We start from the raw sequence: 60,259 nt of genomic DNA on the forward strand, positions 1-60,259 counted from the left end.
ACCCAATACATTTTGGGGGATGAAATTACATTCCTTATGTTATAAAATACATTTTACCCCCAAAAATATGATTATTCATGATCTGAATCATACATCCGATAATAAGCACTGAACTCTGTTGACATGGTGGTGTAGCAACTTTTGAGGTTTTTACATTTTGTGGTCATGACTAGGTCCCTTTCATACTAAGACGTTTTTCTGCTAACTTCACCATACCTCCAACTATTTTCCACCTTTTCTTTATATCTAAAAGTTATTGTCAGTATCAAAGCCCAAACTTTTATTTCTGGCAAAGAACCTAGTAATCATTTCGGGTAAAGTTCTGCCTACGGCTTAATATAAATGCAGCCCTAATGCTGAGGTGGCATTTTCTGTTTAAAATGTATTAAGGATATGTCAATCTAGCAAGCAAGACAACTAAAAACAACTTTCTAAACATTCAACTTTCTAGCTTGTTCTTGCTAATGTTAGTTTGATAACCAGATCATATAATTACCAGAATATATCTGACAACATTTTCAGTTTAACTGTGGCCAACTTTTTATTCAACTTAACAGGTAATTATTAACAAGTTATTTACAAGTATGGTGAGCTGCTAACTTACTGTTGTGAATGTGAAGAAATGAAAGCAGGGCTGTATTTCTGTAAGAGGAATTTGCTGTCTGTCAAGAGCTTGTTGTCACTCAGGTTTCCATGACAACAGTCACAGCAACAGGGTCAAAGTTGAATGTCTCTTGCTCCTTCCTGGCGAAAGTAATGGTGATATAAAAGGTGAATGCCGGCAAGATTTTGAAAGGGGACCATGAACATTGCTCAATACATTTTTCAAGCAACATACGGTAAATCCTATGTGAATTAGGTATTCGTGGTTTTTAATTTGCCATGTTTTTTACCCCCAAACCCCTTTCAGAAAAAAAGCTGGTATAAAAAGCAGGCATGGTAAAATAGTGTGATATTGGTCTGTGTATGAAAGGGATATAAATCACCATGTCTCCTGTCTGTCTGTCTGTCTGTCTGTCTGTCTGTCTGTCTGTCTGTCTGTCTGTCTGTCTGTCTGTCTGTCTGTCTGTCTGTCTGTCTGTCTGTCTGTCTGTCTGTCTGTCTGTCTGTCTGTCTGTCTGTCTGTCTGTCTGTCTGTCTGGCTGGCTGGCTGGCTGGCTGGCTGGCTGGCTGGCTGGCTGGCTGGCTGGCTGTCTAGAAATTTGGAGGACCCTCCTCTCCTGTCTGACTTTTTTCGTGGGGAACCTTTAACGGCACAATAGCAGCGGCCGGTCAGGCCAGTCGGCTTGGGCTTGCCATTGGGTGCCTTACAGTACATGGTGTTTGTGTTGGCTGGGGGAGATGTTTTTGTGAGTCATGCAGACAGAAAACAGGCTGGAGCTAGAGGTTTTTTCCCTCCGTACTTACGGTCCCCGCAGCAGAGAGCTTCAGCTCATTGATCACTCAGCACTGGGAGGGAGAACAGTCTCCGTGGGTGGGATGGGAGAATATAGCAGAGAGATGTATGTATATGTACTGTATTTATGTAGCCTATGTACCAGTGTGTGTGTGTGTGTGTGTGTGTGCGTGCGTGCATGCGTGCGTGCGTGTGTGTGTGTGTGTGTGTGTGTGTGTGTGTGTGTGTGTGTGTGTGTGTGTGTGTGTGTGTGTGTGTGTGTGTGTGTGTGTGTGTGTGTGTGTGTGTGTGTGTGTGTGTGTGTGTGTGTGTGTGTGTGTGTGTGTGTGTGATTCTACCAAACACAACAGAGGGGTATGTTCGTGGCCAGGATAAGTGGACATGGGTAGGAGGTCAGAGAGATGAGAGATGGCTACTTCAGCTCAGTAGTTCTGAGCTGAATACACACGAATGCACATATTACAAGCATTTCGCTACACCCGTAATAAATATGCTAAATATGTGTATGCGACCAATAAAATTTGATTTGACACACACATAATCCTCTGGACTGCCTTGAGTTTGAGGATTGGCCTCCACTAGCATCCTGCAGCCTGGGCTCTTTTGATGAAGCAACCAGACCCATAACAGAGCAGACCAATGCCTGAACCTCAGCCCACATAACAGCCCATGATGGATGGAACCAGCTCTCCCTTCTGTCGTGCTGCTCAGAGGCCTCTCAACATGGCTGGCAGAACAGAGACCCCGGACAGGCCTAGGGGTTAGACAGGGGGACGGGTAAACATTGAAAGGAGCCCCTAACAAGAGGTAGGGCCCAGCTTAGAGATGATATGGAGCCACAATGGTGAGTGACCCAGCAGCAGCGACCCTCCCAGATCATTAAAGGGAACCTTGTCTCGACCATTTGATTAGCGCTCTGAAAACACTGGACACAGCAAGCCACTGTGTTTCCCCTAGGAATGCAAATCAATCTGTGTGTGGGTGGGGGGAGGCGGATGTTTTCATTTCATGTCATGTTTCAACCATTCTTGAAAGGCGGCTTTCTCATACATAAAAGTAACGCCATGTACTAACAACATTGAGGGTATGGGTAAAGTATGATTTTTTTAAATCCATCTTGCTAATGATGGTTAAACAAATATAATCAACAGCAATCTTTCCAAGTTCAAAGGTTGGCCTAATTTTAACTTCTGCTGTCATGCAATATCTCAATTCTCTGAGCAATGTATAGAATGCCATAATTCCAACAGTGATATCTTTATTAGAACACCGTGCTACAACAGTGCAGACATTGTCACTGGGAGATATCCAGGTGAAAGGTGATAAATGAGGTTGTGGTCTGAAAGGGATAATTGGACAGTGCTCTCTCATTGGTGGCAAACCTCAGCAATGTTAAAAACAGATCAGTCACCCAGCGTGTACCCAGCGCTGGACGGGACACGTGTACTGCCATTAACTGAACATAAATTCTGTTCTGTCTGTTCCTGCTCCCCCCACGCAAATCAGAACCACCTTCCCTAGGGCCCTGAGAACAGAGCAGAAAGAGAGAGAAAGAGAAAGAGAAAGAGAGAGAGAGAGACAGACACACAAACGTACAGAAAGAGAGAGAGAGAGAGAGAGACAGAGAGAGGGGTGATAGAAAGAGAGCGAGAGCGAGAGAGCAAGAAAAAAAGAGAAGGTGACAGAGAGAGAGAGACAGAGAGAGAGAGAGAGATCCTGAAGGACGTCACCCTCAACCGTAGCCCCAGCACCTTACACAGGAGCAATAGAGCAATGGACACCCCGCCCAGACCAGCGAGACATCCTCCCAGACCTGCAAGACCCCCTCCTGAAGGACTTACACCCAGACCACAGCATCACCAGCCACACCCCAACTCGCTAAGACCAACCCAAGCAAACCCTGGCAATACCCTATATAGACCCCTCCCATATCAGACCTATACCCCTTCTGCCCACCCCATGCCCCCCACCCCTGCGGCAAGGACCTTAACATGACAGAAGGATATATGTCCATCAGCAGAGCAATATGCCAAACCCCCCACTATTATACCCACCAAGCCCCGTCCTGTGACCTTAGAGGTATGTATCAGATGCTCAACATGCTCTGCTCGCACCTACTGTGATGGTCCGGGCCTAAACCACACAAAAACAACACTATACAAGATGAAACACAAAGCTTATACTATCTCATCCTGGAATATACAAGATCTGAGGTCATCTGCCTTTGGCCTAAAGAGCAGGAACCCAGACTTCATCAAATAAATAGGAAATACAGATATTGTCATCCTACAAGAAACATGGTATAAAGGAGATGGACCCACTCTTTGCCCTCTAGGTTACAGAAAGCTGGTAGTTCCATCCACCAAACTACCAGGTGTGAAACAGGAAAGAGACTCAGGGGGTATGCTAATTTGGTATAGAGCAGACCTGACCCACTCTATTAAATTAGTCAAAACAGGAACATTTTACATCTGGCTAGACAATAATAAGGAAATGATCTCAACAGAGAAAAATCTCCTCATGTATACTGCTTATATCCCCCAATAGAATCCCCATACTATAAAGATGACAGCTTGTCCATCCTAGAGGGGGAGATCAATAATTTCCAGGCCCAGGGACATGTACTAGTCTGTGGTGACATAAATGTCAGAACTGGACAATAACCTGACACCCTCAGCAAACAGGTGGACAAACACCTACCTGGAGGTGACAGCATTCCCTCCCCATATCCCCCCCTTGACACAACTACGACAACATAACAAACAAAAATGGGTCACAACTCCTGCAGCTCTGTTGGATGCTGGGTATGTACGTAGTCAATGGTAGGCTTCAAGTCTCTGAGTTCATTCACAGTCAGTCCATTGACATCCCTATCAGATCACAGCAAAATCCCACTCTACTTGAACAGAGCTATTCTCAATGATGAGGCATCAAAGCCAAAGCAACTGAATAATATTAAGAAATGCTATAGATGGAAGGAAAGTAGTGTGGAAATATACCAAAAATCTATTAGCAAACAACAAATTCAATCCCTTCTCGACAATTTCCTGGACAACATGTTTCACAGTAATAGTGAAGCTGTAAACTTGGCAGTAGAACACCTAAACAGTATATTTGACCTCTCAGCTTCCCTATCAAATCAAAAAAATTCAAGCAGAAAACATAAGAAAATTACCAACAATGACAAATGGTTTGATGAAGAATTCAAAAGCTTAAGAAAGAAATTGAGAAACCTATCCACCAAAAACATAGAGACCCAGAAAACCTGAGCCTACGCATTCCCTATGTTGAATCACTAAAACAATACAGAAATAGACTACGGAAAAAGAAGGTAAAGCACGTCAGAAACCAGCACATTGTAATTGAAGAATCCATAGATCTAACCACGTCTGGGAAAATTGGAAAACCCTAAACAAACACAAAGAGTTATCTATCCAAAATGGAGACGTATGGATAAACCACTTCGCCAATCTTTTTGTCTATATAACAAAGAATAAACAGCAAAAACATATACATGATCAAATACAAAACTTAGAATCAACTATTCTCCAATCACATTAAATGAACTACAAGACAAAATACAAACCCTCGAACCCAAAAAGGCCTGTGGGGTTGATGGCAGAGGTGGGACCAAGTCATTGTTTTACAAGTCACAACAATGACAAATGGTCTCAAGTCTTAGCACTCAAGTCCCAAGTCAAGTCCCAAGTCAAGACAGGCAAGTCCGAGTCAAGTCTCAAGTCAAGACCGTCAAGTATAAAGTCAAGTTTCGAGTCCTAAACAAGTGTGCTCTTCACCAAATGTAATACCATTTCATATTTTTAACAAGAGTAATCGTTAGTATATTACATTTACGCAAATCATGAATGCTTTTAAAAATATCTATATATTTATTACTTTCCAAATAAACTTTATATTTCCATGCAAATACATAAATAAGATCCCCCCCCCAATAAAGATCAACTATCGAGGATGGCTATGGGGAGCAATCGGGCGATGTAGGCTTGTACACAATCGCTCAACCTTACACACACACACACACATACACACACACACTCTCTCTCTGTGTGTGGTTACAGTACGCTAATGTATGTCAATGGTTTTAGGAACAGCAGTTCCTAAAACCATTGAGGGTATCAAGTTGGGGAAGGTATCAAGTCAGGTCGAGTCATAAGGTTCAAGTCCAAGTCAAGTCACGAGTCATTGGTGTTAAAGTCAAAGTCGAGTTGCAAGTCATCATATTTGTGACTCGGATCCAAGTCATGTGACTCGAGTCCACACCTCTGGTTGATGGTATCCTAAATTAAATGATAAAATATACAGACCATAAATGACATTTGGCTATACTTAAACTCTTTAACATCGTCCTCAGCTCTGTCATCTTCCACAATATTTGGAACCAAGGACTGATCACCCCAATCCACAAAAGTGGAAAAAATAACTACAGTGGGATATGCGTCAACAGCAACCTTGGGAAAATTCTCTGCATTATCATTAACAGCAAACTCGTACATGTCCTTAGTGAAAACAATGTACTGAGCAAATGTAAAATTGGCTTTTTACCAAATTACCGTACAACAGACTACGTATTCACCCTGCACAACAAGTGTACGGTTAAATTTGACAACAAAAACACACATTTCTTTTCACAGGGCTGGGGGTGAGACAGGGATGCAGCTTAAGCCCCACCCTCTTCAACATATATATATTTATATATATATATATATATATATATATATATATATATATATATATAGACTGGTCAAAAAATAAAGGTAACACTAAAATAACACATCCTAGATCTGAATGAATGAAATATTCTTATTAAATACTTTTTTCTTTTCATAGTTGAATGTGCTGACAACAAAATCACACAAAAATTATCAATGGAAATCAAATTTATCAACCCATGGAGGTCTGGATTTGGAGTCACACTCAAAATGAAAGTGGAAAACCACACTACAGGCTGATCCAACTTTGATGTAATGTCCTTAAAACAAGTCAAAATGAGGCTCAGTAGTGTGTGTGGCCTCCACGTGCCTGTATGACCTCCCTACAATGCCTGGGCATGCTCCTGATGAGGTGGCGGATGGCCTCCTGAGGGATCTCCTCCCAGACCTGGACTAAAGCATCCACCAACTCCTGGACAGTCTGTGGTGCAACGTGGCGTTGGTGGGTGGAGCGAGACATGATGTCCCAGATGTGCTCAATTGGATTCAGGTCTGGGGAACGGGCGGTCCATAGCATCAATGCCTTCCTCTTGCAGGAACTGCTGACACACTCCTGCCACATGAGGTCTAGCATTGTCTTGCATTAGGAGGAACCCAGGGCTGTGCGGCCCCCCAAAGAAATGCCACCCCACACCATGACTGACCCACCGCCAAACCGGTCATGCTGGAGGATGTTGCAGGCAGCAGAACGTTCTCCACGGCGTCTCCAGACTCTGTCACGTCTGTCACATGTGCTCAGTGGGAACCAGCTTTCATCTGTGAAGAACACACTGCGCCAGTGGCGAATTTGCCAATCTTGGTGTTCTCTGGCAAATGCCAAACATCCTGCACGGTGTTGGGCTGTAAGCACAACCCCCACCTGTGGACGTCGGGCCCTCATACTACCCTCATGGAGTCTGTTTCTGACCGTTTGAGCAGACACATGCACATTTGTGGCCTGCTGGAGTTCATTTTGCAGGGCTCTGGCAGTGCTCCTCCTGCTCCTCCTTGCACAAAGCAGAGGTAGCGGTCCTGCTGCTGGGTTGTTGCCCTCCTACGGCCTCCTCCACGTCTCCTGATGTACTGGCCTGTCTCCTGGTAGCACCTCCATGCTCTGGACACTACACTGACAGACACAGCAAACCTTGCCACAGCTCGCATTGATGTGCCATCCTGGATGAGCTGCACTACCTGAGCCACTTGTGTGGGTTGTAGACTCCGTCTCATGCTACCACTAGAGGGAAAGCACCGCCAGCATTCAAAAGTGACCAAAACATCAGCCAGGAAGCATAGGAACTGAGAAGTGGTCTGTGGTCACCACCTGCAGAATCACTCCTTTATTGGGGGTGTCTTGCTAATTGCCTATAATTTCCACCTGTTGTCTATTCCATTTGCACAACAGCATGTGAAATGTATTGTCAATCCGTGTTGCTTCCTAAGTGGACAGTTTGATTTCACAGAAGTGTGATTGACTTGGAGTGACATTGTGTTGTTTAAGTGTTCCCTTTATTTTTTTTGAGCAGTGTATATATATATATATTTATATATATATATATATATATATATATATATATATATATATATATATATATATATGCCACCCCACACCATATATATATAAGGAATTGGCGAGGGCACTAGAACATCCTAATAGAAGTCAAATGTCTACTGTTTGCTGATGATCTGGTGCTTTTGTCCTCAACTAAGGAGGTTCTACAGCAGCACCTAGATCTTGTGCATAGATTCTATCAGACCTGGGCCCTGACTGTAAATCTCAGTAAGACAAAAATAATGGTGTTCCAACAAAGGTCCAGTTGCCAGGACCACAAATCCAAATTCCATCTAGACACCGTTGCCCTAGAGCACACAAAACACTCTACATACCTCGGCCTAAACATCAACGCCACAGGTAACTTCCACAAAGCCGTGGACGATCTGAGAGATAAGGCAAGAAGGGCCTCCTATGCCATCAAAAGGAATAGAAAATTCGACATACATATTAGGAAATACTTCATTCAGTTATAGAACCCTTTGCCCTTTATGGTTGTGAGGTCTGGGGTCCGCTCACCAACCAAGAATTCACAAAATGGGACAAACTCCAAATTGAGACTCCGCAAGCAGAATTCTGTTAAAATATCCTCAGTGTACAACGTAAAACACCAAATAATGCATGCATAGCAGAATTAGTCCGATACCCGCTAATTATCAAAATCCAGAAAACAGCCTTTAAATTCCACAACCATCTAAAAGGAAGCGATTCCCAAACTTTCCATAACAAAGCCATCACCTACAGAGAAATTAACCTGGAGAAGAGCGCCCTAAGCTGGCCCTGAATCTCTGTTCACAAACACAAACAGACCCCACAGAGCCCCAGCAACACAATTAGACCCAACCAAATCATGAGAAAACAAAAGTATAATTACTTGACACATTGGAAAGAATTTACAAAAAACCTGAGCAAACTATAATTATATTTGGCACTAAACAGAGAGTACACAGAGGCAGAATAACTGACAACTGTGACTGACCCAATATTAAGATAATCTTTGACTATGTACAGACTCAGTGAGCATAACCTTGCTATTGAGAAAGGCCACCAAAGGCAGACCAGGCTCTCAAGAGAAGGCAGGCTATGTTCAAACTGCCCACAAAATGAGGTGGAAACTGAATTGCACTTCCTAACCTCCTTCCAAATGTATGACCATATTAGATACATTTTCCTCAGATTACACAGACCCACAAAGAATTCGAAAACAAATCCAATTTTGATAAACTCCCATATCTATTGGGTGAAATACCACAGTCAACAATCACAGCAGCAAGATTTGTGACCTGTTGCCGCAAGAAAATGGCAACCAGTGAAGAACAAACACCATTGTAAATACAATCTATATTTATGTTTATTTATTTTCCCTTTTGTACTTTAACTATTTGCACATCATTACAACACTGTATATAGACATAACATGACATTTGAAATGTCTTTATTCTTTTGGAGCTTTTGTGAGTGTAATGTTTACTGTTAATTTTTTCTTGTTTATTTCACTTTTGTTTATTATCTATTTCACTTGCTTTGGCAATGTAAATATATGTTTCCTCCATGCCAATAAAGCCCATTAAATTTAAATTGAATTGAGAGAGACTCTTGCTTGGACAAACGTCGGGGGCTACCTCCAGGGCTCTTCTATGAACTGAACAGGAGGAGGGAAAGAGAATGTTCCCACTCACATTCAACCTGCCCTGGCCTCCCAGTCTCTCCTCCCTTATGAAGAGAGACAATATTGTTTAATTACGTACAGGAAACTCCTGTTACAAAGGACACTTAGCATATCCGTGGGAAGGCTGTGTGGGTTGAGACTTGTCCTCTCTCTCTTTTGCTCTTTTTTTACTCTTTCTCTCCTCTCTCTCATTCCCTCCAAATCTTTATCTCTCCCATTTTCTATCTCTCTCTTCACCTTTCCCCTCCCTCTGCCCTTTCCTCCACTCCCTATCTTTCCTCTCTGTGTGTGTGGGCGGGTGGTATAGGCATATTGGCCAACAGACTGTGGACCGTACCACCCAGGGGCCTTGGGTCACTGCTGACAGCCTGCTTTCTCAGAGCCAAAATGGCACTTGGGCCTCTCAGTGCCTCCCCTCCACCTCCACCTTCAACCTGCACCCTCACCACCACCATCCCCTGCCCTGACATAACAAACACCCTCCAGCCTCTTCAAACAGCAACCAGTCTACACACACAATAACACACACGCTACCCCGCAGCAGTTCAGTGGAGCTGGCCCCCAACACCCACCAGGAGATCAGGGGATTCGACAGAATGAGCCACTTATATTATACTCCTTCCCTCACTCTGCTCCAGTGAAGACATTCAGACTTATTCACAGGAAGACATTTCATATTTAACAAACAACGACAAAGAGGCATACATCATGTAAGTAAAGCTGCTTGTTTCACTCTTTGTGTCTTTGCTCCGGTGGTCTGTAACTGACAGGAACTCAGGCACTATTTGTTATCTTTAGGCCCAATAAGCACATCTGGTTCTGGTTTAGCTCCTCCACATCGCCCCTGGAGATGTGGATGGGGGGATGGAGGGGACGAAGGGGAGGGGGAGAGTGGAGGGGAGGGGGATTTCTGGGGTGGGAGTGGGGGGCTTTTTTCTCCTCAGTCTTAAATTGAATTTCTCACCATCCCAAGCTGGGCCTTGGACCAGGGATCTAGGGCTTCTTGAGCCTGTCACATAGAACTCTCTGTTTAGCTTGCTCCCAGCCCTCAGGCTCTCAAATGCAACTAGAACAAAAAAAACCTGGACAGAAATCAGTTTCACCTGATTATCCAAATGACTGCATGTTCAAAGTAATATGACCTATTATCCAGATCGGATTCGCTCTGGTTTGCATATCTGAACTATTTCTGAACCCTCCCTGTCTTGTGGTGAAATAATCAACAAATATTAAAACAAGTTAAATTAGGTTTTAAGACAATAAGATATATATTGATATTTGTTAAATCATACTTGTGATCTCGTCTTTGATTTCAATCAGGCAGAACTTTCCAAGTCGTTATCACAATTTAACATTCAACTACATAATGTTATGGTTCTGGAGAGAGAGCAGTCATACTGGGAAGACCACCCTTACCTGAGGGCCTCACTGTCTTGGTAGGAAAATTCACACTGGATGAATGGCAAAGATGGTCGCCACTAGGGGCTAGCTGGCTAGCAGGTAGAAGGTAGCTAGGCTAGCAGGTGGCTACCAGCATGTATGCTTTTTTGCATATGTATTTTTGAGTAGAGCTTCCTGTTGGTTGATTCTGATACTTTCCGAGTGGGAAACCCGTACCTCATCATTCTACAATGAGTTTTTGGAGTTCGGAGTTGTCTTGAACGCAGCATAACATCGCTACAATGGTCCCATTCCCCTGCTCAGATGTTGCATGCATCAACCAATGGTTGGGTGCCACATCATCGACTGTGCCGTTAGGTACCAGATTGCTATATCATATGATGTCGTTAGCTGATACGACAGAAAATACCTATCCAGGTGTTGAAAGATCTGGCATGTGTCAGCAACGCCTGGGCAGAGGAACTCACCCAATGTCAAGGCACTGATATTCAAACACAAAAATATGGCTAAGAATACAGACAACATTCAGATGATAACAACAACTACTATATAACCAATAACAAAAGGCTCTACCTTTTTCATTTCTTTCTTAGCTACCAGAGTATGAATCCAACAATGGTTGCCATTATCAGCATATTTCCCACTGTCCAGACAGCAGCCAGCCAGGGGAATGCCGCATATAGGAATCATAAACACAGGCCAGACCAGACTAATCAATTCATAACAACAATTGGACACAGCCCCAGTTAAAACTAGACGCTAATGTTTCTCTCGCCTTGGCTGTCCTCTTAATTCAATCATGTTTCTCATGACATCATCGGGACCGACGAGCCAATCAGAGCTGGCCGGGCTAGCAGGCTAATTGTTGGAGCGGACAGGGTTGATTGTTGTCCTTTGATTAACTCTACTTGTGTGTTACAGCCCGGCAGAGACGAAGAGCATAGCACATAACACTGAGCTAAGTGCCAAGTCCAGTTCTACTCAGGCACGGTTATTATAAGCTAAATTTAAATCGTAATTGTGGGAAAATGGAGAGAGAGATAGCAAAACTAGACGGAGGGGATAAGGTGGTTATGTGGATTAGATTAAGTAGCAGCAGATCGGAGAAGGAGATCTGAGATACCATAAGAACTCCTTCGACCTCCAGACCAACCTAGAGGCAATTTCTGTAACACACACGCATGCACACACCCTTGTGTGTGTGTTTTTCATTACAGTAAAAACATTACCATACATATTTAAAAGGCTAGAACTGTACTGAAAATAAAACATCAAGTGGACATTTACAACACACACACACACCTCTCTTTCTCTTTCCCTCTCTCTTTCTGTTCATTCTGTGTTTCTAAGCCCTTCCTCTGACCCCTGTTAAAAATCCCTGATTCCCGCTTTTTCCCAGCATAGCTCAGCTAAACCCCTTCCACCACCCCACCCCACACACTCTAGTCCTCTGTTTATTTTTTCAGGTGAACAAACTGTATCACACAGTGGCTTCCTCAGTTGCTTTTAATTAGGCTCCTGGAATCTTCTGTGCTTTAATCTGCTTGTTGTGTGTGTGTGTGTGTGTGTGTGTGTGTGTGTGTGTGTGTGTGTGTGTGTGTGTGTGTGTGTGTGTGTGTGTGTGTGTGTGTGTGTGTGTGTGTGTGTGTGTGTGTGTGTGCTTGCGTGCATGTTTGTTCCTTACAAATTATAAAATATCTACAGTGTTTATTAATGGTTTATATATAATTTGTTAATGCTTATTCATGAAAGTTATTATAAAGTGTTACCCAACAATGGAATGGAATTGTAGCCAAATAGCAATCCTAGCCACATAATCTGAACTAAAGAATGAAGAGGCATGTTGTTGCCTTTGATATATGATACATGCTATAGCAACGATAGCCATGCCATGAACAAATGTCTATTGACAACCCATTAAACAAAGGAGACCCTAATGGGTAAACAAACCTATACCATCAAACCTGGATTTTAAGGTACCTGCTGCAACTTTTCAAGATTGCTTTTGTTGACAAGAGCCTGATGAGCATGACAGAGTAGGCCTATGCTATACCATTTCAATGGTCTAAATCAGGGGTATTCAAATCTTACCCTACGAGGTCCAAAGTACTGCTGGTTTTCTGTTTTATCTGATAATTAATTGCACTCACCTGGTGTCCCAGGGTGGTCCTGGATGGCAGAAAGCTTGGCCCCGGTGATGTACTGGACCATACGCACTACCCTCTGTAGTGTCTTGCGGTCGGAGGCCGAGCATTTGCCATACCAGGCAGTGATGCAACCCGTCAGGATGCTCTCGATGGTGCAGCTGTAAAACCTTTTGTGGATCTGAGGACCCATGCCAAATCTTTTCAGTCTCCTGGGGGGAATAGGTTTTCTCGTGCCCTCTTCACGACTGTCTTGGTGTGCTTTGATCATTTGGTGCTTGGATAGTTTGTTCGTGATGTGGACACCAAGGAACTTGAAACTCTCAACCTGCTCCACTACGATGAGAATGGGGGCATGCTCGGTCCTCCTTTTCCTGTAATCCTATATCTTGATCACGTTGAGGGAGAGGTTGTTGTCCTTGCACCACATGGTCAGATTTCTGACCCCCTCTCTATAGGCTGTCTCATTGTTGTCGGTGATCAGGCCTACCACTGTTGTGTCATCAGCAAACTTAATAATGGTGTTGGAGTCGTGCCTGTCCATGCAGTCATGAGTGAACAGAGAGTACAGGAGGGGTGCTGAGCATGCACCCATGAGGGGCCCCCGTGTTGAGGATCAGCATGGGGGAGGTGTTATTACCTACCCTTACCACCTGGGGGCGCCCCATCAGGAAGTCCAGGATCCAGTTGCAGAGGGAGGTGTTTAGTCCAGGGTCCTTAGCTTAGTGATGAGCTTTGAGGGCACTATGGTGTTGAATGCTAAGCTGTAGTCAATGAATAGCATTCTCACATAGGTGTTACTTTTGTCCAGGTGTGAAAGGGCAGTGTGAAGTGCAATAGAGATTGCATCATCTGTGGATCTGTTGGTGCGGTATGCAAATTAGAGTGGATCTAGGGTTTCTGGGATAATGGTATTGGTGTGAGCCATGACTAGCCTTTCAAAGCATTTCATGGCTACAGACGTGAGTGCTATGGGTTGGTAGTCATTTAGGCAGGTTACCTTAGTGTTCTTGGGCACAGGGACTTTGGTGGTCTGCTTGAAACATGTCAGTATTACAGACTCGGACAGGGAGAGTTTAAAAATGTCAGTGAAGACACTTGCCAGTTGGTCAGCGCACGCTCGGAGAACACATCCTGGTAATCCGTCTGGCCCTGCGGCCTTGTGAATATTAACCTGTTTGAAGATCTTACTCACATCGGCTGCAGAGAGCGTGATCACACAGTCATCCGGAACAGCTGGTGCTCTCATGCATGTTTCATTGTTACTTGCCTCGAAGCGAGCACAGAAGTATTTTAGCTCATCTGGTAGGCTCGTGTCACTCGGCAGCTCTCTGCTGTGCTTCCCTTTGTAGTCTGGAATAGTTTGCAAGCCCTGCCACATCCGACGAGCGTCGGAGCCGGTGTAGGACGATTTAATCTTAGTCCTGTATTAATGCTTTGCCTGTTTGATGTTTCTTTGGCGGGCATAGCGAGATTTATTATAATCTAGAGTCCCACTCCTTGAAAGCGGCAGCTCTACCCTTTAGCTGAGTGCGAATGTTGCCTGTATTCCATGGCTTCTGGTTGGGGTATGTACGTACAGTCACTGTGGGGATGATGTCCTCGATGCACTTATTTATAAAGCCAGTGACTGATGTGGTGTAGTCCTCAATGCCATCGGAAGAATTCCGTAATGTATTCCAGTCTGTGCTAGCAAAGGAGTCCTGTAGTTTAGCATCTGCTTCATCTGACCACTTTTTTTTAGGCCGAGTCACTGGTGCTTCCTGCTTTCATTTTTGCTCGTAAGCAGGAATCAGGGGGATAGAATTATGGTCAGATTTGCCAAATGGAGGGCGAGGGAGAGATTTTTACGCGTCTCTGTGTGTGGAGTACAGGTGGTCTAGAATTGTTTTTCCCTCTGGTTGCACATTTAACATGCTGATAGAACTGAGGTAAAACTGATTTAAGTTTCCCTGCATTAAAGTCCCCGGCCACTAGGAGCATCGCCTCTGGATGAATGTTTTCCTGTTTGCTTATGGCGGTATACAGCTCATTGAGCTCGGTTTTAGTGCCAGCATTGGTCTGTGGTGGTATGTAGACAGCTATGACAAATACAGATGAAGACTCTCTAGGTAGATAGTGTGGTCTACAGCTTATCATGAGATACTCTACCTCAGGCGAGCAAAACCTTGAGACATCCTTAGATATTGTGTACCAGCTGTTGTTCACAAATATGCATAGGCCCCCGCCCCGTGTCTTACCAGAGGCTGCTGTTCTGTCCTGCCGATGGAGTGTATAACCCACCATCTGTATGTTCTAAATGTTGTTGTTCAGCCACGATTCGGTGAAACATAAGATTTTAATGTCCCGTTGGTACGTGCTTTCACTCGTCACCTGATCCTTGCAAGGAACCCTGATCTTTTTCCACGAAATCTCAGTTTCCTTCTCCAGCAAATCACGGGGATCTTGGCCTGGTCGGGTGTCTGTAGTAGTATATCCCTCCCGTCCGACTCATTGAAGAACTGTTCGTCCAGTTTGAGGTGAGCAATCACAGTTCTGATGTCCAGAAGCTCTTTTCAGGCATAAGACATGGTGGCATCAACATTATGTACAAATCAAGTTACGAACAACGCAAAAAACAAAAAAAATAGCATGGTTGGTTAAGAGCCGATAAGACGGCAGCCCTCCCCTCTGGCGCCATCATTTCTGTCTGTAATAAAGCCCTTTATTGGGGTAAAACTCATTCTGATTGGCTGGGCCTGCCTCCCAAGTGAGTGGGCCTATGCCCTCCCAAGCCCACCAATGGCTGTGCCCCAGCCAAGTCTTGGGAAAACCATAGATTAGAGCCAAATTCTTTTATTTGAATTGACTGCTTTCCTAATTTGACATGTAACTCAGTAAAAATGTTGAAATTGTTGCATGTTGCTTTTATATTTTTGTTCAGTATATATTGAAATTGTGAGTTGGATACTGATTTCTTTCCTAGCTTCACTGCCCTCTGCTGGACATGTGGGCAACATTATCAGAAACCCATAGGAATTGGTTGAGCCTTGAGCTACAGGAGCTACATTCAGGAACCCACCAACATTGAGTGACGGGACTCAGATCTAAAGATGTATTCTAATTTAACATTGGCAATACAGCGCAGTTTTGCTTTACAGATCATTTCAATGAAAAGACACTTGTGATAATAAAGGTGTTTTTCCTTTCTGTGTAATATTTATTTCATTTTTAATGCGACAACACTTCCAAATGCATATCGAATTCAAAATGCTTTTCACTCTGTTGCTTGGATCAGAAAAAGGACAATGTTTTTTATAGAAAAGATTTTACAGAATCTATTCTACTCTAACCTTCAAAACAATGACGATCAATGTTCAGTGGACAAAAGAAAGCAATTTCACGGTCTATACATCTGTAAACCTGAAAAAATATATATACCATAGAGGAAATGATAAAAAGTTTAAAACGTTCAATACTAACAATATTTTAATCTAATAGGTAGTATACTTTCCAATAGCCAACCTTCATGGAAGGTAATAAAGTTGTTTTTATTTGATTACAATATGATAACATGCAGACAAGCATTAACAAACAACAATATTAACAATGCAAATTATTAAGCCCAACCCTACACATTGAAATAATGATGCATTATGTGTCATATATGTACTATATTGGTTTTACTGAGCACATGCAAGCCAAAAACATGCTTTCATCAATTAAAATTAACAACAAAGGCCAAATAAAAAATTACCTGCTTAATCTTAAACAAAGGTTTTTAAATGAAACAAAGAAAAAAAATGATAAGACTTGGATTATTTTAATTTAAAGTAAAAATGTTTGGTTTTTATACACACATGAACAAGTATAATGTAGGACATGACTACAGACATAGGAACATGTCACTTCTAACAAGGTATTTTTCCTTCAATGCTATGATTAGTTTGGTGAATTCATCTGATTTAAATAAATAACAATATAAAGTGGACATACTAGAGCTTGAAAACAGACCACACCAATTGTTTTGTGTGTGTGTGTGTGTGTGTGTGTGTGTGTGTGTGTGTGTGTGTGTGTGTGTGTGTGTGTGTGTGTGTGTGTGTGTGTGTGTGTGTGTGTGTGTGAATTGTGAAATCATAACGAGCTGTCTCTGGAACTTAACCCTTAGATGCAGACTCTGATTCTGGGAGGCATTTTTTTACTTTGCCAATCATCTTGTTACAAAACATTGTTCACAACCATTTCCATTTGTACAACTCTTTCCTTAGAGAAAGCACAGCTTTTCCAAAAATACAATATAGAATATATCAACAGCAATTAAAACAACAGATCAAATGATTTTAAGAAAATGAAAACAGGATAACAATGCCTTCCCAGACTAATGCCACCGAAAAAAAGTGTTAAGTACTCCAGATCCGCATTAAAGGGTTTAAGCACACATCTGCATATTTGATCTATTTACGCCAAATGTCACGAGAACACAAAACAAACAACAAACATATGACATTGGTCTATCTATCGGTCAAATTAAACAGGAAAATCCCTCGGTTTGCATGAATACACTCACATTCAGAGGAAAAGTGGGGTACAGTACTCAACATGGAACCCTTTTACATTAGCAGAAAATGAAATGAAAAAGAGATCAGAGTCACATCGAAGCATATATTGTGAGGTGCATTGAGGATAACTGATGTGTGAATCAAAATGAATTCACACGTGAAGGAAGAGAGCAGTAAAACTGTATGAGCAGGGAAACAAACACACTTCGGATAAAAGTTCAGCTAGTTTGTCTGACAAAATCCCCAAAGTATTTACAAGATCAGGGCAGTTAGGTGTTGGTGTTCTGTTATACTGTCTTGCATTGTAGATTACATTCATATATCTAGCAAAATATCTTTCACTACACCCTCCAGTCTTCAAGGGCTCTACACTTTCACACTAAACTGTGGGAATAGTACTTTTACTTTGTAAAAGTAAGATAACATGTATTGTCCATTCATCACACAGCTCTGGTAGTTCTACAGGTGTAGTTCAATAGGTGTAGGTTTTGTGAGCATCCTAGGGTGTAGGGGTGGGAAAAGCTGGCTTTTGGCCCCACCTGGTGGCTAAACAACCCATTACAAGGTGTGGCATCTCTCCACAGAGACTTAATTGACTGCAGCTGCACATCTTGTACAGCTGGCTGCAATTAGGGCGGCAGAACATGGGGAGGCAGTGGCATTCAGAGAGGGAGAGAGAAAGCCGTGAGGAGGACACACCAAGGTTTTATCGCAAATATTGGACCAGTTTGCACCCAATGCCGAAGGTTTGAAGTTCTCTCTGCCCTGGGGTAAAAGATTATCTTCCCCAGTGACTTACGTTTATGTTCAGTTGCTGACATAAGGGCCAGTTGTTGATTTTGATTATTGGCCTCATTTCTTTGTGAGAACATTCTTTTGGGACATGAAGATTCCCCAAGCTACCTGTGAACCCTTTATTTATTTAATAAATCCTCTTTGAGTGCTGAATTGCCTTGTCTGTCTCTTGGTTTTGCATTACCACACATGTGACACACTCCTCCATCTACGGAGTTGTTACACTGGTGGAGAATGTGAGTGTCCCCGTGTGGTAGTGAAACCTGAGACAACCATTAGACAAGTTATGGTGCCCTGTAGGCTGTGAGGACAGGGTTTTTTAAGTCGGTTTTTACAAGAGAAAATGCTGCTGGCAGAAGAATGGATGTCAAGTCCCTCAACCTTGAGGTGGTTGGCGACGGAGGGGACTAAGCACCACACATAAGGGAGCACTGAAGAGCTCTGAAGGTAGTCTTGAGTTTCTCACAGGCCATAAATAACTCTCGGCTCCCGGGTGGCGCAGCGTTCTAAGGCACTGCATCTCAATGCAAGAGGCATCACTAGAGGCCCTGGTTTGATTCCAAGCTGTATCACATCCACCCGTGATTGTGAGTCCCAAAGGGCGGTACACAATTGGCCCAGCATCGTCTGGGTTTGGCCGGGGTAGGCAGTCATTGTAAATAAGAATTTGTTCTTAACTGACTTGCCTAGTTTAATAAAGGGGCTCCTTGTGGATCCAGAAATCACTGCAGCTATCAGTGACATGAAAAATGTTGCTAGAAGACTGAACAGTGCTTAGCCAGACGTAAGTACCGCCACCTGTGTCTGTAACAAAGAAGTGCCAGCTGATACTTCAAGGGGGAAGGCAAAGGAAGAAGTGAGCAGTGCGCAGACACCCAGGGGCACGAGGGCCTCCCTACTAGATGCTGACCAGGCCAAGGAAGCCTTCAAGAGGCAGTTTGAAGAAGAGAAGACCAGCAAAGAGGCCCTGAAGGAGCGTCTGGGGTGCCTGTGCGCCGTCCTACAAGAAGAGCGTCATGGCCTCAAACGGCTCCATGAGAAGTCAAGGCAGCTGGCCACCTTGCAAGAGGAGACTTTCAGCAACAGGAAGAGGGTAACCTGGCTGAAAAGTCAACTGAAAGAGAATCAAGTATGGTCCTCAGCCTGCAGGAGAAGTGCAGGGACCAAGGGGAAGAGGTGAGAAGGTAAAGACTAAGTTCCAGGATGTTGTAGTAACTTTGGAAGAAGAGGTCACTGTTCTGAATCGAGAACATTTGTCTTAAAGAGGTAGTTCACGCTGCCAATGAGCAATCTGAAAAGCTCATGAAAAGTAATGCTCGGCTCAGAGGAAAAGCTCAGGTGAGAAGAATTAGAGGCAGGAAAGCTGCAGCTGAAGAGGGTCCTGGAGGTCTCTGAGGTAGCTCACGAGTGTGCAGAAAATGAGCATAGGGAGCAGGTAGCCAGCACCCAGAATTTAGAGATCTGCCGGCAGAGGGCAGAGCTACAAGGGGAAGCCCAGGCTGGGATGTTGGCCCTGTTGGAAGAAAAGCTGCACCCCAGTTCAAAACGAACAGGGGTTTCCACAAAGGTGCTGGATAAGCAGTAAGAGCAAGCAGACCGAGCAGGAACTGCCCAGGTAATTGAGAAGCAATGAAGAGGAACAATGTGCAGGCCTGTCTGGAGGAGGAGCAGGCAGCAAGAAGGCTTGAGCAGGAGGCAGTGAAGAGCCTCATAAGTGAATTGAAAAGGAATGAAGAGATGGCAAAGAAGTCAGCGATGGAAGCCAAGCAGAGAGTGGTGGAATTGATGGAGGAGAAGATGTCCCTGGCAAGTGAAGCCTCTGAATTGCAATCATAAGTGGAAAACGCAATGAGGTTCAGTAAATGCAGGATGTTGTTGACAGGCTGGAGACATCTAATATGGCCTCGAGGGCCAAGTGGGAGCAGATCTTCTTGTTGCTCAAAAAGGAGCAGGAGAGGCTAAGTAGCCTTGAGGTGCAACTGCGTGAAAAGCATCAACACAGCCATCAGGAAAGTCCTGGACTAGGGGGGAGACGGAGCACTGATGGGATCAAATCCCACTCTCCATTTCAGGGGACATGTTTGCTCCTTCGTGTGAGTTGTTTACCCACACCACTGAACAGCCCCTTGACCGAAGAGAAAACAGCCTGTATGTCCAGAACCCATGGCCAGAGAAGATTAAAGGAACCCCGAAAAAGAAAACCTGGACCAGAGCATGGTTACACAGAGGGTTCCCAGGACAACCACACCAACAAGAATGTCAGTCCAAATACATTGCACTGATGACTCTCCCACTTTGTTTTCCCCAGAAGAGGTTTCAAGGTCCCCTGATGGTGAAGTGGTGACAGGGAGATGGCGGTCCAAAGGATTCAGCAGAGACCAGGGAAGTTCCAGTGCTCCAAAGTCAAAAACTGGTGGGGAGACTGGGGTGAGCCCGTAGAAGGGCACTACCAGCCAAGAGGGAAGCAGCCCAATACTCTGGTGAGTGAAGTTTCGTCATGAGTTAAGAGGTCTGAAGGAAGGTTGAATTGTGATTCAGAAGTGAAGAGGTTTAAAGTCTGAAGTGTCTAACCATGGTTGACGTGAGTCTTCTTTCCAAAACCCAGAAGACAGAACTGCCAGCAGGTGGATCACTTGCACAGAAGGCAGTGAGACAAAGAACCCAACAGGGCGGTTGAGGCAACTGGCTCACCCTCAGGTCAAACCTCTGACACGACGCAGAGGAAAAAGTCACAGCCAGAGAAGAAGAATAGTTGGTTTGTCAGGCCTTTAAAGACAGGAAGAGGCCAAGGAGGCAGTGGAACTCTGCCAGTCATCCACCCAGTCAAACGTGAATGGAAGAGCTACAAAACATGAGTAAGCCTGACAAACCAACTATGTTACTGAGCCTCCCCAGGAGTGGTGGAGTGTTGGAGAGTGGGCCTGGGAGTCAGAGGGCAAGTTCATTAAGATGGATGATGGTTATATGGTAACCCAAGACTTTGCCAAGCTCTTGGTTACCAGGGGGCCTCAGGGAGAGTCTTCCAACTCCACAGAAACTGGTCAACTACCATCAGGTACACCACCAGGGGACAGCGAGCCCCACCTTTACCATGAGGTAAAGGTCCAAGACGGCACTGTGGTGGTGAGTATGACCAATGAAAAGGGATGTTCAGAAATGGAGAAACCTCAAACTCCTGGCATGGACCTTCAAATGTCCTTTGACCAAAGCTGAGGCAGGTGGCATGCTGTCGGGGTGCTCTATTTTGAAAATGTTGAAGAAGCATGGTTTTCCAAGAATGGCTGGAGGTGACCAAAAGAAATGCCCTGTGAAAGAAAAGGGGCTTGAGGTAAAACTGAGGTAAAACAAACATTTCTGAACATTTCTGTGATAATAACCCAAGACTTTGCAGAAACCCTGAGGCCCAAGTGGAAAAAGGCGAGCCGATGTCATTCAAAGGAGAACGGGAAAGCTGTTGAGGAGGCACAGACGCATGGAGGTGAGAGCCTTCCCCCTCTCAATAACCAGTTATTGCCCCAGAAGGTGGCCGAGAACCAGACCCATGAAGAGGGTGAACCATGGAGATGACAAACATCAACCTTTGTTGTATGACCCCTAGAGGTCCTGGGGTGTACCTCCATGGCCTTGGATTAGATGCCTGGTCAAGAGTTGACTCTATCGGGGCATTGGCCTGTACAAACCACAAGTTGAAGCAGGGATGTGTGAGCATCCGAGGGGTGTAAGGGTGGGAAAGGCCGGCTTTTGGCCCCACTTGGTGGGTAAACAACTCATTACAAGGTGTGGCATCTCTCCACAGAGACTTAATTGACTGCAGCTGCACATCTTGAACAGCTGGCTGCAATTAGGGTGGCAGAACATGGGGAGGCAGTGGCATTCAGAGAGGGAGAGAGAGAGCAGTGAGGAGGACACGCCTAACCATTGGACCAGTCAGTGACGATGGTTTGAAGCTCTCTCTGCCCTGGGAGAAAATAAATCACTGGGGAAGAATACGATTACATTCAGTTATTGCCATAAAGGGCCAGCTGTTGATTTTGATTATTGGCCTTGTTTTTTTTACCAGTTAATAAATCCTCTTTGAGTGCTGAATTGCCTTGTCTGTCTCTTGGTTTTGCACTACCACACATGACACACTCCTCCACCTACGGAGTTTTAACAGTTTAAATGTGTTCATACAGGTAAGCTCTGGTAGTTCTACAGGTGTACAGCAGGCTTGGTCCAAGTGGCCACCGCTGGCTCCGTCAAGTCATCATGCTGCTCAAAACATAAAGGGATAGAAAACAGTTCAGTTTCAGCAATGCCAACATTTCTGGGCTAAATCTGATCTGACTTTCTTGTCATGGGAAAATATTGAAACAAGCCTACAGCTGGTGGTCTCTAGGAAGACATTACTGTTTTGTTGAGATTGAGAGCTGAATCCTGACGTGGGATATAACAATATCTTTTAGGTAAAACATCCCCTTTGATTATATGAGGTATTTGCACAAATGTTTAAATATGCAGTAGGATTGTGTCATAGTGGAGAAAATGTGTGAGGTTTGATAAGGAAGGGTTAGAGACTTACCTCAACTATCTGTGGTGGGTACGCATGAAGATCTGCGTGAGCGGTTACACATGTTCTTCTGTAAAACCGAGGCAAAACACAAGGATAAGTCAATAACAATTTTAAAAACTTCTAAACGAGAGCAAACCAATCAGTAGAACTACACCACTTCATAATATGGTAGCAACATAAGAGCTGTGATCCCATCCTATCCTGTCTATAAGAAGTGAGTGGGTGCCCTGTACCTTTTCATGAAGACGGTGATGGAGGACTGTGTCAGAGAGCCAAGGATGTCTCAACGCTTCAGAGGCACCTATCCTCCAACTGCAGAAAAACACACACAAACACACAGTGTTTACACACACAAACACACAGATATATATACAAACAGATGTAAAATGTCATAGAAGAAAAATTGATTTTAGATTTTTATTGCAAAATATACAGTATACGTGGTGCAATATACTGTGCCTCAAGAAAGTATTCAGACCCCTTGACTTTTTACACATTTTGTTACATTACAGCCTTGTTCTAAAATATATTCAATAATTGTTTTCCATTGTTTTTCATCAATCTACAAACAATACCCCATAATGACAAAGTGAAAACAGGTTTTGTCGAAATTTTGGCAAATGTTTTAAAATGAAAAAACAGAACACCTTATTTACATAAATATCCAGACCCTTTGCTATGAGACTCGAAATTGAGCTCAGGTGCATCCTGTTTCCATGATCATCCTTGATGTTTCTACAACTTGATTAGAGTCCACCTGTGGTAAATTAAATTGATTGAACTTGATTTGGAAAGGCACATACATGTCTAGATGCAGTTGTTTCCTTTGGAACACAACCCTGCATCCCCGCCATCACACAATTACTGTTGGTGTTTACGCAATCCAAAAAACAGTCCATTATAAATTGCTATCTGGTTCAGGTGGGCATGATTTGAAAGCGTGTTCTATCGCCAATATGACTAGATAAGTTATAAAATACGATCTTACAGTGTTAGGCCTCCACAAGGCATGTCAGAGAAAAATATTGTAATTTTGGTGCGCATAGAAAGGAGTCGTGTGCATTCAGGTGTGTGTGGCCCGACACATGTTCTTCACAATAAACAAAAATAGGCTAATTCTGTTCAGAACAACCCAGGTACATTCAATTCATTGGACATTATTTGGAAAAGCTCACAACTGTCTATATAAGGTCCCACAGTTGACAGTGCATGTCAGAGCAAAAACCAAGCCATAAGGTTGAAGGAATTGTCCATAGAGCTCCGAGACAGGATTGTGTTGAGGCAAAGATCTGGGGAAGGGTACCGAAAGATTTCTGCAGTATTGAAGGTCCCCAAGAACACAGTGTCCTCCATCATTCTTAAATGGAAGAAGTTTGGAACCACCAAGGCTCTTCCAAGAGCTGGCCGCCCCGCCAAACTGAGCAATGTGTGTGTCTTTTTTGTGTGTGTGTGTGTGTGTGTGTGTGTGTGTGTGTGCGTGTGTGTATTACTTTCTAACCCTACCACCCCTCCTCTAATTGGAGTAAAGTAGTAAACAACAATGCTTAGGCCTCTACTTCCAGCTTATACATACTATATACATTTTATGGACACAGTCTATTTTACGATAGTTCTATTTAGTTTGTTTTTACCCGTCTTTCCTCTACCCTCAACCTCCCATTTATTTCTGATGTCCATCGGGTTTGATTTCTATTTGCCATATCTTTCAAACTGTGCTCTTCACAAAAGTTCATAACCCATTTACATTTTAAGAACACACTATGTTTTACATTAGTTATTTTGTTATTATTTGTTATTAGTCCTAACCTTCAGCTCCGTTCAATGTGATATCTGTTTTTTTATTTTTAATACATTAGCAAAAAAAACAAAAAAAAACTGTTTTTGTTTTGTCATGATGGTGTGTAGATTGATGAGGGAAAAAACAATTTAATCTGTTTTAGAATAAGGCTGTAACGTAACAAAATGTGGAAAAAGTCAAGGGGCATGAAGACTTTCCGAATGCACTGTATTTTGAAATCAAGCAGATGTATGATACCTTTTATTGATGATGAGGAGTTTGGAGATGAAGTCTTTGGCCTCCTCTGAGATGTCTGTAAATTCTGCCTCTTCAAAATTCCACTGGCAGGCCAGAATGTTATTCAAAGTCTCATTGTCGTCGTCACCTAGGAAGGGACACAAACCGCTTAGCCTGTGGAAGAAGAGGAAGAATCTTTATTGTGTGTGTGTGTGTGTGTGTGTGTGTGTGTGTGTGTGTGTGTGTGTGTGTGTGTGTGTGTGTGTGTGTGTGTGTGTGTGTGTGTGTGTGTGTGTGTGTGTGTGTGTGTGTGTGTGTGTGTACGTTTGGGCTCCTGAGTGGCGCAGCGGTCTAAAGTCACTGCATCTCAGTGCTAGAGGCGTCAATGCTATGGGAGTTCCATAGGGCAGCGCACAATTGGCCCAGCACCTTACGGGTTTTGGTTTGGCCAGGGTAGGCCGTCGTTGTAAATAAAAATTTGTTCATAACTGTCTTGCCTAGTTAAATAAAGGTTAAATAAATAAATGAGTTTGAATGTGTACTCACAGCATATATGTAATCACTCCCAGGCTCCACATGTCGGTGTTGAATGACACAAAGTCGTAGTTGACAACTTCTGGGGCCAGGAACTCTGGGGTGCCGAAATTTATTCGTAACTTCTCTCTGGGCTTGTATCTAGGGGGAATACATGCTTATTTTTATTGGGAATCTATCAATACAAATACAATAGTTTAATGCTGCATGCACTGATACATCATATATGATATACAATTATGCTAATTCAAGTGGACGATTCATGTGAATATGAAACCTACTTTCTGGCAAGTCCAAAGTCGATGATCTTAATTTTATTCGTGACTCTGCTCACACATAGAATATTCTCTGGCTGAAAAAGGTGAAACAATAGCAACACAGTAGTATATAGAAACCATTGTTGCCTGTTGTGTACAATCTGATATTCTATCAATAACATCAGTGGCTATGGAAAACAATGACCTCTGGCACATTAACACTGATCTGAAGCAATAAGTATATATTTTTTTGCTCACCGCCCCTGTCAAACACAGTGTGGTAGTCTACCTTGAGGTCCAGATGGAGGATGTACATCTTGTGCATGTGCTGCAGGCCCTCACAGATCTGCCTGATGAACAGCACCGTGTCCAGCTCCATCAGAGTGTAGTTCTCATCGATGATCCTGTCAAAGAGCTCCCCTCCATCCACACTACAATCACACACACAAAAACACATTAGGATGCTGCAGAAACGTATGAAGCAAATTGCCCAAAAACAGGACTTGAGCTTGGTGTTGCTAGGAAGTAAAGACTGCATGTGCCATGGTCTGAATCAGTAGACTCAAAATGCTGCTGTACTTTCCTGAACACATTCACTATAATTTCATTTCATTCAAGTTTCCTCAAAATCCATTTATTTAAAGATACTACGAGACAATGCACTGACCTATCGTGTATTCTCTATCTACAGTGGCATCATGGCATAAAAATGATGTCAAATGAATTTAAGCTTAAAGATGAGGGTTGAGAAAACATTGTGGGAAGGAACAGACAGCGAGGCAGAGAACCATAGACATACACTACATTACAAAAAGTATGTGGACACCTGCTTGTTGAACATCTCATTCCAAAATCATGGGCATTAAAATGGAGTTGGTCCCTCCATTGCTGCTATAACAACCTTCACTCTCGTAGGAAGGCTTTTCGCCAGTGGAGGCTCTTCAGAGGAGGATGGGGAGGACCATCCTTCTCAGTGAAATTTCATAAAAAATGTAATTGTAAAACATTTAAAAGTTATCCTTTTTAGATAAAACTATACTAAAAAATAATCACATCACCAAATAACTGATTAAAACACTACTTTGCCAAGAAGGTCTACAGTAGCCTCAACCGCTGTCTGTAGGGTAGCACCATGGTGTAGCCAGAGGACAGCTAGCTTCCATCTTCTTCTGGGTACATTGACTTCAATAGAAAACCTAGGAGGCTGATGGTTCTCACCCCCTTCTATAGACTTACACACTAATTATGACAACTTCCGGAGGACGTCCTCCAGCCTATCAGAGCTCTTGTATCTAGTACTGAAAGCATAAGCTTCAGCTAGCTAGCACTGCAGTGTATAAAATGTGGTGAGTAGTTGAATCAAAGAGTGAGAAAGGCAATAGTTGAACAGTTTTGAACAAAACCATTTCTTCCAAAATGAAGGACAAGCACTTTAAGCTTCACTTACTGAGCTAGCAAATGCAGCTAGCTAGCCCCAGACCATTATTCCTCATCTACCAAACTTTACAGTTGGCCCTATAGATTGGGGCATTTACTTTTGTATATATAGTGTACAATATAATGCTGATATGTTTTATTTAGTTCTGTGGAGGGAACGTACTATTCCAGCACCAGGATGATGTCGTTCCTGGACTCGTAGGCGGCGTAGAGCTGGATCAGGTTGGCGTGGTCCAGCTGGTTCATGACCGTGATCTCATTCTTCACCACCTCCTACATGCCAAACACACACCAACCACACAATGAGAGGTGTCAGATGTTCGCTTGTAGCTAGCAAGCAGTGTACGGCTCTTCTATTCTGTCAAATTTAACATTTATCAGAAAATGAGGAAGAAACATATTCCCCGTCCATCCACTTCTTTAGAGTGAAAAGGTTTTTAAGAGTGTTATGTTCAGATGTCTAATTCCACATTTTAAAAAAATTAATAAATACAGGTTTGCACTCAAAAAGTATTTCAAAATAACTTACTTTTTCAAGGAAGCTGCAAGGAGTGTAGAGGTTTTTTATATGCATGCAAAACGCACATAGCCTTCGAAGATACATTTTTAAACCTTAACAAGTGTAGTTTATTCAGTTTATATTCCAAGTACATTTACTCATTAAGAATTAGTACCTTCTCTTTCTGACTCCGGGCTTTGATGATCTTGGCAGCCAGGGTGAGACCCGAGGAGTTTTCCATGCATTTGTGCACCTGGCCAAAACGACCTCTAAGAGAGAGACGGAAAAATAAGTAAGGTGTCTTCAGTTTCTGACTCGTTTTCTTTTTTATAACGTAACCTTACTCCCTCTCCCTCTGACTAAGAGTTGGCACAACGATCACCTGTAAGTCACAAATCCTATAATGTTACTCATCCAGGTAATATGTCCCTTGAATGGAGGGGGATTGCACAGTCAGAAGATGAACTACTTGAACTATCAAAACTATTTCATCAGTATGTCCTCGGATACTAAATCAGTTCTCCTCCAATACAAGAAAGTAACATAATTTTGTGAAGGAATTGTATTGTTCATTTCTCCTTTATTTCATTAAATGAGAGTAAGGGTCCTCTCTTTGAAAATGTAGATTAACACTTAGAGATTAGCTCACAGCTGGCAGTGGGGGTATGGTTTCACATACCCCAAAGGCCTTCAGTAAAAATAACTGCCCTGACTCTGGAGTTATGAACCAGGGGAGAGGAGAAGAGAGGAGAGGAGAGGAGGGGAGGGTTACACAACTCAACATTGTTGAGGACCTCTGTTCCTCTCTGTCTATGATTTAGGTGAGATATAATTTGTTCCATGAGTTTGGTTCCAAAAGACAATGGAGAATCGACTAATAATTGACAAATTTCTAATAACTCAGTACAATGTAGGAAAGAGCTCGATGGAGAGGAGTCATTGATGGCCTGTGCTCTCTGGGGAGCGATCGGCCTAAGCAGGCACTATTTTAGGTTACTCTTTGGAACCTCACAATGGTCACAGCGGATGGATACAATTATTCTTGAATTTGAAGTTAAACAGTTGAAAAGTCATTTCAAATTTTACCTTGTGGTTCAAATCATTATGTATCGCTAGGAACAGGATAGGTACACTTACCCTCCGAGAACCTCTGCTCTGTTGATGGTGTAGAAGTTGCTGATCTGGTTCGGTTTGGCTGACACCATCCGATGGTTGAATGGAGCCGGAGGAGGAGAGCTTTTATCTTAAAGGAGATATGATACAAAATGATTTCATTTTTAACCATTTAACCATGGAAGTCACATAGAGATTGACATCTATTTTTCAAGTGAGCCCTGGCAAACAGTAGCATGGAGGGGAAATAGAAGCTGTATTGTTAATCAGTTAGCACGTGGCTCTATTAATGGTACCTCATAATCAAGTTATCATCCTGTGCTAACTAACACACTGTGGTAAACATGAGAAAGGAGATACAATGTTGGTTATGCAGACGACAGTACTCTCATACTTTGTTACTCCTAGGAAGCATGCTTTTTTATACCATAATTCAATATGTTTATGAATATTTTCTACAAAAAGAGAAAGAATAGCCACCATATCAAAAATCTATTGGACTTCATATCAGGACAAATCCTAATATTTGTTTGCGTAACTCCAGTTTTCCACTGAGATTAATGTGTGATTTATGGAATCGTTGAGTTGAGTGTGCACATTTCAAGTTCCTCCCTCAGTACTTATCACCTTTCCCCCAGACTTAAAGCCACAGTGCCCCATAAAAATGTAGGTCCTCACCAATGAAGAACTGTTCCCCAGTAGACTGCCTGACATCTGTAGACTGATCCGGCTTCTTCTCTTTTCCCATCCTCTCCTTCAGTTCCACACGGATATCCACCCCGTCTGCCTTGAAGATGCCCCATCCCTCATCCTCATCCTCTGGTCTTACTCCTTCCTCTTCCTCCTCCTGCCTCTCCCCCTGCTCCTTCTCCCCCTGCCTCACATATTCCTCTCCTGCTCCTCCCTCCACCCGACTCTTCTTGTGGTCCTCCACTCTCAGGTCTTCCTCCGCCACGCGGCGCTTACTGCTGGTGCTGCACTCTTCAATCTGGTCCTGTTCTGCAGCTTCCAGAGACTGAGAGGAGGCACTTCTGTTGTGGACTTCACAACTGGAATAGACAAACATAAACTCAGAAAAAAAAGAAATGTCCTCTCACTGTCAACTGCGTTTATTTTCAGCAAACTTAACATGTGTAAATATTTGTATGAACATAACAAGATTCAACCACTGAGACATAAACTGAACAAGTTCCACAGACATGTGACTAACAGAAATTGTATAATGTGTCCCTGAACAAAGGGGGGTCAAAATCAAAAGTAACAGTCAGTATCTGGTGTGGCCACCAACTGCATTAAGTACTGCAGTGCATCTCCTCCTCATGGACTGCACCAGATTTGCCAGTTCTTGCTGTGAGATGTTACCACACTCTTCCACCAAGGCACCTGCAAGTTCCCAGACATTTCTGGGGCGCAAGGCCCCAGCCCTCACCCTCCGATCCAACAGGTCCCAGACGTGCTCAATGGGATTGAGATCCAGGCTCGTCGCCTGCCATGGCAGAACACTGACATTCCTGTCTTGCTGGAAATCACGCACAAAACGAGCAATATGGCTGGTGGCATTGTCATGCTGAAGGGTCATGTCAGGATAAGCCTGCAGGAAGGGTGCCACATGAGGGAGGAGGACGTCTTCCCTGTAACGCACAGCATTGAGATTGCCTGCAATGACGACAAGCTCAGTCTGATGATGCTGTGACACACCGCCCCAGACCATGACGGACCCTCCACCTCCAAATTGATCCCGCTCCAGAGTACAGGCCTCGGTGTAACGCTCATTCCTTTGACGAAAATGCGAACCCGACCATCACCCCTGGTGAGACAAAACCGCGACTCGTCAATGGAGAGCACTTTTTGCCAGTCCTGTCTGGTCCAGCGATGGTGGGTTTGTGCCCATAGGCACTGATGTCAGGTGAGGACCTGCATTACAACAGGCCTACAAGCCCTCAGTCCAGCCTCTCTCAGCCTATTGTGGACAGTCTGAGCACTGATGGAGGAATTGTGTGTTCCTGGTGTAACTCGGGCAGTTGTTGTTGCCATCCTGTACCTGTCCCGCAGGTGTGATGTTCGGATGTACCGATCCTGTGCAGGTGTTTTTACACGTGGTCTGCCACTGCGAGAATGATCAGCTGTCCGTCCTGTCTCCCTGTAGCGCTGTCTTAGGTGTCTCAAAGTATTGACATTGCAATTTATTGCCCTGGCCACATCTGCAGTCCTCATGCCTCCTTGCAGCATGCATGAGGCAAGTTCATACAGATGAGCAGGGATACTGGGCATCTTTCTTTTGGTCAGTAGAGTCAGTAGAAAGGCCTCTTTAGTGTCCTAAGTTTTCATAACTGTGACCTTAATTGCCTACCATCTGTAAGCTGTGAGTGCCTCCACAGGTGTGTGTTCATTAATTGTTTATGGTTCATTGAACAAGCATGGCAAACACTGTTTATACACTTTACAATGAAGATCTGTGAAGTTATTTGGATTTTTACGAATTATCTTTGAAAGACATGGTCCTGAAAAAGGGACATTTCTTTTTTGCTGAGTTTATTTTAGAAATTAGTGTGTGTATTTGAAAGACAGGGATCACAGAGTGAATGGTACTGAAGTAGAGAGAGAAATAAAGAGAGAGGGACAGAGAGTGAGAGACAGAGAACGAAACAAAGAAATACACCAAATCAAATAAATAGGAAGGGATTGAGGAGGGTAGAGGGGATACTCTACCTCTCTGGAATAGAGCCAGTCTCTCCTGGAGCTTCAGGGGAGGGTGGGAGAGGAGGGAGATCCTTAACTGACATATCAGCAGCTTCTGATGGGCCTGCACTGTCCTCGTCCTTTTTGTTCCCCTCTCTCTCCTCTGCTCCTCTAACCTCCTCAGGTTGCTCTGTGATTTTCAACAGCTCTTCCTCTCGCTCCTCTTCCTTGAACTTCGATTCACTGAGGTGGTCTTCCTTCTCTTGCTTCTTTATGACCTCCTCTTCCTCCTTCCTCTCCTCCACTTTTAGTCCATCTCCTGCTGCCTCCCTCTCCTCCTCAGACAATGACTCCTCTTCGGTCACGGGGGCCTTGGGGCCCTCGAGGATCAAGTCCAGCAGGTTCGGGCTGAGCGACCCAGTCTGTGATGACCCCAACCCCTCTGAGGCCATTCCAGATCCAGCCTCCAGGTCCAAGACGCCATCAGGGGTAAGCTGCTGCTGGTGACCTGATGATGATCTCTCTGCATTCTCCCTGTTGAGCTTCTGAACCTCCTTTAGCAGCAACGCCTGCTTCCTCAGGGAGATGGTGTCTGCATTGGAACAAACAGAATGGCCAAGGGGATACAGTTATAATTCTTTCAACCACCTGCATGATTTTCACTTTAGTAACTATAATCAGATGATTGCACAATATCTCAGAATGTCAACACACTCCTAGTATCCTCCTAAGATGATGGCAGGTGGTTGTCTGAAGTGTCAGTCTGATCTTTTTTATTATCTTTGATGTTTTGGTTTCATGATGTACTTGTTAGCGCAATACTGTTGTTTACATCTGACAGGAAGACTGCTGTGACTAGCCGGTTGGTTATCTTTTGTGTGGCTCCAAGATAGTATCATTCAAGGAAGTCTATTTTCTTCTCCCGCTCTCTAAGCTTTCAGAACACATGTTGTTTACATCTCACATGTTACATGTTGTGAGTGCTGCTGTGTGTGAGTTAGTTTGTTTTGACTGGTAAAGGTCACTGTGTGTGTGTTGTACGGCTGTGAGCTATTGTTGACACATTTTAATGTACTGTGAACACCTGCTGTATCTGGGGGTTTCTTCTTCTGTGTTTTCAGACCTTTTGTGCTCAGACTGGGCTTCTCCTTCCCATCCTTCCCCTTGTGATCTTTTGACTAAAGGAAGGGAAGAACGAAAGATAAGATCATCACGTTCAGCATTTGGTTTACACTTCAACATTCTTCAAAACGAGGTCAAATATGTATATTTCCCTGAAACCGCTACCACTATGTAATTACAATATTCACTGCACAGAAACTTCATGATAAACATGTTTTCTGTGAGCAAGTTTACACGTACAAAGTTTCCGCAGAGTTTGCGGATTGTGAGAAAATGCTTTGGTCCGTGGAGCTTTGTTGTCTTGTGACTGTGAGTGGTCTCCGGTCTACTAGGTTTGGGTTCACATTTAGTGGTTATCATCCCTTGAGTCCCTTTAGTGGCTTTAGTGGAGGTAGTTTTCTGTTAAGGAGACAGACAACATGGCAATGCTAGTTGGACAATGGTGAATGGTCTGCAACATGAGATGGATTATGACACTGTTAGAGAGGGTAAGGAGGACGGGGAGTGGTAGTGAGAGAGGTAGGTTACAAATGAACATGAACATTTGACAGTATGAAAAATGAAAACACGTGTTACAATATGTGAAATTAATCAAATTAATGACTGAATGTGATGTGATGTTAAAGATGAAAGGAACATGAATGTAACCGTCAAAACAGATAGCCTAGCCTGATCAGTTGTTTTAATCAAGTTAGCATCCTGGTACTGTATTAATACAAACTACAAAGCCAAACTTGTTTCAGTCAAAGCATGATCTTGACTGTCCACAGCAGATGTGTAGATAGGTTGGTACATATGTGCGAGGCTGTGAATTTATAGTTAATCACTTGTCACAGTGAGCGTTGGAATGCAATACTGACCCTAAGCGGAGAAATTGCCCACAACCAACCAAACAAGTCTTCTCAAACAGACTTCGAACCCGAGGGGCTACCCAGTACTATAGTAAACACTCCAGTCCTTTATTGAGCAGGTCAACATCTTAAAAAATGTCTCAAGGCGTGTTGTTGGTTGTGAGGTAAGCACTGATCAGTAGTAAGGCAGAGGAGATATTTTGAGGATGGGGATTTCCACAGTGGTACGATATGTGTGTGGTTTGATATGTGTGTGGTTTGTGTGGCGTGTGTGGGGGGGACCACATTGACAAATGTCTGCGGTAGACAGTCATCTCACACCTTAGAAGTGAATGGAGACGGCCGGAGGCTGGAGCCACCGCCTGGCGAGAGCTCTGACGACAACGAGAATTCCTGGTGATCTGAGTCATACAGTAGCCAATAGACAATCACAGAGGTATGTATGCCCTTACATGTGGACTTATATGACCCCTTAGTTGCTGTTTGAGTTCTAACCTCAAGTCAAGCTGAAAATGTCAAGTCTGTATCGTAGTTTGAGATTTTGTGCTAGAACTGTGTTGAAATGGAAACACACCAAATAAGGGTCTGAATACATTGCAATTATCAGATACTGCACCAGTACGTATTTACAGGACCGCTTTCCTAATTTCCTAGTACACATACTCTACACTACTATACACCATGACATGTGGAAACTCTTACACTACAATGTATCTCATTCACCATCTAAATGAGTTGGTCTCTGCTTGCAGGTAATAGACCCTGGGCATGAAAACAGATACCAATCTGGCATCCAGTAAGGGCAAGGTGGACGTTAAGAGGCATGCCAGTAATGGAACGGGATGATAACTGGCTTTGAGGTACCTATAAGTCCCGCTTAAGGCTTTAATAACAGACAGTACTAGCCATTGACCTTCAGTGTCTCTGTGTCTAAGACCACTCTCAGTGTGTTACTGCTGGTCACATTGAATCAACAACTTGAAGTGCTTGTTGAAGTTGGAAGGAAGTGACTGGGACTTAAGCCTAGAGGATTTGGGTTTAAGTTAACCTTCTACAACAAAAACAGTGCTACTCATTGTGCTTGGACTACTTAACCCAGTGCACTGGACAGTTGACATTATGATTCAAATTCTTCTCTTTCTGTAACCTAATCAATCCAGTACCAAATGCTTCTAGTTACTTCCCTAAGATCACTGAGTCGTTAACTAGTTTCACATGCTTGCTAGTACATACAGATGTAATATCTTAGTTTGATCACTCTGCCGTCACAGAAAACTTTCCTGCATAGCAGGAAATGCAAATGTATAGTACATGCAAGGTTTAACTAGGCTTAAAACATTTTTCATTTCCACTTTGGAATTTCAGACTCAACCCCTACAAAAATGTCCTTGAATTATAATCCACATAATAGACATTCCTGTTGCTGCAGGATTATTTAACTGCTGCGAGACACTGTTCAAATTAAGATATTTTATTTTACTGGCCCAACCTTCCATCCCAAGTAAGACCGATCACCTGAATAAAGCATCTACAGGGTACAACCACTCCACCATTAAAAACACAATGTCCTATACAGGTCATCTCCTGCTTATTTTGTGCCACTCACATCTGAAGCAGTGCCAGCCTCTGTTCCAGACTCTGTGCCAGCCTCAAATGTAGCACGCAGTGTGAAGAACAATCATTTACTAGACCCTTTAAATCAATGGCTGTTTGACACTGTTGCCATGACTGGATTTCTAATAAAGAGTTATGAATAGCTTCATCTGAAACAATGTACATGGGGGATGCTCTGAATTGTAATGCATATATAGGTAACAGATATCAATACACATCACTAAAACCATAGTAGGTCTACAGTATATCCACGCTGGGACCTCTCAACATGCCATTACAGGACTGAGAGGGTGAGAGAGAAATACCGCAATAGAGAGAAAGATTTACAGAAAACAAGAGAGAGAGACAGAGATAGAGAGAGTGACAGAGAGAAAGAGAGAGGGGGGAGTCCTTACACTCAGCACCCCAGATGCCGGTGGCCACATTATAAGCCAAGGACGAATGTAGAATGTAGGCTAATGTACAGTATGAGCCGAGCAATAAGTGTATTACTGTAGGTGGTGAAAGGCGGGGGCAAATTTGAGTCCTTTTGGTTGGGCATTGTAAACAGATGTTGTTTTTCACATACCACTGTACTTTATTGTGAGGTGGTGGAATGTTCCCCACCAATTCCAACACTGGGTATAAGTGTCAAGGCTTTGGCTCCTTCCATACAATATGGCGTGCTCTGCATGGCACTATACAAGCAGTGGAGATCGCTATGTCCCAAAGTCATATTGCTTTGACACATCTTCCACCACTTCATGAGGAAAAACAGCATGAGCCAAGCCACAATCCTTCCTTAGGAAACAGATCTCCACTTGACTAGCCAGCTTTGCTGCTCTGATCATTTTCCTCTGCAGTGCCAACATCATAAAACTAAACCAAATCAAAAACCAAACATGGAAACATGGAGCACCTTATCTGCGAGCCTGAATACAATGTGCACATTTTTGAAGGACATGTAATTTGCAGGAGCATGAGGAAACAGTGAACCCAGCAATTCATCTAACCTACGTTGCCCATCAAAACATCCATAACATCAATCCATTCTAAATTAACACCTGAACACAAGTGTTTTATTATTAAATTCACATGAACATAATCCAGAGTTTTGTTAAGTAAAGAGTTCATAAAGTGCCTTAATAAAGAACCCTTAATACAGTCTACATAGACCTGCACAAACACACCTCTTTGGTTAGTGCAGTTTGAGCTTCCAGTCTCACCTTGTCAGTCTTCTTAGTAACTGAGCCCTCGCTCTTTTCTGCAGACGATTGCCTCTTAACGTCCACCTTGCCCTTACTGTCTTTGGACTTGGGGGCCTTGTGTGCTGCAGGACGCATAAACATCATCTCCATAACCCGGGAGCTCTTCACTGTCTCCCCGATGAATCTGATGACCTGCTGGATGCTGAGGACCAGATTCTCCATCCCATCCAGCTTCTCAGCCTGCTTCTCCGAGCGCTGGTCCAACGCCATCATGATGGAGCTCATCTCATGACACATCTCTCTCACCTCGCCCTCCACACCTGTACCCTGGGTTTGAGCCAGGGGAAGAGTTAGGGCTCTTGCAGGTATATGGATCTCCTCGTTGTCCACCTTCAGAGTTTCCACGTCCCTTTCGATACCATCGATGTCCTGAGTTATTCCGTCCAGCCGATTGAGGACCTTCTCCTGGATGTTGATGAGCCTGTCCATCTTACTGCTCAGAGACTCAATGCGATTCTGAATGAGGTCCAAGCCGGCACCAGTGCAGTCAGTTAGGTTATCCATCGTGCTTGGCTTTCCAGGGGTTGAGTTAGAGTTCACTATCTTTGAACTCATGACCGAATCACGTTAGGACACCCAATCGAGACAGAAAAAGGGTCACAGAAAGGTTGATGACCAACGTCCGAGTGACAGACGGGACAACTTTTTTGAAAAACGCAGCCAGCCTTATCCCTATGTGCTCCTCTTCAACTGTACAGACAAGCTGATTTACAAAGGATATGTGAATAAAATGCTAATTTATCAACAACAAAAATGAAGAAAATCAAACTAACTAAATTCAAATCCATAAAGAGTGAAAACAGTAAAATACAGCCAGTAACTGTCAGTGTAACCTGTGGAAACACCTTCAGAGTTCTGACTTAACAGTCATCCGGTCGTGAGATTGTCCCTGTCTCTCACCTACTGCTTGACACCTCTGCTCTTCTCCTTACTGGAGGTGGTATTAAGAATGGAATAAGCCTGTCTACATAAATGTAAACGGCACAGCCGACGTCAGCAGGGGACCGGCCAGGGGGGCGGGGGGCTGTGAGAGGCCGTGAGGGGCAGCAGTTTGGCTCTGGAGGGGCTGTCAGACATCTGAGCGCCTTTAAATGTTAAGCCCACCACCGTAGCCAGTCTCTGGCCCACCTGCCAAGTGTCAAAATGGCCAGTGTACACAGTTCCTCTCTCTGAGGCAGAGTGGAAAGTTGTCTGGGACGACGCTAGACACTTTGTTTCGTTTTTTACTTTATTTGCATGAAAATGGTTATAGACTTTTCAGTCTCACTTGGTTGTTTCACCATGATTAGCCTGAGCAGGTGCTTACAGATGGAGAGGGGGGTCACTGACCTGTTTTATTTATAAGCGGTCAGGGACATTTTTAAGTCAACTCAAAATATCCAACAATCATGTCAAAAGTGCCACTCTCACAGAACAGCTGTGTTTGCAAAAGAGGGAACATTTTAAATTAGATCCTTATTAATGACTGGCATAGTAATTAACAGCTTCGCAGTGTTTACGAGTGGCTGGAAAAATAATGATTGTGATAACATCAGGGAAATAACTGCATGTGAGTATTGAGTCTCAGTATGTAAGACAGTCGTACAGTGCATTCGGAAAGTATTCAGACCCCTTAACTTTTTCCACATTTTATTACATTTATCCTTTTTCTAAAATTGACTTCTTTTTTTTAAAGTTCCTTCATCAATCTACACACAATACCCCATAATGACAAAGCAAAAACAGTTTGTATGCATTTTTGCAAATTTATAAAAAATTAATAACTTGAGATTTGTTGAAGCACCTTTGGCAGCGATTACAGCCTCTAGCCTTCTTGGGTATGACGCTACAAGACTGGCACACCTGTATTTGGAGAGTTTCTCCCATTCTCTGCAGATCCTCTCAAGCTCTATCAGCTTGGATGGGGAGCGTCTCTCCACAGCTATTTCAGGTTTCTCCAGAGATGTTCGATCGGGTTTAAGTCCGGACTCTGGCTGGGCCAATCAAGGACATTCAGAGACTTGTCCCGTAGCCACTCCTGTGTTGTCTTGGCTGTGTGCTCTCAAGGATGATCAATGGAAACAGGATGCACCTGAGCTCAATTTCAAGTCTCATAGCAAAGGGTCTGAATACTTATGTAAATAAGGTTACAAAAAAATATACATTTGCAAAAATTACAAAATGTTATTGTGTATAGATTGATTTAAAAATATATATATTTAACTTTTATTTAACTAGGCAAGTTAGTTAAGAACACATTCTTATTTACAATGACGGCCTACGGGGGAACAGTGGGTTATGTCACATCCTGACCTTAGTTCCTTTTTTATGTCTCTATTTTAGTTTGGTCAGGGCGTGAGTTGGGGTGGGCATTCTATGTTTTTGTTCTATGTATTGTATTTCTGGTTTTGGCCTGGTATGGTTCCCAATCAGAGGCAGCTGTCAATCGTTATCTCTGATTGAGAACCATACTTAGGCAGCCTGTTTTCCCACTATGGGTTGTGGGTAGTTGTTTTCTGTTTTGTGTTGCTGCACCTTACAGGACTGTTTAGTTTTCGTTTCACTCTCTTTGTTATTTTGTTTAGTGTTTCTGTTCCAATAAAATAACATGAACACTTAACACGCTGCGCATTGGTCCGATTCTTCATACTCGTCTTCAGAAGAGGAGGAAAACCATTAAAGGTTAACTTCCTTGTTCTATAGCAAGACGACAGATTTTTACCTTGTCAGCTCAGAGATTTGATCAAGCAAACTTTCGGTTATTGGCCCAATGCTCTAACCACTAGGCTACCTGATGAGGGAAAAAAATATATTTAATCAATTTTAGAATAAGGCTGTAATGTGACAAAATATGGAAAAAGTCAAGGGGTCTGAATACCTTCCACATGCACTGTATACTGCTACGGAAAGCTCTTTGCTTTTTTTATAGGTTCAGATTGTAGCCTGTAGTCCCCTGGCTGAGAAAGAGCTTAAGGTCTTTAGCCTCTGTGCTTAAATAGGAGAAGGGTAACAGCCATGATAATACTGTGTCTCTCCTCTGACTAACACATCAAGTCAGATCCTTCCCACACAACCACACACACTTAGCCTACTCATACAGAGTTAAGACAGTTAAGGATACATTTTAACATAGGGCCTGGTAATTGGACCCCTCAACAGTGTACCCTGTAAACCTATCCAAACGTGCTTGATGAAGTGGTCTGTCTGGGACAAACTGTCATAAACTATAATACATTAATTTAACCTTTTACTGCACTGGGCTAAATCAGGGTCAGAGAGTGTTTATTTAATTATTTAAAAAATGTATGGGATATATCAGATTTAATATTGCAGATAAATTGTAGCTTCCACCAATATAATTGTCTGGATCATATCCAATCCTCCATATAGATTTTTTTAAATACATACAGTACCAGTCAAAAGTTTGAACACACCAACTTATTCAAGGGTTTTCCTTTATTTTTACTATTTTCTACATTGTAAAATAATAGTTAATACATCAAAACGATGAAATAACCCATCTGGAATCATGTAGTAACCAAAAATGCAGTGTAGTATGTAGTAAATGTAGTAACCAAATCCAAATATATTTTGTATTTCAGATTCTTCAAAGTAGCCACCCTTTTCCTTGATGACAGCTTTGCACACTCTTGGCATTCTCTCAACCAGCTTCATGAGGAATGCTAGTCCAACAGTCTTGAAAGAGTTCACACATATGCTGAGCACTTGTTGACTGCCTTTCCTTCACTCTGTGGTCCAACTTATCCCAAACCATCTCAAATGGTTTGAGGTCAGGTGATTGTGGAGGCCAGGTCATCTGATGCAGCACTCCATCAACTCTCCATGGTTAAATAACCCTTATACAGCCTGGAGGTCTGTTTTGGGTCATTGATCTGTTGAAAAACAAATGATAGTCCCACTAAGCGTAAACCAGGTGGGATGGCCTATCACTGCAGAATGCTGTGGTAGCCATGCTGGTAAAGAGTGTCTTGAATTCTAAATAAATCACGGACAATGTCACCAGCAAAGCACCCCCACACTATCACTCCTCCTCCATGCTTCACAGTGGGAACCAGAGATGCAGAGATCATCCGTTCAACTACTCTGCGTCTCACAAAGATATGGCGGTTAGAACCAAAAATCTCAAATTTGGACTCATCAGACCTAAGGACAGATCTCCAATGGTCTAATGTCAATTGCGAGTGTTTCTTGGACCAAGCAAGTCTCTTCTTATTATTGGTGTCTTTTAGTAGTGGTTTCGTTGCAACAATTTGACCATGAAGGCCTGATTCACACAGTGAACAGTTGATGTTGAGATGTGTCTGTTACTTGAACTCTATGAAGCATTTATTTGGGCTGCAATCTGAGGCTGGTAACTCTAATGAACTTATCCTCTGCAGCAGAGGTAACTCTGAGGCGGTTTCATCATAGAGCTTGATGATTTTTGCAAGTGAAGAAACTTTCAAAGTTCTTGAAATTTTCTAGATTTACTGATTTTCATGTCTTAAAGTAATGATGGACTGTCTTTTCTCTTTGCTTATTTGAGCTGTTCTTGCCATAATTTGGACTTGGTCTTACCAAATAGGGCTATCTTCTGTATACCTTCTGTATACCGCAAAGGGCAGCTACTATGAAGAATCTCAAAAATAAAATATATTTTGATTTGTTTAACACTTTTTTGTTTACTACATGATTCAATACCGGTTATTTCATTGTTTTGATGTCTTCCCTATTATTCTACAATGTCAGAAAATAGGAAAAATATAGAAAACCCTGGAATGAGTAGGTGTGTCCAAACTTTTGATAGGTACTGTATATACACTCATACACATGAGTTGGGGTGGCAGGTAGCCTAGTGGTTAGAGCGTTGGGCCAGTAACCGAAAGGTTGCTGGATCGAATTCCCGAGCTGACAAGCTACACATCTGTCGTTCTGCCCCTGAACAAGGCAGTTAACCCCACTATTCCCCGGTAGGCCGTAATTGTAAACAATAATTTGTTCTTAACTGACTAGCCTAGTTAAATAAAGGTTACATTTAAAAACATGTTTAAAAAAAAATATATATATACACACATTCAAATCAAATCATATCAAATGTATTTAAATAGCCCTTCGTACATCAGCTGATATCTGAAAGTGCTGTACAGAAACCCAGCCTAAAATCCCAAACAGCAAGCAACGCAGGTTTTGAAGCACGTTGGCTAGGAAAAACTACCTCAGAAGAAACCTAGAGAGGAACCAGGCTATGAGGTGTACACACACACACTCAAATATACATGCATATACACACATATTTTTACAATTTATTTTCCTTTATTATTTTCCACTAACTCTAACTCTACCCCCCCTCCCCTAATTGGAGCAAACTAATGAACAACAACACTTAGGCTTCTACTTCCAGCTTACAGTGCCTTATTCAGACCCTTTGACTTTTTCCACATAATGACAAAGCAAAAACAGATTTCGATTTTTTTGCAAATTTATTACAATCCAAAAACTGAAATATCACATTTACACAAGTATTCAGACCCTTTACTCAGTACTTTGTTGAAGCACCTTTGACAGCAATTACAGCATAGAGTATTCTTGTGTATGATGCTTGGCACACCTGTATTTGGGGAGTTTCTCCCATTCTTCTCTGCAGATCCTCTCAAGCTCAGTCAGGTTGGATGGGGAGAGTTGCTGCAAAGCTATTTTCAGGTCTCTCCAAAGATGTTCAACCGGGTTCAAGTCCTAGCTCTGGCTGGGCCACTCAAGGACATTCAGAGATTTGTCCCGAAGCCACTCCTGCGTTGTCTTGGCTGTGTGCTTGGGGTCGTTGTCCTGTTGGAAGGTGAACCTTCGCCCAGTCTGAGGTCCTGAGCACGTTGGAGCAGGTTTTCATCATTGATCTCTCTGTATTTTGCTCCGTTCATCATTCCCTTGATCCTGATTAGTCACCCAGTCCCTGCATCTGAAACACATCCCCACAGCATGATACTGCCAACACCATGCTTCAACGTAGGGATTGTGCCAGGTTTCCTCCAGACGTGACGCTTGGCATTCAGGCCAAAGAGTTCAATCTTGGTTTCATCAGACCAGAGAATCTTGTTTCTCCAAGCATGGTGTCATGTGCCTTTTACTGAGAAGTGGCTTCCATCTGGCCACTCTACCTTAAAGGCCTGATTGGTGGTGATTATTTCCCATCTCCACAGAGGAACTCTGGAGCTCTGTCCGAGTGACCATCATCACCCTGACCAAGGCCTGGTCAGCATGGTATGGTATACCAAGGCATGGTATACCAAGGCATGGTCATCTCCCTGACCAAGGCCCTTCTCCCCCAATTGCTCAGATTGGCTGGGCAGCCAGCTCTAGGAAGAACCTTGTTGGTTCCAAACTTCTTCCATTTAAGAATTATGGAGGCCACTGTGATCTTGGGGACCTTCAATACTGCAGAAATGTTTGGTGCCTTTACCCAGATCTGTACCTTGACACAATCTTGTCTCGGAGCTCTATTGACAATTCCTTTAACCTCTTGGCTTGGTTTGTGCCCTGACATGTGCTGTCAATTTTACGGACACAATCTATTTAGCAATAGTTATCCTTTGTTTGCTTTTACTTCTATCCTTCAGCTTCCCTCAACTCCTCCCATCTATTTCTGAAGTCCATCCAGTTCTATTTGCCATCTATTTTCAACTGTGCTGTTTCACAAAAGTTCTTAACCTACTGTATATGTATTTTACGGACACAGTATATTTTACATTAGTTATCTTGTTGTCATTAGTCCTACCCTTCAGCTCCCCTCAACCCCTCCCATCCCTCTCTTAACACCATCCATATTGAATTTCTACTTGCCATATATTTTTCAACTGTGCTGCAATGTTTTACAAAAATTCGGAACCTTTCTATTCTCATAGTTTCTACAGATTGTAAATTAAAGATAAAATGTTTTGCTAAAAGTATTATTATATTATTGATCGATTGAATATGACTTTTCAAATCACCCAGTAGTGCTATCTGCAGAGTTAGCTCCAGGTAAATTTTGCAATTCTTCAATCATTCCTGGACCAGTGACCAAAAACAAGCTTCATATGGGCAGTACAAATTATATGATTCTGTGTTTCTTGGTATTCTTAAACAAATCTAATTAGCACCAAGGTGTGAAGTAAAAGGTGTTGAGGCCTATGGGCCCAACAAGTGGCAGGACCCTTTGAAGTGCCCTCTGAAGCCCCCTCCTGCTGTTCAAAGACCATCCACTGGCATTTTATACAAGAAATCTGACTCCAGAAATAAAAGCTTCTCCCAAGTGGGTGTGAGACCTACTCCTGTTGCCTGCTGCTGGGGTTCCACCTGGCGATCTGTTCACCGTCGGCCCTGGCCTGGCTCCCCCTGTCTGGTACAGGTACCTCCACCACACTCCCCCCTCTCCAGAGCTTTCGCTCACCTCCAGCACACACACACTGTTGGGGCGAGTGACTCTGAACTTACAATGGCTAGCCCCAAGTCGTTATATAGTTAATTTTTTTCTTGTGCATTTTGCCTCATGACTCCTGCATGAGGCAAAATTGACTACAAACTGTCTTTACCCAACTGTGGGACAGACTATGTTTGTTCCCACACTCAGGACTCTGACTCACTATTGGTTACACTGACTTTTGGCCTCCCATCCTATTCTAACCACCTCTCACCGGCTTTGGATTCTTGTTACCTGATGAAATTGCTGTACAATATGATATTGTTGCCATCTGATGCACATTCAGATGTCATAAATCAGCATTGCAGAGCTCTCCCTGTACTATGCCGTGCCTTGATTGTATTACTGTGGATGTGCATGTACACCCTGGCCCATCTACTGTTGCTAGCCCCAATTCTGACTTGTGATCTGATATCTGCTTCACTGATTTCTGCTCTCGTAAAAGCCTGGGTTTTCTGCACGTAACACTAGAAGCTTATTACCTAAAATGAATCAATTGAATGTGTGGGTTCACAGCTCCAATCCAGATGTGTTGGTCATTACTAAGACGTGGTTAAGGAAGAGCGTTTTGAACACTGATGTTAACCTTTCTGGTTATATACTTTACAGATCTTCCAAAGGTGGGGGAGTGGCAATCTTACCAAGGATCACCTTCAGTGCTCGGTTGTCTCCACCAAGTCTGTCCCCAAACAATTTGATTAGCTGGTTTTAAGCATTCAACTTTCAAATAGCTCTTTGTTGACTGTTGCTGGGTGCTATCGTCCTCCATCAGCACCGACCTGTACCCTACCTGCCCTAAGCTCTCTCCTGGCCCCTTACACTAAGCCTGAATTTGTCCTGCTAGGTAAGACCTAAACTGGGACATGCTTAAACCACCTGACAAAGTCCTAAAGCAATGGGACTCCCTAAATCTTTCTCAGATTATTACCAATCCCACAAAGTGACTCTAAACACCCAGAAAAGGCTACTCTCCTCAATGTTATCCTCACAAATAATCCTAATAGATCAGTCTGGTGTTTTCTGTAATGACCTTAGCGATCACTGTTTTACAGCCTGTGTCTGTAATGGCTGCTTATTGAAATGACATTTCCTGATTTGTCATAGGCGCTTGCTGAAAAACTTTAATGAGCATGCCTTCCTTCATGAACTGACCTCTGTAAAATGGTACAGAATCAGCTTGATCCCCTCTGTCGAAGACGCTTGAACCTTCTTTTTTTATATTTTCAGTGGTATTGTTAACAAACACGCCCCCATAAAGAAAATGAGAATTAAAAACAGGTTCAGCCCCTGGTTCGACCGTGATCTTGCAGAGTTACTCCACCCCAAGAATAGCATTTGGCGAAATGCTCGGCACACGCATACTCAGGCTGACTGGCTATTGTTCAGGCAAATGAGAAATAAGTGCACTCAGGCTATCCGGAAGGCTAAAGTTTGTAACTTTAACCTCTTGCTCCTACTTGAGACGCAGACGTCCCAACTAGAGCTCTGGAAATGCAAATGCGCTACGCTAAACGCTAATAGTATTAGTTAAAATGCAAACGTTCATTAAAATACACATGCTTGGTATTGAATTAAAGCTACACTCGTTGTGAATCCAGGCACCAAGTCAGATTTTTAAAATGCTTTTCGGCGAAAGCATGAGAAGCTATTATCTGATAGCATGTAACACCCCAAAAGACCCGTAGGGGATGTAAACAAAAGAATTAGCATAGTCGGCGCTACACAAACCGCACAATAAAATATAAAACATTCATTACCTTTGACCATCTTCTTTGTTGGCACTCCTTGATGTCCCATAATCAATACTGGGTTTTTTTTTTGATTAAATCGGTCCATATATAGCCTAGATATCGATCTATGAAGACTGTGTGATAAACAGAAAAAAATAGCGTTTCATAACATAACGTCATTTTTTAAAAGTTAAAAAGTCGACGATAAACTTTCACAAAACACTTCGAAATACTTTTCTAATGCAACTTTAGGTATTAGTACACGTTAATAAGCGATAAAAATCATCAGGAGGCGATGTAAATTCGATAGCTGGTCGTTTTTTAATTTATTTATTTTATTTATTTATCCGTTATTTTACCAGGTAAGTTGACTGAGAACACATTCTCATTTGCAGCAACGACCTGGGGAATAGTTACAGGGGAGAGGAGGGGGATGAATAAGCCAATTGTAAACTGGGGATTATTAGGTGCCCGTGATGGTTTGAGGGCCAGATTGGGAATTTAGCCAGGACACCGGGGTTAACACCCCTACTCTTACGATAAGTGCCATGGGATCTTTAATGACCTCAGAGAGTCAGGACACCCGTTTAACGTCCCATCCGAAAGACAGCACCCTACACAGGGTAGTGTCCCCAATCACTGCCCTGGGGCATTGGGATATTTTTTTAGACCAGAGGAAAGAGTGCCTCCTACTGGCCCTCCAACACCACTTCCAGCAGCATCTGGTCCCCCATCCAGGAACTGACCCGGACCAACCCTGCTTAGCTTGGAAAAAATGTCCGGAAAAACACCGGGCCAATGCATCAAGTTGGTGGTCAGAGGGAATAGGTTCCCTTTGGTCGGTTCTACCAAGAATCAAATCCGAATCAAATGAGAAGACTCTATACATCCTGTGGAAGCTGTAGGTACTGCAACCTCGGCCTCATTTAATACGGTTCATCTTTAACAATGGGTTGAAGTGGCGCATGGATATTTTTTTCCATTTCCAGTGATCAGATTTTCCTGCGCTTTTCGATGAAACAGACGTTCTGTTATAGTCATTATTTATATGTGATTTAACCAGTTTTAGAAACGTTAGAGTGTTTTCTATACACACATACTAATCATATGCATATACTATATTCCTGGCATGAGTAGCAGGACGCCAAAATGTTGCGCAATTTTTAACAGAATGTTCGAAAAAGTAGGGGGTAGGCTTAAGAGGTTTTTAAGGAGCAGTTCTCTCTCTGTGGGTCTAACCCCAAGAAGTTCTGGAAAATGGTTAAAGATCTGGAGAATAAACCCTCCTCCTCACAGCTGACCTTGTCCCTTAATGTTGAGGATGTGGTTGTTATTTACAAGAAGCACATGGCTGAGCTCTTTAATCACCACTTCATTAAAACTTCTTAAGGCTCAAATCCCGTTAACGGGATCGATTTGACAACAGCCAGTGAAAGTGCAGGCCGCCAAATTCAAACAGAAATCTCATGATTAAAATTCCTCAAACATACAAGTATTATACACCATTTTAAAAATAAACTTGTTGTTAATCCAACCACAGTGTCCGATTTTAAAAAGGCTTTACAACAAAAGCATACCATGCGATTATGTTAGGGCAGCGCCTAGTCACAAAAAACAGCCATTTTCCAGCCAAAGAGAGGAGTCACAAAAAGCAGAAATAGAGATAAATCACTAACCTTTGATGATCTTCATCAGATGGCACTCATAGGACTTCATGTTACACAATACATGTATTTTTGTTCGATAAAGTTCATATTTATATCCAAAAATCTCAGTTTACATTGGCGCGTTAGGTTCAGTAATGTTTTGCCTCCAAAACATCGGGTGATTTTGCAGAGCCACATCAATTTACAGAAATACTCATCATAAACTTTGATGAAAATACAAGTGTTATACATAGTTTTAAAGATAAACTTCTCCTTAATGCAACCGCTGAGTCAGATTTCAAAAAAGATTTACGCCGAAAGCACACCATGCAATAATCTGAGTACAGCGCTCAGCCACCAAAACAAGCCATACAGATACCCGCCATGTTGTGGAGTCAACAAAAGTCAGAGATAGCATTATAAATATTCACTTACCTTTGATGATCTTCATCGGAATGCACTCCCAGGAATCCCAGTTCCACTATAAATGTTTGTTTTGTTCGATGAAGTCCATCATTTATGTCCAAATACCTCCTTTTTGTTTGCGCGTTTAGTCCAGTAATCCAAATACACAAGGCGCGGGCACTAAGTCCAGACGATGTCAAACGATGTATATAACCAATCTTTAGGATGTTTTTAAATCATAAATCTTCAATAATAATCCAAACTGACAATTCTTTTGTCATTAGAAAGGAAAAGGAACGGAGCTTGTGCTCACGGCCGCGCGCGTGACTAAACTAAAGGCTTTCAGCCAGACCACTGGTTGGAACAGCTCTTATTTGATTCCCTTTCACAATAGAAGCCTGAAACAACATTCTAAAGACTGTTGAGATCTAGTGGAAGCCTTAGGAAGTGCAATCGGACCCCAATTACACTGTATATTGGATAGGCAATCACATGAAAAACTACAAACTTCAGATTTCCCACTTCCTTGTTGGATTTTTCTCAGGTTTTTGCCTGCCATATGAGTTATGTTATACTCACAGACATTATTTTAACCGTTTTGGAACCTTTGAGTGTTTTCTATCCAATGCATATTCTAGCTTCTGGGCCTGAGTAACAGGCAGTTTACTTTGGGAACGCTTTTCATCCGAAGGTGAAAATACTGCCCCCTTGCATAAGAGGTTTTAAGTCAGGATTCCTATTTGACTCCGCCATGTCTCCTTGCCTGTCCAATATTTCCTAATCTCCCACCCCTTCTAATGGGACTATCACTGATGATTCTCCCTCTTTTTCCCCTGCACAACTTTTTCCCTGCAGGCAGTCACTGAGTCCGAGGTGCTAATGGAGCTCCTTAAACTTGACATCTGGGTCAGATGGTTTAGACTCTTTCTTCTTTAAGGTTGCTGCCTCTATCATCGCCGAGCCTATCTCCAAACTTTTTTTGACCTGTTTCTCCTTTCTGAGGAGGTTCCCATTGCTTGGAAGGCAGCCATGGTTTGTCCTTTATTTTAAGGGGGAGATCAAGCTGATCCTACCTGTTATAGGCCTATTTCTATTTTGTTTCCAACACTGTTTATCAAAAGTGTTGGAAAACTTGTCAATAATGAACAGACTGGCTTTCTTGATGTCTATAGTATTCTCTCGGGTATGCAATCTGGTTTCAGCTCAGGTTATAGATGTGTCACTGCAACCTTAAAAGGTCCTCAGTGATGTCACCATTGCCCTTGATTATAAGCAATATTGTGCTGCTATTTTTATTGACTTGGCCAAAGCTTTTGATACGGTAGACCATTCCATTCTTGTGGGCCGGCTAAGGAGTATTGGTGTCTCTGAGGAGTCTTTGGCCTGGTTTGCTAATGACCTCTCTCAAAGAGTGTAGTGTATAAAGTCAGAACATCTGCTGTCTCAGCCACTGCTTGTCACCAAGGGAGTACTCTAAGGCTCGATCCTAGGCCCCATGCTCTTCTCAATTTGCATCAACAACATAGCTCAGGCAGGAAGCTCTCTCATCCATTTATATGCCGATGATACAGTCTTATACTCAGCTGGCCCCTCCCTGGATTTTGTGTTAAACGCTCTACAACAAAGCTTTCTTAGTGTCCAACCATCTTTCTCTGCCCTTAACTTTGTTCTGAACACCTCCAAAACAAAGGTCATGTGGTTTGGTAAGAAGAATGCCCCTCTTTCCACAGGTGTTATTACTACCTCTGAGGGTTTATAGCTTGAGGTAGTCACCTCATTGAAGTACTTGGGAGTATGGCTAGACGGTGCACTGTCCTTCTCTCAGCACATATCAAAGCTGCAGGCTAAAGTTATATCTAGACTTGGTTTCCTCTATTGTAATCGCTCCTCTTCCACCCCAGCTGCCAAACTAACCCTGATTCAGATGACCATCCTACCCATGCTAGATTACGGAGACTCTGTCTCTACCTTCTTGCCCTTTGTGCTGTTGTCTGTGCCCAATAATGTTCGTACCATGTTTCGTGCTGCTACCATGTTGTGTTGCTACCATGTTGTTGTTATGTTGTGTTGCTACCTTGCTGTATTGTCATGTGTTGCTGCCTTGCTATGTTGTTGTCTTAGGTCTCTCTTTATGTAGAGTGTTGTCTCTCTTGTTGTGATGTGTGTTTTGTCCTATATTTATATTGTATTTATTTTTCATTTTTAATCCCAGCCCACGTCCCCACAGGAGGCCTTTTGCCTTTTGGTAGGCCATCATTGTAAATAAGAATTTAGTGATAAGAACTGACTTGCCTATTTAAATAAAGGTTCAATAAAAAATACAAAAATATAACAAATATTGAAATCAGTCAATTGAAATAAATTCATTAGGCCCTAATCTATGGATTTCACATGACTTGGAATACAGATATGCATATGTTGGTCACAGATGCCTTTTAAAAAAAAGTACTGGGCTTGGATCAGAAGACCAGTCAGTATCTGGTGTGACCTTTTACCTCATGCAGCACGACATCTCCTTCGCATAGAGTTGATCAGGCTATTGAGTGTGGCCTGTGGAATGTTGTCGCACTCCTCTTCAATGGCTGTGTGAAGTTGCTGGATATTGGCAGAAAGTGGAACATGTTGTTGGACACGTCGATCCAGAGCATCCCAAACATTCTCAATGGGTGACATGTCTGGTGAGTTTGCAGGCCTTGGAAGAACTGGGACATTTTCAGCTTCCAAGAATTGTGCACAGATCCTTTCGACATGTGACATTATCATGCTGAAACATAAGGTGATGCAATTGTGTTCGTTGTCTGTAGCTTATGCCTGCCCGTGCCCTAACCCCCATGGGGCACTCTGTTCACAATGCCGACATCAGCAAACCGCTCGCCCACACGACGCCATACACGTGGTCTGCGTTTGTGAGGCCAGTTGGACGTGCCAAATTCTCTAAAACGATTCTCTAAAACGACGTTGGAGGCGGCTAATGGTAGAGAAATTAACATTCAATTCTCTGGCATGCCAATTGAACGCTCCCTCAAAACTTTAGACATCTATGGTATTGTGTTGTGTGACAAAACTGCACATTTTAGAATGGCTTTTTATTGTCCTCAGCAGAAGGTGCACCTGTGTAATGATCATGCTGTTTAATCAGCTTCTTGATATGTTACACCTGTCAGGTGGATGGATTATCTTGGCAAAGGAGAAATGCTCACTAAAAGGGATGTAAACAAATTTGTGCACAACATTTTAGAGAAATAAGCTTCATGTGCATATGGAACATTCTTGGGATCTTTCATTTCAGCTCATGAAACATGAGACCAACACTTCACATGGTGAATTTATATTTTTGTTCAGTGGTAGATAGGTAATATATTTTTAACCATGCAACTTGAATTTAACAAAGAGGACACTTTAAATGATTGTTGTATCATTGACAAGTGTGCCAACTAATGCCCTCCAAGCCCGTCCTAGATCCAGAAATGATACGACTAAGGAGACATCCAGATAAGCTGGGCTCACATTTGCAGGACTCGCACCTGTCCTTGGACACCAACAGATGAATTTCGACAATGTAGGTCATTCGGCTCAGCTCGTGTCACTTTGAGAAGCGTAGAGGTTTACCTTACCTGACGCATGCAACACTTTCATGGAGTAAAACATTTCCATTGAGCTGGCCGGCAAGTGAGCAAGGGGAAAGGAAAGTCCAGGCTGCCTCAGAGGATTATTGCACAGCACACACATTGCTCATAAATCAACTTTGGATATTCAAATACTCACACTACTGACTAATTAAATTTAACACTGTGGTTGATCAACAGTGGAACTCAATAGTACATCTGAGAATATAGAGCTCTGAAGAATATACAGTGGATATTATTTACCCAAATATGTCTGTCCTCCAATACAGGCCTAGGAGGAGCATGCGGTAAACTCCATCTCGAAGTAGCGCACCACAAAACACTGAGAAAAACTGTGAAAGCTTTCCCAGATATGGCGAACAGTGTCCAGATCTACCCCTAAAGTCAATATGGCTTCACAGTAATAGCGCTTCATATCACTCGAGGCCAGGGGCACTGTAAGGCCATTTAACTGTGGGTGAGGCCAGGAGGAGTAGTGGGGCTGATTACATAAACCAGAGATCGAGTTCATCTCACTGACACTTTACATTGAAACTGGAGAAATAGCCGTCAGAGAGCCCAAACTCAAGTCCCGCCCCACCCTCTCAGTGTCTGCTAAATGGAGGTGCTATGTGTGGAGCATTTACAACATCCGCCACACCAACACACACACACAAGGGTGTGTGTGTGTGTGTGTGTGTGTGTGTGTGTGTGTGTGTGTGTGTGTGTGTGTGTGTGTGTGTGTGTGTGTGTGTGTGTGTGTGTGTGTGTGTGTGTGTGTGTGTGTGTGTGTGTGTGTGTGTGTGTGTGTGTGTGTGTGTGAGTGAGTCTGTGAGTGTGTCCTGATTGACCCTGTAGATTTGGAACACCTATTCACTTGGTCCACAGACTAAGAACAAACAGTTCTCTAGGTCAGCTGCAAGACAGTATTGGGGTAAATGGATATACCCTGAAGGCTTGTCACATAAATAGAATCTGCAAAGCCAAACTGTCATTCCTACATATTCTTATTCACATCCCAATTACCCACTTGCAAAAGACACAGATTGTCTCTATTGTTAGATGCAGAAAGGAAAGAACTTTCAACTGATATTGCTAAATCACATTACACTCCTTATTAGTAGTGAGTATTAGCAAGAACTGAAGCACTTATATCAAGCGTGAAAGCCGTGGCACAAACACACACACATCTGCATGCACACTCACAATCTATATAATGCTAATGTCTGCATAAATACAGTTAATTTTAACCAAGCGCTATACTTAGCAGGATAAACAATCTCTGCCGGGGAATATACTGTGTGTTGGAGTGACCTGTATGGTATTAGAGGGGTGTTTGTTTGGCAAGGCGACAAACTTCATCGTTATAAATGGACCTCTGCCTCCCTCACCCAGAACACACTGTCCTGGGACGCTCCAGGGTCGTGTGCTGCCTGCTGGGGGGGCCTGTGGTTGGACACCTAGCCCCCTCCTCTCCCATGGCCCTGTCCCCCCGTCACACCATCCAGCCTGCCGACTCTCTCTCATTCCTGTCTGTCTCTTGGAAAGTAAGGGGCAGAAATGTGCGTGGCAGCCAAGAAACGTAACACCTGTTAACAGCTGAGACGTCCCCTCTGTTCCCTCTCCCGACACCCCAGTGTTCCCTCGTTCTCTCGACTAAAATGTGTAAACCTTGTGGGGTGAAACACTAGGCCATGGTCTCCAAGACAAGATGAGTATAAAATTGAGCAGAATTTAGTGTAAAATAAATAATTTAAATTCAATAAACACATGATTTATGTTTTATGCTAAATGTATATTGTTAGGACATTACATTTTTTGGTTGATTGTGCAAGAAGACATATTAAGTGTTATTAGGTTATTATGACGCCATTACTATTTCATCATGCAAAACCAAGTAAATGGTAGTTGGTGATTTAGAAGTGCCACATTCTGCTTGATCAAATTCTGTATTTCTCAACACTTGACAGCAGGTGGTGCTCTAAGTTAAGCTAAAAGGAGACTCATTTCTGATTGGCCCAAGGACATCAATATGGTTTTGATGAGTCAGGGCAGTCCTCATTAATGATGGAATAGAAGTTAGGGTACGCCAAATGTGTCAATATTGCTAGATCATATGGGGAAAAACTCAGTTTGGCTGACAAACACAAAAACTATCAAAAAAGGGTACAGAACGCAATGAATGAAATACTACTCACTGGCATGTTTAGAAGATAGTGGCCAGTCTGAAATGTAAGGCATCTACCATAGAGGACCCCATACTGGCTGCGTTTACACAGGCAGCCCAATTCTCATCTTTTTTACACTAATTGGTCTTTTGACCAATCCAGTCAGATTTTTTCACATCAGATCTTTTTCAGAGCCTGATCTGATTGACCAATTAGTGAAAAAAAGATCAGAATACGTCTGCCTGTGTAAAGGCAGACACTGTTCATTTGTAACAAGCGAGTCGACTGGATGTTCTGAGTTCCATATTGGAAGCTTAGCCACATGTATTAATAGTGCTGCAGATCTTCCAGATACCACGCCAGAGAGGGAAACAGGAGAAGGTGATAGATCTCCATCTTGTCTTTGAAGCTTTACTGATTGGCTGCGTCATTGATCAACTTCAACTAAATCAGCGCCTAGATTAAGAATGATTAATCGGTGGATGCAGTTATTTGAAAACAATTAAGTTTCACCTGTGTGCGATTATGGAGCCTCAATGCTATCTCAGTTTAGAGTCTGAACTATTTATGATACTATAGGACACAGACTGATAATGAGATACTATTCTGGGGTAACGATAGGCTACACTAAATCTATTGTCATTGGTTTTCTTCAGTTACGTTAAAAAAATGCTTGGAGGGAGGCCATCTACTCCTTTGTTGTTACAGAAACATAGTGAGACACTGTCAAAAACAGCTGGTGCAGACCAATGAGATGTAGTACACAGTTACAAAAAACAGATGCTGCAATGCCGTAACATGAACGGAGCCCTCCCACCTGGCACACACTGGTTGAATCAATGTTGTTTCCACGTCATTTCAATGAAATGTTTTTAGCAATGAAAAACTATTCAACTGGTGATAACTATGGAATCAAGTATCATAACTTCTGTAGTAGCCAACATACTCATACTTCTTCTTCACCAACATACTCCTACATTAAAGGCCTATTGTACAGTGAGGTGGCATAAAATCCATTCACTGCTGGGCTTTTCAGCTCACATTACTCTTCAACACTACTACCACACATTCAATCAACCCCATCCAATGTGTTGAGCTCAGTAATTGAATGTGACATTTAGCTGAGGCACAAAATGTTCCAGTATATGATACACCCAGCCAGCAGAGCTGTGGTGGTTACCAGCGGTATCAGATATGTGATTAGGACAACAGAGAGAAGCAGAGAGATTGATCTGGGAGTATAGGCCAATTTCAAGTAAAGATAGGAATGTCTACCCTGGTCATTTCAGGGCAATGATAACTGTACTGTACGTGAGGAGAACAAGGACGTGTACTTGGAGATCACCCAATTTGCATCAGTGGGAGAGAAAGGACGCTGTGCTCTGAGGGGTAACTATGAATAAAGTTAGTATTTTAATATAGCATCAGGTGTTGTGATACAGTGCAGACAGAGGAGTGGGATCTTCTGTGGCAGCGGGGAATGGGTTTCCTCTTTAATCACCCTATCATAATCACAATACCCTCTGTTCAAATGTTTTACCAACCAGCCACCAAAAACAACTCTCCAGGGAATGTCATTGTATTTAGTTCCACACTACAGAGGAACTAAATACAGTGACATTCCCTGGAGAGTTGTTTTTGGTTGCTGGATGGTAACTGCCAGGCAGTAGAGGGTATTGTGATTATGCCACAGGAGATCCCACTCCTCTGTCTGCACTGTATCACAACACCTGATGAAATAATAAAATACAAACTCTAATCCTAGTTCCCCCTCAGAGCACAGCTTCCTTTTCCCCTCCACTGATGCAAATTGGGTGATCTCAAGGGCTTCATACCCACGCAACTGCCATCTGACAGGCACCACTCTAACTATATGGCCGCGGGTGATGATGGACAACAGGTATATTCCTGCTCAGCTGCTTTAACTAACCCACATGACATTGAGCACTACAAAAGTTACTTTCTTTAAACCCCCCACACTGCTGATTTGTGACCTTGTGTTTACCATGGTAACAACTGTGAGGAGATGAGGATACAAACAAGGATACAACAAGTGTCTCATTACGTCAATAAACAGAAGGGATGGCTGTATAAACATAGGTATCTTGTGGGTATGACAGAACTATGTCAGCAGGTATCTTAGTTCTATCACACAGTAGTCTTGAAATTTCATTTTTTTATGTTCCTAATGATGCTACTAGTAGTTCATCTCTGTGACCAATAAAATGTGATTTGATTTGATATTAAATGTGATGCCAGGTGCTAACAACTACTACAAAACTGTACTGTACTACTCCAGCTGCCTTGAAAGAGAGAGACAGAGATATAACTCTAGGCTTCTATCTTTTCAATGGTCTTTTTCTCTTCCAAGTCACCCATTTACCATTATGTTTATGTCCATAATGTCAAAGACATAACTCTTATACTCTCCAACCAGCTGAGGGGCTATCCTCCATATACTTCAGTTGCATCTTACATAGCCGGGACACCACAGATCATGTTCCGTTACATCATTCCATCATGGGTCCATATCAACTTGAAGCTCTTACCGTTCCGGGCTAAATGAATGGACACAGAATTATATTTCCTATGTTTCCTCAGTGTGTAGGCCTACATGATACAAAAATCATGCTTGTCTTGTCCCCTTAAATATTTTTAATACACTTAAGTTAGTGTTGAAAGTGAGAAATGCTGGGGCATCTACAACTGTCACGGAATTGCTGGAAAGTTTTTCAGTGGAAATATAAGCTGGTGAAACAACATGTGGTCATATTACATGTAAAGTGTAAGGTTCCAATGCCTAAGGCCTTCTCATATCTTACTACGGTGCTGACAGGTACCGGTGGGCTGTGTTCTACTTCAGACTTGTATGCAATGGAACATCATATCTGTGCCAGAACTGTGGGGGGGTTTCATACTGTTTTAAAGCTACAGTAACAGCATGCCCTGCTCAAATGAACAAACTGAAATAGTGTAAAAGCAACATTCCAAAGCCATGCCTTTCTAGCTAAAGTCCTAAATATGTAGGATTTTAATTTGATTGGTGATTGTACAATACTGTTAATAAAACTGTGTGTTAGTGCGGATTTTCAGTGAATTTATATAAATCACACAGCTCATCTGCATTTCCCGCGGCGCAGGAAAATTCTCACTAACAATAGTGTTATCAAATTAAGATCCTGCATCTGTAGGTCACATGACCCAGGTGCTGCATGCTTTCCAGTGCTTTGTGAGATAGCAACGAGTAGCATTTTCACAACAACCACTGTCATAAAGCAGACTCCACACTTTTCTTAGTTACAAGACATCAAAAAGCCTTCTTCTCTACCTGCACATTAGAGGGAATGGATTCTTTAGCCGTCCTCCTGTAGCAGAGTAAATCCCAGAGCCTGTGCCAGAGGTATGAAGCCATCAGACACATACTGCTCACTAGCCAAATGTCCCTGCCCTTGAAGAATCTCTCCATGTCTGCACTCCTCTACTTCCACCTGCTTTTACCCTTTCCTTTCTTCACTCTCTTCTTTCCAGTCTACGCTCTATCTTTAATCTCAGTGACCAACGGGAGCCTCTCGAAGAGAGAGAATTCAGAGGCTTCAGAGAGGAAGGTTAAGAGAGATGGCAGCAGTACACTGATTAGGAGAGAGCGAGAGAGGGTTAGCAACGCCCAAACATTACTACACCGTTACCTCTGCTCCACCGCTCCAACTCTGTCAACCCCCACCCTTCAGCTCCATGTTGCCCAAAGGACAGGAGGGTTTGACCCACTGACAAAAGAGTGACAGGTGACAGCAAAGGGTGTCTAAGAGACACACCTGCTGAGAGGTCGTTCTCTCTCTCTCCATCGCTCTCTCTCCTTCTCTCGACACCCCGCCTGTCTCTCCTTCTCTCGACACCCCGCCTCTCTCTCCTTCTCTCGACACCCCGCCTCTCTCTCTTTCTCTCGACACCCCGCCTCTCTCTCCTTCTCCCTCACTCTCTCTCTGCCTTTCACCATTGTATACTTTCTGATCAGACAGTCAGCTCTCTTTGGCATGTGTGTACAAATGGCCTGTTTGGGTGCTAAGTATGTCAGCAGACATGAGAATGATCTTGGTTTGCAAGGGTAGAAATCACTGGTTGCCATAGTAGAGGTGATGATAATAGCACAAGGGAATGATTAATAGATAAAAACAACATGTCAACAAATGTCACAGTAACTCGTAAAACTAACAAGAGCTGAGGCAAAACATGACATACAAGTAAGCAAATCTGAGATTATTGGGGTTCTGTAGCTTGCTTGCAAATTTGGAGACTTGGGTCCGGGTGTAATTAGCTAGCGCTATTGGAGAACTGTTGTAAATGTCGCACTGCAATTCACGTGTTTTGATTGGACCATGACCTTTACACTTCAATGAACGATTATCAGGGGACTCTCTTTAGTTGGGCTGTATTCACGTACTTCAACATTTGCTTTCAATACTCACCAATGGCGGAGAATTTATAATGTACACTAAATAGCACATCATTACAAAATTCCCCGTATATAAATTATTATTATTTCCCCCCTGTGGTGTCTGTTAATGTCAGGCAGCTGTATTTACAATTTAAAATCTCTCTATAAAGTGATTGCCTCAAAACACACTCCCATATGATCAGCAAAGCAGAGCTGCTCAACAATGACACATTTTGGCTGTGAAAGGACATGGAGGCTGGCACCACATCATCTGGCTAACGCTGCCAGCCTGACACTGGGGGGTAGCATGGTAGCAGAGATACCAAAACAACCGTGGCAATGTGTGGCATGTCTGGAAAAGACCCTGGATTCCCTTGCATTCGCCACAGGCCAAAAGAGTTCACTGGTCTGGTGAATAGCAGCCTACCCCAATCAACTGCACTTGGACACTGTGTTAATAAACCTCCAAATGAGCTTAAAATACTCCTTCCGTGGCTTCCAACTGCTCTTAAATGCTAGTAAAACTAAATGCATGCTCTTCAACCGATTGCCGCCCGCCTAGCATCACTACTCTGGACGGTTCTGACTTAGAATATGTGGACGCCACCAATTGTGCAAGTTCTCCCACTTAAAACGATGAGAGAGGCCTGTAATTGTCATCATAGGTACACTTCAACTATGACAGACAAAATGAGAAGAAAAAAAATCCAGAAAATCACGTTGTATAATTTTTTATGAATTTATTTGCAAATTATGGCCTCCTTTACTCATGATGCCAAACATTGTGACGACCCTCCCACTCTGTCTGCAGTATTCTGTCTTTGTTCTTGTTTCCTTATTAGGATGCCGGTGGGCGGAGTTGGGAGGGTTGTCAGCTTCATGGGAAACACCTGGGCCAGGCATGCAAAACACTCACTTATACTACTGATTACTGATTACACACACCATTGTATATTTTCCTTAGTTGCTTTAGTTAATAAATATATATTTTGTTACTCCTTATCTCCACGTTGTCTCCCTTTGTTACGGGCTTTGAGCCGGTTCGTGACAACATACCCTCGTAAAACTGACCATCCTACCGATCCTTGACTTTGGCGATGTTATTTACAAAGTAGCCTCCAACACTCAACTCTGCTAATTGGATGCAGTCTAACACAGTGCCATCCGTTTTGTCACCAAAGCCCCATATACTACCCACCACTGCGACCTGTGTGCTCTCATTGGCTGGCCCTCGCTACATATTCGTCGCCAAACCCACTGGCTCCAGGTCATCTATTAGTCTTTGCTAGGTAAAGCCCCACCTTATCTCAGCTCACTGGCCACCATAGTTACACCCACGCGTAGCACGCACTCCAGCAGGTATATTTCACTGGTCATCTCCAAAGCCAACACCTCCTTTGGCTGTCTTTCCTTCCAGTTCTCTGCTGGCAATGACTGGAACAAATTGCAAAAATCACTGACGCTGGAGACTTATATCTCCCTCACTAACTTGAAGCATCAGCTGTCAGAGCAGCTTACCGATCACTGTACCTGTACACAGCCCATCTGTAAATAGCACACCCAACTACCTCATCCCCATATTGTTATTTTTTTGTTGTTGCACTTTTGCACCACAGTATCTCTACTTGCACATAATCTGCACATCTATCACTCCAGTGTTAATGGTAAATTGTAATTATTTTGCCACTATGGCCTATTTATTGCCTTACCTCCCTAATCTTACTACATTTGCACACACTGTACATAGATTTTTATATTGTGTTATTGACTGTACGTTTGCTTATCCCATGTGTAACCCTGTTTTTTTTGTTGCACTACTTTGCTATATCTTGGCCAGGTCGCAGTTATAAATGAGAACTTGTTCTCAACTGGTCTACCTGGTTAAATAAAGGTGAAACAAAAAATGTAATAAAAACTCATTCAAGTTTTTGCTGTCTCTGGTGAAATTGAGGAACTGCTCTAAAATGTGTTTATACTATAAGCTTGTGAACCATAGCACTGGTCTTTGACTACTTATAGAATGCAGTATAGTGCACAAATTAAATGTAACAGGTATATTATTCTATTTTGGGATACTGCATAATGGTTTCTTATCAAGCCCGAACTAAACCGTACAGCAGAGTATGGAGTCAAACTATTGGCTCCTTTTTCAAAGTGGAGAGATGCCACCCTGTGGCTAAAACGCTGACTGCATCTTGGTTCTGTTCTTTTTGGGGGGTTGTGTTAAAGTCCCCTCTTGGTGACACAGATTGCAGCATGCTGCAGTGAAGAGACTATGACACTAGATGGTACCAATCAACCATAAACTTCATAGGCGTGACAAAGGAAAAGGACGCATTAAATCTGCTTTATACATGGTGTCGTGACGTTGGCCTGGGGGTAGGTTTATGACAGTCATAAATACCTCTTCCCCCCTTTTTCCTCTCTCTACCCTACTGATGTTACATTTACAAACCATTTGGTTAACATAGATTCTGGGAACATCAGAAGGTGGGGGGAAATTAACTATATTCTGGTAATCCGACCAATTGAACATATGCGGTGGTACTTAATGAATATGATGTCATTTCGGTTGTCATCTGAGACATTCTCATCAATGATAAGATGACATAAACTCTACAGTGGAAAGTCTACACATCAGAGTTATCGGATTCACATGGAATTGTTCAAATTAAATGTTTGAATATGAAATTATTCGTGATGGGATGAAATGTGATTTTA

The 60,259-nt window shown here is 42.9% G+C and overlaps 1 protein-coding gene across 6 annotated transcripts; it reads right to left on the bottom strand.

Annotated features, from left to right (window-relative positions):
- Nucleotides 1-16,044: 16,044 nt before the first annotated feature.
- Nucleotides 16,045-56,775, bottom strand: LOC112260620 (myosin light chain kinase 2, skeletal/cardiac muscle). 6 transcript variants are annotated; one of them, XM_024435881.2, is made up of 15 exons: nucleotides 36,079-37,046; nucleotides 32,649-32,807; nucleotides 32,410-32,464; nucleotides 31,317-31,878; nucleotides 29,286-29,656; nucleotides 28,632-28,737; nucleotides 27,670-27,763; nucleotides 27,159-27,268; nucleotides 25,848-25,989; nucleotides 25,583-25,653; nucleotides 25,314-25,442; nucleotides 24,789-24,941; nucleotides 22,987-23,065; nucleotides 22,763-22,820; nucleotides 16,045-22,452 (listed from the first exon to the last, which is right to left on the bottom strand). In XM_024435881.2, exons 1-14 carry the CDS (start codon nucleotides 36,673-36,675, stop codon nucleotides 22,764-22,766), a joined length of 2,685 nt encoding a protein of 894 aa, XP_024291649.1. In that variant the 5' UTR covers nucleotides 36,676-37,046; the 3' UTR covers nucleotides 16,045-22,452; nucleotide 22,763. The 6 variants fall into 6 exon arrangements, with proteins under 6 accessions (XP_024291649.1, XP_024291648.1, XP_024291653.1 ...); XM_024435880.2 differs by having other exon boundaries at nucleotides 32,371-32,464; XM_024435885.2 differs by lacking the exons at nucleotides 32,649-32,807; nucleotides 36,079-37,046 and adding an exon at nucleotides 56,435-56,775.
- Nucleotides 56,776-60,259: the final 3,484 nt, after the last annotated feature.

Source organism: Oncorhynchus tshawytscha, linkage group LG10, assembly GCF_018296145.1.
Source record: "Oncorhynchus tshawytscha isolate Ot180627B linkage group LG10, Otsh_v2.0, whole genome shotgun sequence".
NCBI classification, from domain to species: Eukaryota; Metazoa; Chordata; class Actinopteri; order Salmoniformes; family Salmonidae; genus Oncorhynchus; species Oncorhynchus tshawytscha.

Coding starts and splice junctions, on each gene's coding strand:
- LOC112260620 (XM_024435880.2), bottom strand. CDS start 36,675: ATGAGTTCAAAGATAGTGAACTCTAACTCAACCCCTGGAAAGCCAAGC. Junction 27,764..28,631: donor AGAGCAGAGGTTCTCGGAGG/GTAAGTGTACCT, acceptor TCTCTCTCTTAG/AGGTCGTTTTGGCCAGGTGC. Junction 22,821..22,986: donor ATCACCGTCTTCATGAAAAG/GTACAGGGCACC, acceptor TCGGTTTTACAG/AAGAACATGTGTAACCGCTC.